The 72,089-nt window shown below is 39.7% G+C and overlaps 3 protein-coding genes and 1 non-coding gene across 5 annotated transcripts in view; 2 read left to right on the forward strand and 2 right to left on the reverse strand.

Annotated features, from left to right (window-relative positions):
• Window positions 1-16,165: 16,165 nt before the first annotated feature.
• Window positions 16,166-21,883, reverse strand: LOC133636036 (small ribosomal subunit protein eS27-like). Its single transcript, XM_062029637.1, has 4 exons — window positions 21,791-21,883; window positions 21,437-21,545; window positions 19,486-19,596; window positions 16,166-16,763 (listed from the first exon to the last, which is right to left on the reverse strand). The coding sequence occupies exons 1-4, from the start codon at window positions 21,794-21,796 to the stop codon at window positions 16,735-16,737; spliced, it is 255 nt and encodes an 84-aa protein (XP_061885621.1). The 5' UTR covers window positions 21,797-21,883; the 3' UTR covers window positions 16,166-16,734.
• Window positions 19,667-19,802, reverse strand: LOC133637554 (small nucleolar RNA SNORA13). The gene has a single exon (XR_009823182.1). It is a non-coding gene; the product is annotated as a small nucleolar RNA SNORA13 (small nucleolar RNA).
• A 321-nt stretch (window positions 21,884-22,204) lies between the features above and the next one.
• Window positions 22,205-45,486, forward strand: rab13 (RAB13, member RAS oncogene family). Of its 2 annotated transcripts, none has more exons than XM_062029636.1 (8): window positions 22,205-22,304; window positions 27,375-27,435; window positions 30,804-30,864; window positions 30,946-31,023; window positions 39,611-39,700; window positions 39,896-39,961; window positions 41,874-41,924; window positions 44,345-45,486. In XM_062029636.1, exons 1-8 carry the CDS (start codon window positions 22,259-22,261, stop codon window positions 44,414-44,416), a joined length of 525 nt encoding a protein of 174 aa, XP_061885620.1. In that variant the 5' UTR covers window positions 22,205-22,258; the 3' UTR covers window positions 44,417-45,486. The 2 variants fall into 2 exon arrangements, with proteins under 2 accessions (XP_061885620.1, XP_061885619.1); XM_062029635.1 differs by lacking the exon at window positions 22,205-22,304 and adding an exon at window positions 25,051-25,517.
• Window positions 45,487-57,745: 12,259 nt separating this feature from the next.
• fam189b (family with sequence similarity 189 member B) overlaps window positions 57,746-72,089 on the forward strand; it is a 42,239-nt gene continuing 27,895 nt past the window's right edge. Inside the window, exons 1-2 of the mRNA XM_062029640.1 lie at window positions 57,746-58,605; window positions 64,881-64,937. Of these exons, the coding sequence (XP_061885624.1) occupies window positions 58,372-58,605; window positions 64,881-64,937 (291 nt within the window). The 5' untranslated portion in view covers window positions 57,746-58,371. The remainder of the gene's footprint in view (window positions 58,606-64,880; window positions 64,938-72,089) is intronic.

The following is a 72,089-nucleotide window of genomic DNA, read 5'->3' on the forward strand; positions in this document are numbered from 1 at the left end:
TTTGGATGCTTCTCCATTGACATCGGATCAAAAACAGAACTATGCTGCGGTGATAAAAACTTTCAGTGATTATTTTGTTGGGAGACACAATGTCATATTCGAGCGCGCGCAGTTTAATGTACGGAAACAGGAGCCTGGTGAGTCGGCAGATAGCTTTATAACAGCAATACATAAACTGGCTGAACACTGTAACTTTGGAGTGCTTCGGGAGGAGTTAATACGTGACCGCATAGTAGTAGGGATAAGGAATATCGCTCTGTCAGAAAAGTTACAAATTGATGCTGATTTAACTTTACAAAAAGCTATAAGCCAGGTTAAACAGTCAGAGGTGGTTAAACAGCAACAGGCTGTGATGCGGGGTGAGTCTCCACAGGCAGAGGAGAGGAGAGAGGTTGATGCTATCTCACGTCCATTTAGAAGACAGGAAATGCAGGGACACAAACAACACGGCCAGGCGAGATCAAGACAAACGGAGACTGTAAGTAGTTCAGAGAGATGTCAGAAATGTGGAAGGGGCCCCCATATCTGGAAGGAGTGCCCAGCTAACAATGCGGAGTGCAGGAAGTGCCGCAAACGAGGACATTTTGCCGCTGTGTGTCGTTCCATGCAGCCTGTGCATGAAGTACAGGACGAACTGCAACAGGATTCCCTCTTTATGGGTGAGCTAAGAGGGCAAAACTCAGGCTGGCACACAGACATTGAACTTAATGGAGAGGTAATCTCCTTCAAAATTGACACAGGTGCAGCGGTCACCGCGATCCCCACCAATCTGTATAAATACAGCAGAGATGGCCCCTTGATGCAAACAACCAAGAGACTATATGGCCCCAATAACATTGTACTACAAGTTGCGGGGCAGGTAAAATGTCAGCTTAAGAGTAAAAATGGAACAGTCACCCAGCCCGTGTTCGTGGTGGACTTATTGGTCAGACCCCTACTAGGCCTTCCAGCTGTAGAGGCCCTGCGGCTGGTGGAGCGAGTAGATGAAGTAGAGGATCCAGGGGAAACATTTAAAAACAGGTTTCCCACAGTGTTTGCTGGTCTAGGTAGGCTCGATGGGGACTACAGCATTCGATTAAAGGAGTATGCGAGGCCCTATGCACTCACGACACCACGCAGGGTGCCGATTCCTCTGACAGAGAAAGTAAAGGAGGAGTTAGAGAGGATGGAAAAGATGGGGGTCATTTCGAGGGTAGAAAGGCCAACAGCATGGTGTGCAGGCATGGTGCCCGTAGTTAAACCTAATGGGAAAATCAGAATCTGTGTGGATCTGACCAGACTTAATGAGGCAGTATGTAGGGAGAGGCACATATTGCCATCAGTAGAGCAGTCACTGGCACAGTTAGACGGAGCAAAGGTATTCACCAAGCTGGATGCCCAGTCTGGTTTTTGGCAGATTCCCTTGGCAGAAGAAAGCAGAGAACTTACAACATTTGTAACCCCCTGTGGCCGCTTTTGTTTCAATGTCCTACCATTTGGAATTAGCTCAGGGCCAGAACACTTTCAACGCCGCATGTCGCAGCTCTTAGAAGGACTGACAGGGGTTGTTTGTCATGCTGACGACATATTGGTGTGTGGGGTGGACCGGGAACAGCATGATGAGAGGCTGACAGCGGTGCTCTCCAGACTTCAGGATGCTGGGCTCACCCTAAATGAAAAATGTGCATTCGCACAGCCAGAGTTAGTGTTTGTGGGACACAAAATCAGTGGCGAGGGCATAGCACCGGACCCTGAAAAAGTCAGAGCAATCACAGATATGTCTACTCCGCAAAATGTAGCAGATGTGAGAAGGTTTCTAGGCATGGCAACATACGTGGGTAAATTTTTGCCTTTTTTCACAGACATAACCAAACCGTTACGAGACTTGTTAGCAAAAGAGAGTGAGTGGGTATGGGGAGAAGTGCAACAGGCCGCATTTGAAAAAGTGAAAAGGGAGCTGGCCTCAGACAGGGTGCTGGCACAGTACAGGCCAGGTGCCAAAACAAGAGTGTCCGCAGACGCTTCTTCTTTTGGGCTCGGGGCAGTTCTCACTCAGATGCAAGAGAACAAAGAGTGGCGACCAATAGCATACATATCACGCAGTCTCTCTGATGCTGAAGAGAGATATGCACAGGTAGAAAAGGAGGCGCTTGCAGTTACATGGGCATGCGAAAGGCTCAGCTCATACCTAATAAGCCTGCAGTTCACCCTAGAAACAGACCACAAGCCACTGTTAGCTCTGTTGGGAACAAAGGCACTGGATGACCTACCTCCGAGAATCCAGCGCTTTCGCCTCAGGCTCCTCAGGTACTCATATCAAATAGTACATGTCCCAGGGAAAGCATTGATAACGGCAGATGCGTTATCACGCGCACCCATCGTGCGCACACTCACAGAAGATGAAAGGGAGCTAGAAGGGGAGGTGAAGGTGTTTGTGGAATCAGTGCAACAGTGCCTACCTGCATCTAAGGCAAAACTACAACAGATTAGAGATGCACAAGAGCAGGACTCCATATGCAGACGGCTTAGAGAGCTATGCAAAAGGGGGTGGCCCAGACAGGAAGAGCTGCCAGAGCAGCTAAAGCCCTACTGGACGTACCAGGGCGAACTATACTGTGCAGGAGGACTTTTAATGAAAGGTCAGAGGATTGTGATTCCTGAGACTATGCAGGCAGAAATGCTGGCCCGTCTGCATGAAGGTCATATGGGTATATCTAAATGCAAAGCAAGAGCAGAGCAGTCAGTGTGGTGGGTGGGCATAACGAGTCAAATCACTAAAATGGTGGCACAGTGTGTAACATGTATTAAAAGCCAATCACAGCATCCTGAGCCCATGATCCCATCAGCACTGCCCCAGCGCCCCTGGCAAAAGGTGGGGGTGGATATGTTTTACCTGAAAGGCAGCTCATACCTGTTAGCAGTGGACTATTATTCGAGATACATTGACATTGAGAAAACCCCAATTACCACATCTAAGGGGATTATCAATACACTTAAAGCCATGTTCTGCAGGCACGGAGTCCCAGAGGAGCTACGAAGTGACAATGGTCCACAGTTCTCATCAGCAGAGTTCACAGCCTTCGCCAGAGATTATGACTTTTCGCACGTGACTAGTAGCCCTTACTTCAGCCAGAGTAACGGAGAGGCGGAGAGGGCTGTCAAGACGGTAAAATTGTTGTTACTTAAGAATGAGGAGGACCCATACAGGGCAATGTTAGCATATAGTCACACCATTGCACCATGGACTGTCACCAAGCGAGCTCCTGATGGGAAGGCGTCTCCGCTCGCCGCTGCCACAAGCGCCATCCAACCTCAAACCACAACGGCCTAGAACAAAGGCCTTCAAGAAAAAGGACTATCAGCTGAAATGCACACAGGCTCAGAACTTTGACAGCAGACACCGGGCCACACAAAAGCCCGAGCTGAGGCCTGGACAGTCAGTATGGATATCTCCCTCAAAACAAACAGCTACAGTGATCAGGAAGGCCGACATGCCACGCTCCTATGTGGTCGACACTGGAGCAGAGGAGGTGAAGAGAAACAGGGCTCACCTTCAGGCTCTCCCTGAGCCACAGCTCCAGCCACAGTTGGCCCCACAAGAGCCACCAACCCCACAAAAGGAACACAGAACAGAGAGGGAAGCAACACCAGGTACACCAATCGGAGAGCAGGTAACCCAGACACCGAAAGCAAGAGATGCTCCAAGACGGCAGGTAAAGCCACCGGGGTGGCTTAAAGACTATGTCTCGTGAAAGGACAGGACATAACGAAACACATCTTGTGTAATGAAAAAAAAAAAAGGCAATTACTGTTTGACTGTAAGTTGGCAACACTGTTGTTGTTTTGTGTTGTTGTTGTTGTTGTTTTTTTCTTTCTCAGGGAGAAAAGAGGATGGTAAGGAATTTGTTATGCAATTCTCATACATAATGCCTTTATAGGGTGTTAGGCTGATTCATTATAAATGGTGATGCTTATTTATAAATACATTGCAATGATTGTTCATTCCTTGTTGTACATTGGAGATGGGGAGATGTAGTGGATGTCCTTTGTGGGCATCCGTAGTTGTGTATGTATGTTCGGGGTATGCGCAGTTGGTTCAGTAAAGTCTACACCACTGATGTGGACAGCCGTGTGTGTCACTGATTTCTACAGTTCATAGTTTCTGCATTTATGCAAGTTTTGTGTTTATTACCAAGTTTTGTATTTCCGCCTTTCTGCGCGCCTTTTGTTTTCCTAGTCAAGTTTTTTACCTCCACTGTGAGCGCCTTTTGTTTATTCCTTTTTTTATTTGTTAAAATTAAATCATGTATTTAAATTCACGTCTTGCACGCGCCAATTTTCCTTTGCCTTCCGGAGGAACACAACCCAAGAATCAAGTCTTGACAGTAGGACGCCAGCAGAAGAGTTTCTCCGCAAAAAAATTGGACAATTTTGACGAGGCAACGTGGGAGGTCCTCCGCGCGATGGAGGAAGAGACGCTGCGTTATTCTTCCGGTAAGCGCAGAGACCTGATGTGGGGGCCAGATGGAAATCTGGTGCCATTGAGCTCCAGTTGGTCCGAGGACGGCGCTGCGTCACCGCAGTCCCGGAAGCGCCGCTCCAGACCAAGGACATCAGGGAAGGCGAGCGGACAGCATGCGGCGCTGCCGCAGGCTCCTCCCACTCCGGGCGGAAGCAGGTTGCTGCCAGCTCCACAGCTCCAAAATGACATCACAGACCAGGATTTTTTTTTCAAGACTTTTTCTTTTGATCACTCACCTCCAGCAAAAGACTGTAAAAACATTATAAGACATTATCAGGACATGTTTTTACAAATTAGATCCTGTCAGTCACAGTCACCCAGTTTTCATGCCCCGCCCCCCAGGACTCAAGCCACGCCCAAGTCACACTTTTTTTTTTCACCCACAAGATCCCAGGTACAAGAAGAAAGACTTTTTGGGCAATTTAGAGGGGAGGATTTAGCCCCCCTCCTGACCTCCCTCCACCCACCCCAAAAGACGGTTCCAGACCGCGGGGAGCGCGTCTGGGATCCGCTCCTTGAGGGGGGGGGCTAGGGCTGGGAAATGTTCAGGTGGGGTGGCTCAGCATCGTCACGCCAAGCCACAGCCTCCAGCTCGACCACCACCACCACCACCAGTATTTCGTCACGCCAAGCCACAGCCTCCAGCACGACCACCACCACCAGTCTTTCGGCCTGCTAAGCCGCAACCTCCGGTTCGGTCACCACCACCGGTCTTTCGGCCTGCCAAGCCGCAACCTCCAGCTAGGCCACCTCCACCTGCTCCACGCCAAGCCCCACCACGCCAAGCGCCACCAGTACCTGCTCCACGCCAAGCGCCGCCAGTACCTGCTCCACGCCAAGCGCCGCCAGTACCTGCTCCACGCCAAGCGCCTCCAGTACCTGCTCCACGCCAAGCGCCGCCAGTACCTGCTCCACGCCAAGCGCCGCCAGTCGCAGCTCCACGCCAAGCGCCACCCGTGGTAGCTCCACGCCAAGTGCCGCTACCTGCTCCACGCCGCCAAGTGCCGCCAGTCGCAGCTCCACGACGCCAAGTGCCGCCAGTCGCAGCTCCACGACGCCAAGTGCCGCCAGTCGCAGCTCCACGACGCCAAGTGCCACCAGTCGCAGCTCCACGACGCCAAGTGCCGCCAGTCGCAGCTCCACGACTCCAAGTGCCGCCAGTCGCAGCTCCACGACGCCTAGTGCCGCCAGTTGCAGCTCCACGACGCATAAACCCCTCAAGCCAAGTCCAAGACCCCTCAAGCCAAGTCCAAGACCCCTCAAGCCAAGTCCAAGACCCCTCAAGCCAAGACCAAGACCCCTCAAGCCAAGACCAAGACCCCTCACGCCAAGACCAAGACCCCTCACGCTAAGACCAAGTCCAAGACCCACCACGCCAAGACCCACCACGCCAAGACCAAGTCCAAGACCCACCACGCCAAGACCAAGTCCAAGACCCACCACGCCAAGACCCACCACGCCAAGACCAAGTCCAAGACACACCACGCCAAGACCAAGTCCAAGACACACCACGCCAAGACCAAGACTGCCAAGACCAACGCTGCCAAGACCAAGACCCACGCTGCCAGGACACGCCACGCCAAGCTTTGCCGCCCGACGCACCACGCCAAGCTTCGTCATCTGCGTCTGCCACGTCGACGAAGCGCCTGCCTTCTCATCGGCCATGGATATGGCCATTCCCGGGTCGCCCACCTCGTCAGTTACAGCGGCGGTCTACGCGTCGCCGCCACCTGATTATGCCCCGGTGGATACGGGGACACGTCGTCTGGCAACCCACCGCCATGTCCCCCTCCCGCCCTCCCATGACTATTGATCATTGCTTTGTTTTTATTTTTGTGGACATCTGGTATATGTCCTTAAGGGAGGGGCTCTGTCGCATCTGTGTGATCATGTTTTGTTTAAGTTATGTTCTACTTGGTTTTGGACTCTTTTTAGTTCCTGCTTTTCATTCCCTTGTCTTGTTTCCATGGTTACCCATTAGTTTCACCTGTTCCACGTTTGGACTCATTGTGCACTCTTGTTTGTCACCATAGCAACCCATTAGTTTTCACCTGTCCTCACGACTCACGCACCTGTCTTTAATCATGTCTGTGTTATTTAAGTCCATTGTTTTCCTGTTGTTCGTCCTGGCGTCCTCGCACTTTTTGATCCCTCCACTTCATGTCATGTCACAGTTCTTTGCCAAGTAAGTTTTGTTCATTTATGCCACAGTGAGTGTTTTTGTTTAATTGTTCATAGTTTCTGCATTTATGCAAGTTTTGTGTTTATTAAGTTTTGTATTTCCGCCTTTGTGCGCGCCTTTTGTTTCCCTAGTCAAGTTTTTTACCTCCACTGTGAGCGCCTTTTGTTTATTCCGTTTTTTTATTTGTTAAAATTAAATCATGTATTTAAATTCACGTCTTGCACGCGCCTTTGCCTTCCGGAGGAACACAACCCAAGAATCAAGTCTTGACAGTCTCAAACGTTTGTGCTACAAAGTTTTTGTGTTTATTATAGTTATTTTTTTTACATATAATTATATTTTTAAAAATGTTGCAAAACCAATGTAGCACAAACGATTGGGACAAGATATTTTGACAAGGTGTGTTGGGGGGATTATGAATAATAACACATTGATACCACAAAACCTATAATAGTTCATAATGTAAAAACTATAATGGACAAAACAAATGTAGCACAAAAGAGAGGGACACACTTGGGAAGATTTTAAGAAGGTGGAGGGGGGGCTGGTTATGAATAATTACACAATAATACAATAACTGTAGATGTTAGCATAAAAAACTATTACTAAGACAAAAAAAATGTGTAGCACAAATGTTTGGAAGTTTGAGGAGATTTTGACAAGGTGGGGGGGCTGTATTTTGTTCACTAGTCCGAAAATGTATTTTAGAATTTTAATAATTGAATTAAGGAGGACCAACTTCACACGTTGATACGTTTTGGGCTTTAAAGTCCCTCAAACTAATGGAATATGCTAAGACTTGGTGTCATGATCCCATTTCACTCAAAAATTGAGCCAAAAATATATTTATATTTGCAATGTACAGGCAGACCAATTGCACAATAGAATACGTTTGTATAAGACATTTGTGATTTTTGTCATGTAGATTATCGGCACATAGCTTTGTGTCAAAGGTGACAAGGCAAATCAATATATCTTATTAATAAAGGATTTATTTAATTTTTAGAATAGAGACAACTAAAATAGAGTGGAAAATGGGGCACACTTTTGTCACCACTGATCTAAAACTCTTCCGTGTCAGCAGCATAACGTGGCCTGCTTCCCGTTTCCCCGGCAACCACAGTTGGCAACACGTGCAGGTCCGTACATGAATGTGCGTGTTTGGGTGCAAAGGCGAGAGTGGGCAGAAGAAGCTAGATGAAACGAGGAATGATGTTGAGCAGGACAAAATAAACCCACGCAGCTTTGAGGAAACACAATCAAAGCCGAGCCCTCGTCTTCCTATGTTGACTTTATTCTTCTTTACACTTTATGATGTCATCACTGATTGACTTCCTTATGTTCGAAATGTTCCATAGCAAATAATGTAGTACAGGGTTTATTATACCCTCCACCAAAAAAAAAACTGTTTTTGCAGCTGTCACAATCTCAGCTTGGACTCTTGTGTTGTGTTCCTCTGTGTTTCCTGTGCTGTGCTCTTAATTTGGTAGATTGGTTTCCTGTTTGGTGCCGTTTTGCAGCTGCTTTACTGCTGGCTTGGGAAGTTGCTGGAGGCAGCTGTGATTGTTGGAAAGCATGTATTTGATTTTTTTGTGGTTTTTACTTTTTACTAATGTGTACGTATACATATGTATGTATGTATGTGTCTGTGTGTACAGTTGTGGTCAAAAGTTTACATACACTTGTAAAGAACATGATGTCATGGCTGTCTTAAGTTTCCAATAATTTCTACAATTCTTATTTTTTTATGATAGAGTGGTTGGATTTGGTGATTGGTTCTTTTATGAATTTATTATGGGTCTACTGAAAATGTGAGCAAATCTGCTGGGTCAAAAGTATACATACAGCAATGTTAATATTTGCTTACATGTCCCTTGGCAAGTTTCACTGCAATAAGGCGCTTTTGGTAGCCATCCACAAGCTTCTGCTTGAATTTTTAACCACTCCTCTTGACAAAATTGGTGCAGTTCAGCTAAATGTGTTGGTTTTCTGACATGGACTTGTTTCTTCAGCATTGTCCACACTTTTAAGTCAGGACTATGGGAAGGCCATTCTAAAACCTTAATTCTAGCCTGATTTAGCCATTTGGGGTCATTGTCCTGTTTGACCACCCAACTGCGCCCAACCCAACCTTTGACCACAGAACTTTCCTCCAAAAGGTCTTATCTTTGTCCGTGTGATATCAGATGAAACAAAAACTGAGCTATTTGGCCACAATACCCAGCAATATGTTTGGAGGAGAAAATGTTAGGCCTTTAGTCCCAGGAACACCACACCTACTGTCAAGCATGGTAGTGGTAGTATTATGCTCTGGACCTGTTTTGCTGCCAATGGAACTGGTGCTTTACAGAGAGTAAATGGGACAATGACAAAGGAGGATTACCTCCAAATTCTTCAGGACAACCTAAAATCATCAGCCCGGAGGTTGGGTCTTGGGCGCAGTTGGGTGTTCCAACAGGACTATGACCCCGAACACACGTCAAAAGCGGTAAAGGAATGGCTAAATCAGGCTAGAATGAAGGTTTTAGAATGGCCTTCCCAAAGTCCTGACTTAAACGTGTGGACAATGCTGAAGAAACAAGTCCATGTAGGAAAACCAACACATTTAGCTGAACTGCACCAATTTTGTCAAGAGGAGTGGTCAAAAATTCAAGCAGAAGCTTGTGGATGGCTACCAAAAGTGCCTTATTGCAGTGAAACTTGCCAAGGGACATGTAAGCAAATATTAACATTGCTGTATGTATACTTTTGACCCAGCAGATTTGCTCACATTTTCAGTAGACCCATAATAAATTCATAAAAGAACCAAACTTCATGAATGTTTTTTGTGACCAACAAGTATGTGCTCCAATCACTCTATCACAAAAAAAATAAGAGTTGTAGAAATTAGTTGACAAATTATGTGGAGAGTTGGGGTGGGGGCACAAAATATTTTCTTCTTTCTAGGGCCGAGCCACCGGAAGAAATTTAAAAAAGTTATACAATGACATTAGCACAGCAGCTCTGTTGGATAAGATTATAAAAAATATGTATCGTGAAAAACAAAATAATGTAAACAAAAATGTACACAGAGGAAACCCATGTCATAAATATTTTTTCTATCAGCCATTCAAGTGATGTCTCTGGACAAAGTCACTAGTAAATGTGCAAGCACTTAAACAGCTCTACAGTAGAAGAAGAAACAGCATTATTTCATTAACGCATGGGAGGAGACGCTCTCATTAAGAAGCTTTTGAAGAGGATGGAATTATTTCCAATGAAACTCTTCATCATGTTGTACAGTATATGTATAGAAAGGCTATGAATGTATAATCGCCCATCAAATAACTGGCTGGTCTTTTTCTAAACGGATACTGAGCATTAAAATCTCACATCAGATCCACGCTGCAATGCAGAAAATCTATAAATGTTTACTTTTAATGCCAGCACGAGCCCAACAAATATTTATACATGTTTGACGCTTTATTCCATCATCTTAAAATTTTTTATCTCCCTGAAAGTTCACAGGCAACAACAAAAAACTATTTCAATTTAGAATGCATAAAAAAAGAAAATGTGTGTTGTCTCACATAAGGTTTATGAATGATGGGCAAAATGTAAAAAGTGACGTTCCCTTTAAGGATGAACATACTGTGTTAAACATAAAGCTCAAATGTTCTAATCCAGGGGTGTCAAACTCATTTAAGATGGGGGGCCACATGGAGAAAAATCTACTCCCAAGTGGGCCGGACTGGTAAAATCACGGCACGATAACTTAAAAATAAAGACAACTTCAGATTGTTTTCTTTGTTTAAAAATAGAACAAGCACATTCTGAAAATGTACAAATTATAATGTTTTTTTAGTTTTTTTTACAATTACATGTCGCAGTTAATAGTATTCTATCTTTATTTGTCGTTATTTATTCTTTGAATAAATTATGTGATAATGTTCATCAGTCAACTCATTGGTGTTAATTTTCAATCTATCAAAATAAAAAAAATATCAAAATCAAATTACAGGATGTTATTTATGTAGTTTGCTCATTTCCCTCGACTGATGTACTGTTTTTTTTGCATCATCTACAAAAATACATATGATTGCTATTGGGACATCTAGTGGACACATTTAGAACAGCAGTTTATTTCATTCAAAAATTTCAGCTCATTTTTATACTTAGCGAACTCATCCCATGGGTTGGATAAAACTGGTTGTACGTTTGACACCCCTGTTCTAATCATTTCAAGGGGTTGAGTGTATTGATATCCCGGACTAGCCCCCAATAATCATTATGTATGTATACCTGTGTATATATATGTGTATATACATATGTGTATATGTATGTATATGTATGTATGTATATATGTGTATATGTATGTATGTATATATGTGTATATGTATGTATGTATATATGTGTATATGTATGTATGTATATATGTGTATATGTATGTGTATATATATGTGTATATGTATGTATGTATATATGTGTATATGTATGTATGTATATATGTGTGTATGTATGTATATATATGTGTATTTATGTATATATATGTGTATGTATGTATATATATGTGTGTATGTATGTATGTATGTATATGTATATATGTGTATACGTACACACGTGTATGTGTATATGTATACATGTATATGTATATATGTGCGTATGTATACGTTCACGTATATATTTATTTATTTATTATCTGTCTTGTCCAGCCACTCGGGCAAATCATTATGTTGTAGATGCCCATATTTGCTGTACATATTTACTTTAGAAAAGAAGTGTTGGATACTTGACTTTATTAAATGTTTGGGTAGAATTGTATGAAACAAAACCAGTTGCTTTCTAAGTAATATGAGCGGTTGATATGCTTGCTGAACATACGATGGTGACCATCTCCATAGCAACCAAAGAGTCCCCTGCTTATATAGTAGGCTGCATGTTGGGGGACACGCCGTACCAGTGAACGTGAGAAGAGGTTTTTAATTTACCTATTTTTCAGACCACTTGAAATTACTTGAAGGGAGAAGAGGACTGCTTATTTTTTAATGATGCCGCCGGGGACTTGTGTGCCGCTTCCTCCCCTGACAGGACTCCTACTGATGCCACTTCCACTGGCACTACCTGGAAGTCCCCGGCACAGCACAAAAAGGCACATTCCTACTCTTTGTGTCTGTTTGTGTGTGGCCCTGATAACTGGTGGAGACCGCCTTATTTAAATGACTTTTTGCCTGTAGTATGGGGCTTTCACCATGGAGACACTTGTTTACTGCACATTCATTATCATGCTCCTCCTACCTGGGGTGTTATGCTATGGTTTCAAACATGCAGCAGACAAATATAGTATTTACCACTTTTTATGGGCATTTTAGATGTAGTCCTGCAGTGTATCTACAACAGAACCCATGGTTTTAGCTCTTGGAAGATGTTGGCACTAGCTGGAATGTTCCAGGCATAAGAAAATGCATATTGCAATAAGTAAGGGTTTTTGAAATTAGGGATGGGCACTGTTCACATTGGAACGGATATGGTATTAATTCCCGGTACCTGGGAATCTATACCCGTACTCAACAGTACCAATTTTTGGTACTTGTGTGTTTTAATAAATATTGTTTTTGACAATCCTTTTTTCTTATCACATTTCCGAGTCTCATTTGCAAGTATAACAATAAGTTGTAATTACAGTTGCACGTCCTATACGTTAGGTGTGTTGGCTAATCAGTCTTTGCTGAGTTTTTGTTGCGCCCTAAAAAGTGTTACTACTTTAAGGATTGTACTTATTGGGCACCAGCTGTTTGATTAAAACGTCCGTATTAGTTGTAGTTATCAACAAATTTGAAGGGGTTGAAATCGCCATGTAAAATCGCTAATGCTAATCAGTAGCATGTCAAAGACAAAGCCAGTGTATATTAGCGTCAAGCTAGCGCATTTTTGGAAAAACTTAAGTTGGAGTATTTTTTGGAGTCAATTACTTTGTTGGCATTGACGATTGCAACAAAACCTAGGAGGTAGTTTGGCTGAGTCCGCTCTCGGTGCTGCTGGAGTGGAGCTATCTGAGTTATGTGCAACCTAGGTATCGTAACATGGTGCAGTTGGATTTTACGTGAATCGGTGCCCAGTAGAACCGGTGGGATTCAGTACACATCTTGAATAATCTCTTCCATATGAAAAAAAAATGTACGTAATTTTAAAAATGCCAACAGGCACCAAAACACATCAATTCAATTTTTTAAAAGCATCCCCCCGTAAGTCATCCAGCAGCTATTAAATGATAAAAAATTATATTGCTGAATACATTTGTTGAATATTTGTATTTTTGACAACCCATACATGCACAATTGCCTCCTGCCAGTTTGCACATACTTTCTGGACGTACTAAATACAGACGCAAAACTGCGGCCGCAGAACAGTTGTAGTCTTGATAGATCACACTGCATGTGCTAAATAATTGTATTTGCATCGTCTCCTCCCAGTATTGATTATGATAAGCATATAGTCTGCAAGTTCTAAATGGGTTGCACTCACGTTTAGTAGATTATCTTTGTACTTGTTTTAGTACACGCAAAACCTTAGATCAGGCCCTATGTTTATCAAATGAATAAAAATTTTCCCGTACCAATTCATTGAAATCCGATCATGTCTCACCGTAATGATTGACCTGACAATAACAGACGTTAAAATTCGCACCTTGAAACACTTTAAAAAGCTTAGCTTAGATTTCCTTGCATATTTAGTGACTCGTAACGTTCAATTTGCATTTCACGAGCAAGGCTCAGGTTCCCGGCTACCCACTTACATGTGTAATTAACATAAACAACATTTTTTTGCATCCCTGCCAATCAGCGTGCTTTTAAATACGGATGAAAATCAGGGCTGGCAAGTGAAGCAGCTTTCATGATGGAAAATAAAAAACAAGAACATATAATTACTCATATCATCACAATTGATGTGCTATAATGTATTTTCAAATGATTGCGATCATTTTTTTTTTTTTAAACAATTGCGGAACATTTCCATTTCCAGGTTATGCTCTGAATGCACAGTCCACTACAACAGACTCAATAACTCCACTGTGAGGTTTTGATGAATTTACAAAACTGACACAATACAAAAGGAATGCCATTGTAAGTTAATACAGACACTTGTAAACATGTTGGCATATTCGCTAATGCCTAGATTACATTACACTAGCACATACAAATATGCATGAAAACACTCTTAAAGGGATCACATATGGGACAGTTTAGTAAGTATGAATAGTTTTAGTTATATTGTAAAACGTACCTATTGTTCGGAGTGATGAATGAAGAATCCTTTCAAGCAGGAACGCTGTGGACGGTTAATTCTTCCGGTTCAAGGCACAAAACAGGAAGTACATTGTCAACCCGCAGCACCTTAAGTGAGCAAACTCGTCCAAAAGATGGCACCATAGCACAAACAATAACACACCTTTTCAGAGTCTTTGCACGTGTTTAATGAAAACTGTTAGCATTAATCGCCATTCGCGGACAAAAATCCATAAATTAGCCGCACTGTTTTATAAGCCGCAGGATGCAAAGCGTGGGGGAAAAAAGCAGTAGCTTATATTACGGAAACTATGGTAAAAGTTATTTACCTTTCGATTACAGTACAATAGCAAACAATTCTACAGTAATGAGAAAAAAGTGTATATCCTTTTTAAATGGTTACCGGTACTTGCATTATTATGATGATGTCAGTGTTTATTTCAGTCACAAAATAACACTGACAATATATTTTGTCTGCAATTTGTGAAGACAATATATCAACCTGAGTAGTCTAAAAAATACCCTCACTGTATAGTTATCAGATATTTCTTCAGTTATAGAAAATAATGTAAACAAAAGTTATTTTTTAAGTAAATGATTGCCTATTGTTTTCATGTGTGGCACCTGGAGACCATAAGTCTGAAAGTAACAGGTCTTCCTTAAAGCATTATTTTCGCAGTTTTATGCAATTTCATGGATGAAATATAAAAATCGCAAATCGAATCGCAATCTTGGAGAGAAAAACTGCAATTTGTTTTGTTCGCAAAATCGTGTAGCCTTAATGTTGACGCTAATAACAGAGTTGACATGCAGGTGGTTTTCTTCTTTAAAAAAATCTAAATATTGTCTTGGTTTTGAAAATAAGAAAATGCTTTACTACACAGGTGGAAATGGATAAGACGTGCATACTAGGGGTGTGGGAAAAAATCGATTCAAATTCGAATCGTGATTCTCACGTTGTGCGATTCAGAATCGATTCTCATTTTTAAAAAATCAATTTATTTTTTTTATTATTTAAAAAAAAAATTATTTTTTATTTTTTATTAATCAATCCAACAATACACAGCAATACCATAACAATGCAATCCAATTCCAGAACCAAACTCGACCCAGCAACACTCAGAACTGCAATAAACAGAGCAATTGAGAGGAGACACAAACACCACACAGAACAAACCAAAAGTATTGAAACAAAAATTAATATTATCAACAACAGTATCAATATTAGTTACAATTTCAACATAGCAGGGATTAAAAATCCCTCATTGACATTATCATTAGACATTTATAAAAATAAAAACAATAGTGTCACAGTGGCTTACACTTGCATCGCATCTCATAAGCTTGACAACACACTGTGTCCAATATTTTCACAAAGATAAAATAAGTCATATTTTTGGTTCATTTAATAGTTCAAACAAATTTACATTATTGCTATCAGTTGATAAAACATTGTCCTTTACAATTATAAAAGCTTTTTACAAAAATCTACTACTCTGCTTGCATGTCAGCAGACTGGGGTAGATCCTGCTGAAATCCTATGTATTGAATGAATAGAGAATCCTTTTGAATCATAAAAAAATCGTTTTTGAATCGAGAATCGTGTTGAATTGAAAAAAAAATCGATTTTGAATCAAATCGTGACCCCAATCGATATTGAATCGAATCGTGGGACACCCAAAGATTCACAGCCCTAGTGCATACAGTGGAAATAGTTAGTCAAACACCTCAGAAATGGAACAATTGAGAGTTCAAATTGTATGGCAGAAACATTCCTGTTTGTATGTGCTGACGCAAAGAAGTGTGATTAAAAAACATAGAACTGGAAAACATCTTAGCTATAGAGCACAACATGACCAATTTGGTTAAATATTACATATTTTACTAAGATGGTGTTATTGTAAATTATTTATACAATTAAAGTACCCACACATTCTTGCAATTGACCACTAGGTGCCAGCATTTATTCTGAAGCTTCTATCATCCCTCTTTACTGGTCAAGAGACATGGGTGGGGAGTAGTTTTACAGTAAGTGGCCTGCTCATGCTTTTTTTTTTTAATTAGTCCTAGATGTTCCATTGTTGCCAGCTCTACACTGGAACAGATAACATGTATCACACATTAACACACAAAATACTTTGAAAGTACGAGAGACAGAATATTTCTTGTCCCACTATTGAAGTTCTACTGAGGCTAGACAAGGACGCACAAACTATTAGATTCAACTTTATCAAAGTTTTATTTGGTCAATAAACATGGCACACACATACACAACAAAAAACAGCATAAAATATCTTAAGTACATTTTGTTCCTCTTATATGTTTAGCTAATGATTTTGTGCAACTGTATAAAAACTTTTCACAAGAAACTTAATTAAAAGGGGCGAACTGTTAAAACAGTTAGAAAAAATTTACCACCACCAAGTCTTTGTCAGAGGGCAAAAAGTCATATGGCCCACCCTAAATCCAATGTTGACTTTAATGTTTACTTACTTTAATCTTCAAGAGTCATGCGATAATCTATTTATCATACACAAAGCAATTGTAATTTAAAGTTGAGCCACAGTGTCTCCCTTCCCTAAAATGACTATTAGACATCTGAGTTTGTGTCATCTTTCCCTGATAGTCTGTCCACCTCCATTTAATTTATCTCATGCGCAAAACGATTTGTGACACAAAAATGTGTAAGCATGATGATTGGATAATGAGCATCACATGCTTCCCTGCACCAACTCCCCAGCAGTGACACTTGATGACAAAGCTCACGTTCTTCTCAACTCCCATCCTAGCTAGTGTTGTTTCCTCCTGAATGAACATCCTGGAAGACATGGACAAAGACCTTTATTCAGTTACGTCATGTAGGCGCTGTATGATTGATACATATACTGTACTTTGTGTATGTGTGTGCTTGTGCATGAGCAAGCATTCTGTGGCCGTATGCTTTGTGGTAGTTTAATATTTATTCTTATTTATGACGATGTTACAGCTCTTTTTATTACCTATTCTGTGTTATGTGTTTTATGTTGCTCGATTGCACCAAGAAAAATTCCTAGTTTGTGAACCCGTTCTCAAACAATGGCAATAAAAACTATTCTGATTCTGAAGTTGCAATGAACTGGCAGAAGAAGAGATCACATTCATTCTACGATACATCTATGTTGCATGACTGTACTATAGGCCTTTGACTGCCTTATAGTGCAGAAAATACAGTATATGCTTTAATGCAATAACTTTTTGTGATTAATCACATTAGACAACTTATTTTTTTAACCGCCCTAGGGTGGACCTTATTTTTTGTGAATGTTTATCTGCCGTGCAACCACATAATTTCCCCATCGCGGGGTAAATTTATCCAAACAAATCCAAAATAGGTATTGTAAAGCTCCCATAATCATTGATTGCATTATTTGCACTGATAACAGGAAGTTTATTACTTGCATTTAGCAAATAAAATCACTGTTTGGCCTGTGGCTCATATTCACTTTGGCCCTTGGAAGCAAAAAGTTTGGGCACTTATTGCAGTAATACCTTTTTTGTAGTAAATTAAAACCATTAGGTCCCAAGTAATTCATGTTTTTAGATACAATTTACTGCAATAGCTTTTGAAATACGAGTTGAAATCTCGGCATGGACTCAAAGGGGTGTATAAAAAATACGAAATAACCGTACGACTAATCGAAAAGATCATCGCTGACTCGTCAACTTTTAAAATCTTTAATTTGCATTCCAAACTCCTCTCCCACTAAGACAAACCTGGCTTTAGAGCACAGATCGCCCTCTTGTGAGCGTGTCCTCATTCAATCTGCCCGATTAGAATGCCAGCCTGACAAATGTAGTGTCTCCTGTCACCTATCATGGCAGCAGGATAGGAAGACAAAAACCAGGCAGGATGCTCCACAACTAACACAGACCAGAAACTCTGTTTCTGAACGCCTTTTATATGGATCACAATTTAACGACAGCCTCCTGAATACATTCCCTCCGCTCCCCTCCGTTTACCCTCGTAAACGTCGCGTTTTGTTTGTGCTTGCAGCATGCGGTGTAGAAACGCATCGCTGATGATGAATTTCTGTCACAGCTGCAAGAATCAATGTCTGCCTTAGTTGACACCCTGTTCACGACTGATTCACTGAAAGGGCAACACAAAGGCAATGGTTTAAAACTCTACAGATGGATTCGGCACAGATTGGCTATGTCACGCTACCCCAAAATACCACAGAATTAAAAATCTTCACACTCTTTTCCAAGGTTTTCGAATTTGCATTAACTAACTGTTGAGAGGTGCACCTTGGTTAACATCTGAACTTTTGCATTCGAGAAAGCCAAATTATTTACAGCTATAAGTAGGACACTATTGTTGAGAGGCAACACCACAAAGCTGAAAAAATATCAATCATGAACTAGGACTAAGCGGTATCAATACATCCCCTTTTATTTAAGGACAAACTTGCAGTAAGAAACATATGTTTAATGTACTGTGAGATTTTTTGTTAAAATAAAGCCAATAATGCAGTTTTTTGTGGGTCCCCTTTATTTAGAAAAGTACCGACTTAATTTTGGTACCGGTACCAAAATATTAGTATCGGGACAACACTATTTCTAACTTATATTAGGAATGGCAACCACGAAAGACAGATGCACCACAACAACAGGTTAAAGAAAAAGTGTCTGACTACGGCGCAGGTTACAATGGCGGACACACGCAAATTTTCAGGACTTATGCAGATCACAAATACACATCAGCAGGTACTAATAGGTAAATTTTGCATAATATTACAAAACACCATATAATGTCTCCTAATGGGTGCCATTTTGGACTCCTTACACACACCATAATAATAATACCGTATGTTGAAGCACAGTACGTCTGACTACAGTAGCCGTAATGCTCAGTGTTCCATCAAGCGGTGCTGTTTCGTAGCATATCAAAGCTATACTAAAACATTTTAACAGACTTTTGAGCGCCATGTGTAATGTTTTAAGTGAAACATAAAAGTTTTGGTGTTACTTGCTAGCGTCATTTGTTGAACAGTCAAGGCCGGAAAGCACAACCAGAATGAATACACACATACGGCGCACCTGGTTAAAAGGCGCACTGTCGATTTATGAGAAAATTAAAGGATATCTATATCTTTGTATGGAATGAGAAGAGAAAGTAAAAACGATTGCCGCAGTGAGTGATTAAATTGTGGATTAAACAGGAAAAGTAACTTCAACATTATGGCGGTTTTTCAAACGGGCCGTAGTCAAACCAATGTGGTCTAAATGATGCAAAACACTTGTCCCCACTAATACCACACCCCCTGCAAATACTAACTTTAAATGTCGTTTACATGGAGATTGAACAATTTTGGTCCCAGTATTGATCCCTGGGGTACGCCACAAGATATTTGTAGCGTTGTGGACGTGTGTTCGTCGAGCTTCACATATTGCTTCCTGTTTGTTAAATAGCCTCTTACCCAGTTTAAGACCAACCCTCTGATGTCATACCATTCTAATGTGTTAAGATATAATTATAATACATTTGAAGAGTTTCATACCTTCTGTCAGACGTGCTTTACCCCCCGTAGGCTGGCAGAGGACCGTGGAGCAGCCGACACACAACACCACAGTCTGTGCGTGACTGAACACGGTCGTGATTTTGTAGCAACCTGTAACACAGAATACAACATTACATAAAAGGTACTTTAATGTTGGATGCTTATGACACATAACACATATTTGTGTGCTTGTGGCAGCGCTTGTAAAGGAGTCAGGAATCAAACTCATTTTTAAATGGCAGCCACAAGGATTCTGTATGCCTTATTTGACACCCTCACCACTACTGACATAAATGAGAGGGCAACACATAAAGGCAAAGTAACCTCAGTAGTAGGGCTGGGCGATATATCGAGTGTAAGATATATCAATATATTTTTAAACAAGATATGATTAAGAAAATATCGTAATATCGATATGATTAATTTCAGGTTAAAATTACCAAACGCCGCTTATTTGTTGTGTTCCTTGTTCTGCCCAGCTCCCCCTCCATGGGCTACTAAACCCCTCCCCTTCCTCCCAAGACTGCTTGCACGTATAAGAACATCCATGATTGGTTGGTTGTTTACTATGATGAGTCACGATTAGTTATGGACAGGCCTATCAAGAGGCAGGATAGGGCGGGTCATTGAACCAGGAAGGGAAATCACAAAGTGCCTGCCTGCAAATGGATTTTTTTTATATCTTGAGTTTGATACATTTCGTATTTGCACAGCTATATTATTTATTTTACAAAGAAATAATATTTTTCTATTTTATTTATGTTATGTAATTATGTACTACTTAAGACGTTTATTTTCTGTGCTGTTAATACCCATCTTGACTAACTGGGTTAATAAAAGTGCCACTGACTGTTTACAGTACAGTTGCCATTCACTTCAATTTTACTGAATATCGCTCAAAAATGAACATCTTTATGTATACTTTCACTGAAAAATATTTCGAGATATATATGGAATATCGAGTTTAAGTAAAAATATACTTTTTCGTCCATATCGGCCAGCCCTACCCAGTATTAAATTTCCACTATATTATGGAATGTAAAAATATGGTATATGAAAAACATAAGTAGGGATGGGCGATATATCGAGTTTGTAAGATATATCTATATATTTTTAAACAAGATATGAATTAATAAAATACCGTAATATCGATATAATTTATTTCACGTTAAAATTACCAAACGCCGCTATTTGATGACGAGAGAGTCTGTGAATAGAAGAGAATTTTCAAGCGGGCGATTTGTATATTTAGAAAAACTAGTGGAATATGGCAGAGAATTCTCTTAGATTGTTCTTTTAGCGATGTAGACGACGCCCAGGAAACCCACAATGCGTCTACTTGGCCACATTTGGACAAATGTATGCGTCTGGATAACACATTCATTTGAGTTGTTTACCATGTAAGCCCAAATTAAAACTGCTCTCGATATGGAATACACATTTAAGAACACATGAGTGTGGCAGACATGACTTTTGCTACAGTATAGCCTGTCTAAATGCTACATTTCATTTCCATTGGTGTTTAAGAACAAGACATTAGCTGGGAATTAAAAAGTGCCTGCAATTTTTTTTATATATATATCTGAGTTTGATAATTTTTTTACTATATGCACAGCTATGTTATTTAATTATATAGAAATATTTTCTATTTTATGTATACATTCTTTGTTTTTCTATTTTATTTATGTTATGTAATGGTGTGCTACTTAAACAGTTTCTTTTTTTGTGACGTTAATACCCATCTTGACTAACTGGGTTAATAAAATATGTATATTTTCACGGGAATATATATATCGAATATCGAGTTTAAGTAAAAATATGTCGAGATATACTTTTTCGTCCATATCGCCCAGCCCTAACATATGTAATATTTATAGGGGGAAATAATCAGTTTTATTACGAATAGTATGACTATTAAACATAATATACACATTTTTTTTTTTTTACCAACCTGGACATTTAACATCCATAAAGTATGAATTTGGGCACTGGACGAGACGTTTTTTCTTGTGTGTCCTCCTCTCCTCCTCGGGGCTGGGATGCAACAGATCCTTTGCAAGCTGAAAAACAAAGAAAACGACGTGGAAACACAAAATCCTGCCACCACGCAGCGTGGGCCGCTTTGTTGGCTGTCCACGTGTTACGCCATGTTGCGTCCAATCTCCGTGATTTAGTTCCACACTTTGGTGCACGCCAACTCGACGGCAACACAAAAGAACAGACGTCGTTGCTCAAAATGAAATAGAATACCAGTTTTTAGACACTTTTTAAAGGTGGATTCGTACTTCAGCGAACGTTAACTTACGGGCATGTCTGGGCTTGTTTGGACTCTCGCCGGAAAGAGACGCGGAAATGACGTAACGGAAGTCGGTCGTGGGATAGGCACCGCCTCCTGTCACATGACCCGGAAATAGCAGTTATTTTTAACGCACTTGGTTTTAAAGCAGGAATTGTGACAGGACCGCTATCTAAAGTAGTAAAACATAACTATGTGGGTGTAATTGTGTTTTAACAAGAACAGGTAGCGAGGCTTGCAAAATTTTTTTTTTTTTTTTTTTTTAGCAATTTTAGCATTAAACGTTTAGGTAACTAGCCAAAGGAGGCTAGCACAACCATAGACATCTTATAAGTAGACGCAGCATTGGCTGCTGTGACGCGAGAAATTCGGCCGCCATCTTGAAGGGGTGAAGAGGAGCCGGCAAGCAGCCTAAACTGACAGTTGACAGGTAGAAAACAAAGATGCCGGGCTGGTGTTCAGCGTTTTCCTGCTCAAATGAGCGGACTGTTGAAAATAGGAATCGGGGGATTACTTTTCACAAGTAAGATTTTATTGGTTGTATTTTGTGAAAATATTATTACTACAGAGTTGAAGGAGCGACGATCTTCAATAGTACTGAAATCGTAGCTGCTAGCAAACAAGAGTATGACCATAATAGAATTGCTTGTCAATGAAATTGATTAAATTTAAAAATGTCATACTTGAATAACATAAAGTTGAAATAAATGATGAAGATAAAGATTGTAAAAGCCATCCATCCATCCATCCATCCATCCATCTTCTTCCGCTTATCCGAGGTCGGGTCGCGGGGGCAGCAGCCTAAGCAGGGAAGCCCAGACTTCCCTCTCCCCAGCCACTTCGTCCAGCTCCTCCCGGGGGATCCCGAGGCGTTCCCAGGCCAGCCGGGAGAGATAGTCTTCCCAACGTGTCCTGGGTCTTCCCCGTGGCCTCCTACCGGTCGGACGTGCCCTAAACACCTCCCTAGGGAGGCGTTCGGGTGGCATCCTGACCAGATGCCTCAACCACCTCATCTGGCTCCTCTCGATGTGGAGGAGCAGCGGCTTTACTTTGAGCTCCTCCCGGATGACAGAGCTTCTCACTAAGGGAGAGCCCTGCCACCTGGCGAAGGAAACTCTTTTCGGCCGCTTGTCCTTTCGGTCATGACCCAAAGCTCATGACCATAGGTGAGGATGGGAACGTAGATCGACCGGTAAATTGAAAGCTTTGCCTTCCGGCTTAGCTCCTTCTTTCACCACAATGGATCGATACAGTGTCCGCATTACTGAAGACGCCGCACCGATCCGCCTGTCGATCTCACGATCCACTCTTCCCTCACTCGTGAACAAGACTACGAGGTACTTCAACTCCTCCACTTGGGGTAAGATATCCTCCCCAACCCGGCACTCCACCCTTTTGCGGGCGAGAACCATGGACTCGGACTTGGAGGTGCTGATTGTAAAAGCCAACAGGGGTAAAAGTTAGGACCACAGTCCAGATTGTGTGTGTGGTGGGGGGGGGGGGGGGGGGGGTAATATGTTAGCTAACTAGACAATCAGATGGACAGTGGCTATACAGTATTATACAAGTCTAAATTTAGTCTAGCTTTCCAACCCAATTTTGTGTAGCCCCCCTTCGTGAAATGTGTGGGACAAAATGTGTTTTCAAATCTGACTTATATAATAAAAATTTAAAAACAGCCCTAATTTTGTTTTTTGATTTGCGTTTCAGAATTGGAAATAGAACGAACAAAGCATTTGACACAATTAATCACGATATTTCAATCAAAAAATTAGAACGGTATGGTATCAGAGGGTTGGTCTTCAACTGGATTAGAAGTTATTTAACAAACAGGAAGCAATCAAGAAGCTAGGCGAACACACGTCTACAAACGCTAAATATACCTCAGGGATCAATACTAAGGACCAAATTTTTTCAAATCTCTATATAAATGACTTTTGTAAAGTTTCAAAAGATTTAAAGTTAGTATTATTTGCGGATGGTACAACAGCATTTTGTTCAGGAGAGCACACACAGAAGCAAATACAAATAATAACCGAAGAAATTAACAAATTAAAAAGATGGTTTGACAAAAACAGACTATCTTTGAATCTCAGTAAAACTAAAATAATGCTATTTGGTAACAGTAAAAGAGAAAGTCAAATAGAAATTGAAAGAGTAAATGAAACCACATTCCTAGGTATAATGTTGATGATAAATTGAACTGGAAATCTCATGTAAAAAAATATACAACATAAAGTAGCAAGAAACACGTCAATAATGAATAAAGCAAAACATGTTCTAGACCAAAAATCACTTCATATTCTCTACTGCTCACTAGTGTTACCACATCTGAGTTACTGTGTAGAAATATGGGGAAATAACTACAAAAGTACACTTCATTCATTAACGGTGTTACAAAAAAGATCATTTAGAATAATACATAATGTTGGATATAGAGAACATACAAATCCTTTATTTATTGAATCAAAAAAACTGAAATTCCACGACATAGTGAAATTGCAGACCGCTAAAATTATACACAAAGCAAACTATAACCTGCTACCCAAGAATATACAACAATTCTTCTCAACAAAAGAGGAGAAATATAATCTTAGAGAAACATGTCATTTAAAACATTTGTACGCACGTACAACACTTAAGACCTTCAGTATACCAGTGTGTGGAATTAAATTATGGAATAGATTAAGCAAAGAAATCAAACAATGCACTATTATGATCCACTTCAAGAAACTCTTCAAATTTAGTGTTTACAAAGTACAAAGACGATGAACCACGATAAACATTCTTAATTCATCTCATCCATCCGTTCATTTTCAAGATAATCTTACTCATCTCATCATATGAAATATAATTTACTTCACCAATTATTATTTATTTATTTTTATTGTTATTATGGATTATATTGTGAATAAATTGCGAACAGGCAGTGAACAAAAGTGTTAGCAACTGCTATGTAAAGGAAAAGTGGTAGGATTAAATAAGCTCTGCTTCTTCCTACTCCTTTTCGAACATGTTGAATAGAGAAATTGGAAATTGTGATGTGTCATGTTGTATGCATGCATGTTCCAAATAAACTCAAACTCAGAAGGTACACGGACGTATTAAGTGCATTGCTAACTATTTTTGCTATTATTTCTGTAATACCAGATAATATTGCAGTAATAGTTAAACCGCAGTTTTATTGTATCGCCCAAAGATGGTCAAGTGGCGACATCGTGCGTTCAATGTGAGTACTGCATGCCCCAGAGTCACTCCCCCTATGTAGAATCTGGGCTGACTGCGACACAAGTTTTTTTTAGGGGGAGAAAAGGCTGAGAAAACCCCACACGTAGACACTCTGGTATGTTTGCAAATGGTTGAAAGACGATCTATCTTTATTTTTGGAACTAAGGTCACTTTTATCTGGCGATGAAGGCGGTTGCGAAGTCCACGTCAACTTTGGATGCGGCGGATTTCTCGATCGGACAGAAGTGAGAGGCGCTAAGGGGGATCAAAGTGGACCGGTGTTCAAGTTAGACAAGAAAGAAAACGAAAGGGGAACGTATCAAATAGGGAATCGTGCCAACTTTTAAGGATCTGGTCCGTTGTTGAAGGGAGTGTCTGTGAAATATGGCGAAAAAGTATGATTTTCTCTTTAAATTGTTGCTCATCGGGGACAGTGGCGTGGGAAAAACATGTCTGATCATTCGCTTTGCTGAGGACAATTTCAACTCAACCTACATCTCGACCATTGGTAAAGTTATTTTAACCTTTTTCTCATGAAACTTCACAATGCTGACACGTTTAGACATGCCTATCATTTTTTTTCTCTTCACTCTCATGTCCCATTTCTATGTACTGACTGCACACACACATTCTTGTATTTTTTTACATTCTTGAGACCTCTGAAAAATGCCTACCTCTTTAGGAACACTCTTTCTAGATACATAAAGATTTATATTTACAACATTAACAGTATATACATACTTTGCAAATATGAAAAAGCTTGTTGTGAAAAATGAGTTGGAATTTCACCAAAGAAAAAGGTCAAAGTTTCACAAGAAAAACTTAAAATTTTGGCAGTATTTTAATAAAAGTCGTAATTTTACTCAACGCAAGTCGAAATTTGACAATAAAAACTGAACGTTTGTGCAATGTTATGATAAAAGTTGGAATTTGACTCAATAGCAGTCGCAGTTTTACAAAAAAAAGCTTAAAATGTTGGCAATTTTATGAAAAGAGTCGTAATTTTATTCGACAAGTCACAATTTTACAAGAAAACTTTAAAATGTTGGCAATATTCTGATAATAATCGTAATTTTTACTTGGCAAAATAATGACAAAAGTCATAATTTTACTAAAAAAAATTCAGTATTTTACAAGAACAACAAAAAAATTGGCAATGTTGTGATAAAAGTCGGAATTTTTTGACAAATGTCACTGTTTTGCATTAAAAAGTAATAATTTTTTTACATAAAAAGTAGTAATTTTACATAAAAAGTAATTTCACGAGAAAATATTGAAATATTACAGAAACAGAAAGAATATGAGAAATTGTTCCCAATTTTATAATAAAAAAGTTGACACTGTGAGAAAGACTGCTTTTAGTTATTGAATTTTTTTTTTAATGTTTTGTTTGTAATTGGTTTTTAATCTTCATTATTTACTTCAAGTTAATACAGTATGTCTTTATATTCATATTTATTTCCTGTGTTTTATTAATTTTAGCTAAAGAGGGCGCATTTCAATTTCTTCCACACACTTGTTATTACATATGTTGGCCAGAGGGGGAGCACTTTTAAAACCGACACACAGTCAATTTGAAAAATCCCTCTTTTTTGGGACCACCCTAATTTTGATAGATTTCACCACCAGGGGTGCAAATGAGACATTCTCTATTGGATGCAATGGTTTTCCATATTGGGACCATGATTTATGTCCTAACTTGTTCACCGGTTCTCATTTGGAAGGTACTTTTCCTTATTGATGTCTCAAGAAGGGGAGAAATACAAGAACACACACACGCACACACACACAATATAACTCTTCTTCCACCCACACTCATTCCTATCTTTATGACAATCTCTGTCATTTTCAACCAGTCTCCACCCAGCTGACTGTGACCTAAATATGATACTCTGCACTATGTGTGTACACGTACAGTACAGGCCAAAAGTTTGGACACACCTTCTCATTTCAATGCGTTTTTCTTTATTTTCATGACTATTTACAATGTAGATTGTCACTGAAGGCATCAAAACTATGACACCTGTGAAGTGAAAACCATTTCAGGTGACTACCTCTTGAAGGTCATTGAGAGAATGCCAAGAATGTGCAAAACAGTAATCAGAGCAAAGGGTGGCTATTTTGAAGAAACTAGAATATAAAACTTGTTTTAAGTTATTTCACCTTTTTTTTGTTAAGTACATAACTCCACATGTGTTCATTCATAGTTGTGATGCCTTCAGTGACAATCTACAATGTAAATAGTCATGAAAATAAAGAAAACCCATTGAATGAGAAGGTGTGTCCAAACTTTTGGCCTGTACTGTATGTGTATGGTGAGGTATTTCAGTCATTGTTTGTTTCTCACCATCTTTTTTTTCCCCAGGCATCGACTTTAAAGTAAAAACAATTGAGGTGGATGGCAAGAAAGTGAAACTGCAAGTATGGTAAGTGATGATGTCTGCTTGTAAATTGTGCTGATGGTGGAATCTCATTGTACAAAGTTCAATGGTTCTTGAACAGGATTTGTGAAAAGAAAAGTTTGTATAGAGAAGCACAATTCTCCATAAGAAACAATGTAAAAAAAAAAAAAAAAGTAGAGTATATGTAGAATATATTTATATTATTTATATAAAATATATTATATATATTATATTATTTATATTATATTATTTATTATTATTCTTGTCTATTGTGAGCGAACTGTGGGGCTGAATTTCCCCCAGGGATCAATAAAGTACTTTCTATTCTATTCAATTCTATTCTAATGCGTTCCAGCCTTGACAAAAGTCCATTATTTAGTGAAGGTTTGTATACTTTGAACACAAAGTGAAATACACATATAGTGATAGTACTGTATATCAAACAAATATAACACGTGGGTGATGGATCAACTTTCTATTTAATAGCTAAAGTAAAACAACAATACTGAACTGTCCTATATGCGTTGCTCTGTCAACACACCCACACACTAGTGTTGTCCTGATACCAATATTTTGGTACCGGTACCAAAATTATTTCGATACCTTTCTAAATCAAGGGGACCACAAAAAATTGCATTATTGGCTTTATTTTAACAAAAAATGTTAGGGTACATTAAACATATGTTTCTTATTGCAAGTTTGTCCTTAAGTAAAAGTGAACATACAAGACAACTTGTCTTTTAGTAGTAAGTAAACAAACAAAAGCTCCTAATTTAGCTGCTGACGTATGCAGTAACATATCGTGTCATTTATCATTCTATTATTTTGTCAAAAATATTAAGGACAAGTGGTAGAAAATGAAATATTAATCTACTTGTTCATTTACTGTTAATATCTGCTTACTTTCTTTTTTAACATGTTCTATCTACACTTCTGTTAAAATGACTTATTCTTCTGTTGTTTGATACTTTACATTAGTTTTGGATGATACCACAAATTTGGGTCTCAATCCGATACCAAGTCGTTACAGGATCATACATTGGTCATATTCAAAGTCCAGGGACATATTTCCTGAGTTTATAAACATAATAAGAATTTTTTTTAAACGAAAGATGTGATGCCAAAAAATATCGACGTAATCATAGTAGTATCGACTCAATACGCTACTGTACTTGGGATCATCACAGTGGATGCTGCAGGCTGAATGAATGAATGAAGCACTCTTACATAGAGACATACTTCGCAAATTTAATACTTTGTAAATCGAAAAGGTGGCAAATACAAGCGTTCGTAAATGGAGGTTCCACTTTACACGACATGATCTCCTGCACAATCCAATGTACGGTGGCCCGCAGCCACACGCTCCGACACAGAAATGGTCCAAAACCAAAAATACACAAACGCCATGAAACAAATTGCAAGGGGAAACGCCGCAAATGCCATAAACACACTGCAAAAAATGACCGTAAAAACTACGGCAAGCAATTGTTAAATGGCAACAGTAAAGCATCGAAAATCCAAAATAGTTTATCATAGTAGTAAATGTAGTGAACTCTTGCAAACCAAGAAACGGTAGATAACCTAAACTACTAGGGCTGTGAATCTTTGGGTGTCCCACAATTCGATTCAATATCGATTCTTGGGGTCACGGTTCGATTCAAAATCGATTTTTTTTTTTTCAATTCAACACGATTCTCGATTCAAAAACGATTTTTTTCCCGATTCAAAAGGATTCTCTATTCATTCAATACATAGGATTTCAGCAGGATCTACCCCAGTCTGCTGACATGCAAGCAGAGTAGTGGATTTTTGTAAAAAGCTTTTATAATTGTAAAGGACGATGTTTTATCAACTGATTGCAATAATGTAAATTTGTTTTAACTATTAAATGAACCAAAAATATGACTTATTTTATCTTTGTGAAAATATTGGACACAGTGTGTTGTCAAGCTTATGAGATGCGATGCAAGTGTAAGCCACTGTGACACTATTGTTCTTTTTTTTTTTTTATAAATGTCTAATGATAATGTCAATGAGGGATTTTTAATCACTGCTATGTTGAAATTGTAACTAATATTTATACTGTTGTTGATAATATTCATTTTTGTTTCACTACTTTTGGTTTGTTCTGTGTCGTGTTTGTGTCTCCTCTCAATTGCTCTGTTTATTGCAGTTCTGAGTGTTGCTGGGTCGGGTTTGGTTTTGGAATTGGATTGCATTGTTATGGTATTGCTGTGTATTGTTTTGTTGGAATGATTAATTAAAAAAAAAAAAAAGTAAATTAAAAAAAATCCACAAAAAAAATAAATCGATTTTTTAAAAATGAGAATCGATTCTGAATCGCACAACGTGAGAATCGCGATTCAAACTCGAATCGATTTTTTCCCACACCCCTATAAACTACCATGGTTAAAATACATAAACATATGACTTGACTGTGAAAATAATGACAAATTGTACAATGCATTTGCACATACTGTAATGTCACAAGCATGCAAATACTCAAAAAAGTACGGTATCATTCTGACTAAATGAAATATTTTGTAGATTGTACATTTGAATTGGTTTGTGTTAAAACATTAACAGAGTTACCTTTTGGCTAACAACATGCTTTCTGTTTCTTTTTTTCATTTGTGGCAAGTGGTTTTAGACTTTGAGTGTTTATGTTTATGTGCTTCATTGTAAACTGCATCGACATGTGTGGTTAAGTGTGCTGGAACTGGTTACGAGCAGCTATTTAAAAGATACGGCTCATTTTTAATAGCTCAATTGAAGGAAGTGAAGTGAATTATATTTATATAACGCTTTTCTCTAGGGACTCAAAGCGCTTTACATAGTGAAACCCAATATCTAAGTTACATTTAAACCAGAGTGGGTGGCACTGGGAGCAGGTGGGTGAAGTGTCTAGCCCAAGGACACAACGGAAGTGACTAGGATGGCGGAAGCGGGAATCGAACCTGGAACCCTCAAGTTGCTGGCACGGCCACTCTACCAACCGAGCTATATGCCGCCCAAGGAAAGTGTTGCGGAAGGCCATGTTGTGAGTTGTCCAGTGAAAGGTTGTACAAATACTTTCAAGTTGAAATCCTCATGTACTGTTAACGTGTCTCAGAAACACAGGCATTTTGCAGATACTAGTATTTGTGACAAGGCAGCTTGGGGACATTTTGGTTAGCGCTCGGGCCTCACAGTGAGAAGGTCCATGGTTCGATTCCCATTTTTTTAAATTAGAGAAAAACTGTTCAAGAAAGTAAGAAAACTCCTAATGTGGGTTCTGAATTGTACAACTTACTTGTTTGTGTCCACACACATTCTCGGCAGCCATGTTTTTTCATGCCACCATTTTAAATAAGGCACGTCAGACGTTGTTTTGACCTCTTTGCCTTGTGCAGGGACACAGCAGGCCAGGAGAGGTTCAAGACCATCACCACTGCCTACTACAGAGGAGCCATGGTGAGCCCTGGCCGTGACGTCTTTGTGCTGGCTACTAGACGACTGCTGGTTGACCTCTCTCTCTCTCTCTCTCTCTGCCAGGGCATCATCCTGGTGTACGACATCACTGACGAGAAATCCTTCGAAAACATACAGAACTGGATGAAGAGCATCAAAGAAGTGAGGCTGGGTTTCTACTAAGTAAACGTTTTTAATAGTTCTTCGTTCAGACCTGGGCAAAATGCGGGCCATTAAAGGCCTACTGAAATTATTTTTATTTATTTAAACGGGGATAGCAGATCCATTCTGTGTCATACTTGATCATTTCGCGATATTGCCATATTTTTGCTGAAAGGATTTAGTAGAGAACATCGACGATAAAGTTTTGGTCGCTGATAAAAAAGCCTTGCCTGTACCGGAAGTAGCGTGACGTCACAGGTTGAAGGGCTCCTCACATTTCCCCATTGTTTATAATGCAGCGAGAGCGATTCGGACCGAGAAAGCAACGATTACCCCATTAATTTGAGCGAGGATGAAAGATTTGTGGATGAGGAACGTGAGAGTGAAGGACTAGAGTGCAGTGCAGGACGTATCTTTTTTCGCTCTGACCGTAACTTAGGTACAAGGGCTCATTGGATTCCACACTTTCTCCTTTTTCTATTGTGGATCACGGATTTGTATTTTAAACCACCTCGGCTACTATATCCTCTTGAAAATGAGAGTCGAGAACGCGAAATGGACATTCACAGTGACTTTTATCTCCACAACAATACATCGGTGAAGCTCTTTAGCTACGGAGCTAACGTGATAGCATCGGGCTTAAATGCAGATAGAAACAAAAGAAATAAACCCCTGACTGGAAGGATAGACAGAAAATCAACAATACTATTAAACCACGGACATGTAACTACACGGTTAATGCTTTCCTGCCTGGCGAAGCTTAACAATGCTGTTGCTAACGACGCCATTGAAGCTAACTTAGCTACGGGACCTCATCAGAGCTATGATAAAAACATTAGCGCTCCACCTACGCCAGCCCTCATCTGCTCATCAATACCCGTGCTCACCTGCGTTCCAGCGATCGACGGAGCGACGAAGGAGTTCCCCCGATCATAGATGCGGTCGGCAGCTAGCATCGGATAGCGCGTCTGCTATCCATCTCAAAGTCCTCCTGGTTGTGTTGCTGTAGTCCGCCGCTAATACACCGATCCCACCTACAACTTTCTTCTTTGCAGTCTTCATTGTTCATTAAGCAAATTCCAAAAGATTCACCAACACAGATGTCCAGGATAATGTGGAATTTTGCGATGAAATCAGAGCTTTTTGTATTGGATCCAATGGGGTCCGAATACTTCCGTTTCAACCATTGACGTCACGCACATACGTCATCATACATAGACGTTTTCAACCGGAAGTTTCGCAGGAGATTTAAAATTGCACTTTATAAGTTAACCCGGCCGTATTGGCATGTGTTGCAATGTTAAGATTTCATCATTGATATATAAACTATCAGACTGCGTGGTCTGTAGTAGTGGGTTTCAGTAGGCCTTTAAGATTTTCAACGTTCATTATTTTTTTTAGATCGTTAACATCAAAACTGTCGCCGCCATTATGATGTGCAGTGCTGTTTTTAAATGACCGTAAGTCTTGAACTGTAAAAAGTATTTAAATGGTCGAAATCTGCGCTTTTGGGTGTTATAGGAGTTATTATGGCTTAAGGAAAATCAGAAGTGTAAGCACTAGAACTGGGTGTAGTTTGGACAAATGGGGCCAATTATTTTCAATGTGTTTTTATTTTTGTACTTGTCTTAATCCAGTTGTATGTGTTTTACTCTTTTCTCAACTTTTTTTTTAAAAGCCTAACCAGGGACAAAGGCTGCAAATTAGCCTGTGGATCGAAGTCCTATGTACTTTGACATCGGTTACCTGTGGGTAGCAATGTTTAATTGTACTGTCCCTGTCAAATAAATACATAAATAAATAAATATTACGGTAATATACACTACCGTTCAAAAGTTTGGGGTCACATTGGAATGTCCTTATTTTTGAAGGAAAAGCACTGTACTTTTCAATGAAGGTAACTTTAAACTAGTCTTAACTTTAAAGAAATACACTCTATACATTGCTAATGTGGTAAATGACTATTCTAGCTGCAAATGTCTGGTTTTTGGTGCAATATCTACATAGGTGTATAGAGGCCCATTTCCAGCAACTATCACTCCAGTGTTCTAATGGTACAATGTGTTTGCTCATTGGCTCAGAAGGCTAATTGATGATTAGAAAACCCTTGTGCAATCATGTTCACACATCTGAAAACAGTTTAGCTCGTTACAGAAGCTACAAAACTGACCTTCCTTTGAGCAGATTGAGTTTCTGGAGCATCACATTTGTGGGGTCAATTAAACGCTCAAAATGGCCAGAAAAAGAGAACTTTCATCTGAAACTCGACAGTCTATTCTTGTTCTTAGAAATGAAGGCTCAAACACAAAATTGTTTGGCTGACCCCAAACTTTTGAACGGTAGTGTATGTCACAGCAGTTCAGACGAGGAACAAACCAGAGTGGGCTGGGGGGGTTTTTCAGAGCAGCCAGCCCGAAACGAGTGTGTCAGAAACAGATTCGGAAGCAGATTTTTACGTGACAATATATTATATTGTAGGTGTTTATTACCCTTTGCATTCATATCTAGCTGGGGGTTTTTTTAACATTTTTTGTTGTTTTGCTTGGTCTGAGAAGTAAAAGAGGAGCGACGTTCATTTGTTGTTAATATTCAGTGTTTTACTGTTCATAGTTAATATTGTATGTAACGGCAACTAACCTTCCTTTGCCGTTTCCCCGGCAGGGCGTGAAATTTCTGACGCGTGGCTTTTCTCTTGATCAGCTGTTCCTGCGTCCCACAATAACAACAGGCTGACGCCGATCCAAAGTATAAGAAAGTGACTGGGTTTATTTCCACTTTTCTTCTTGACAAACGTTCACAAGAATAGCAAAAATAATACGGATGACGTTAGCACAAACACGTCATTGATGCGCGAGGACGTCCTTAGCCAAATTCGCATACGTTTAAAACACGGTCAAAAAAGTTGATGCTCCATGCCCTGTTCGACCTTTCAAAACATAAACATTGTCACATTTACGGCAGTTGCTGACAGTTTACGACAGTTACTGGAACTTTACGACACCCAGTCTAAACAGAGCAAACTAATAGAGCACAACTACATTGATAGGAAGTGAAAGACAATATTTTAAACTATATACCAATAATATAGCAAAATACCAAACTATTGTAGGCTATTACTGTATAATCAAATTTTCTTAAAATAAAACATGATATGTAAACGTAAGAAATATGTGTAATTATGTCCGAAATGGCTCTAACATTGTAAATCAAAGCCCTTAACCATGGGAGACCGGGCTTTCTGCTCCGCAAGCTCCCAGTCTATGGAACGCTCTCCCTGACCACCTGAGGGCACCACAGACTGTGGATGCTTTTAAAAAAGGCTTAAAAAGCCATCTTTAAAAAAATAAATAAAATAAAAGCCTTTTGTTAGATTTATGTGTGCTAGTTCTAGCTATTAGGCTGTTCTAGATTTTATTTTATTTTACTATTTATTTTACTCGTTGGGGCAGCTATTTGTTGTTCGAGCTTTGTTTTTTTTTTAAAGCACTAGCACTTTGAGATTGTTTGTTCAATGTAAATAATAATAATAATAATAATGGATTAGATTTATATAGTGCTTTTCTAGACACTCAAAGCGCTTCACAGAGAAGTAAAGTGCTTTTACAAATAACATCTATTATTATTATTATTATTATTAAATCCCACTTTCTTTCTTTATTTTATTTATATTTTTAGTAATTATTTTCCAAAAATATCACCAGCCAAAACATATAACAGAGGAAAAACAAAACACACAAGACAAAGCAAATAAAAACAAACAAAACAAAACAATCCCCCGTCCCCACTCACACACACATTCACACATCCATTGAGAGACGCTTACATGAACACGAGAAAATCCAAAATGAAAATAAATTTAAATAACAATAACAAAACATTTATAATAAAAAAAATAAAATAATAATAATAACAATAATTCATACATTAACCAGCTGACCAAACCAGTCTATTGACTTTTGCAATGAAGATATTTCATTACAGGGCCCTAGGAGTCCTCCCATTTTCTTTGAGTGAATTGTCCGCTGTATCCCACTTTCTTTATTTTTATGTAAATTTTGGGTGTTTCATTCAGTAAAAAAACTGTAAAATTACATTCTGTTTTTCTGAGGTGGTTTGTCCTAACGTTTTTAGAACTCTATCGGACATTGTGACTTTTGGTATTAGTGTTCCTGTAAAAAAAAAAGGGACCCAAACACACATATTGTACAGCAGAATTTTACAGCTAAATGTGTATATATAACTTATACACACATACACCTTGGCCCCCCCAGACACATTTTATTATCTCAATGTGGCCCCCGAGTCAAAATATTTGCACAGCTCTGGCTTTGTTCCTCAGTTGAGTATTGGCCGTTAGTCACTGCTAGTACTACAAACATCTTACTCTCTCTAGAGCAGGGGTGTCAAACTCATTTTAGCTCAGGGGCCGCAAAACTATCAAAATCATGGCATTAAAACTAAAAACTAAAGACAACTTCAGATTGTTGTCTTTGTCTTACTTTGGCCAAAAATAGAACTAAGACATTCTGAAAATATTACCAAAAAAATATAGAAAAAAATACCTGCAGCGGTAAAGTTTAGATCCATGAAGGAAAGAAGAAAGTGAATGAATGTTTATAACTGAACACATTTACATATGCATAAAAATGTTTTCTTTAGTACCGTATTTTTCGGATTATAAATCGCTCCGGAGTATAAATCGCACCAGCCGAAAATGCACCATAAAGAAGGAAAAAAACATATATAAGTCACACTGGAGTATAAGTCGCATTTTTTGGGGAAATTTATTTGATAAAAGCCGACAGCAAGAATAGACATTTGAAAGGCAATTTAAAATAAATAAAGAATAGTGAACAACAGGCTGAATAAGTGTACGTTATATGAGGCATAAATAACCAACTGAGAACGTGCCTGGTATGTTAACGTAACATATTATGGTAAGAGTCATTCAAACAACTATAACATGTAGAACATGCTATACCTTTACCAAACAATCTGTCACTCCTAATCGCTAAATCCGAGGAAATCTTCTTCCTCTGTGTCGCTTCTAAACAAATCTGCCAACTCCAAAGGTATGCGCCGCTTCCTCTTGCCGTTTTCTGCAGCATATTTCACTACGTCCAGCTTGTAATCTGCAGTATATGATTTCCTTTTCGGTGCCATTTTTGTTCAGCCCTTCTCAGTTTTTATGAATTACCGCCAATATCGAAATTATCCATTTTTATAGCTACGGACGTAGTAGCAGGTAGCATCCCATGACCCACAATGCACTTCTGCCATGACGCACAATGCACTTCTGCCATGACCCGCCCCCGCCGAATTTTTATTGGTTGACGTGTGTGTGACGATTGCTGACGTGTGTGTGACGATTGCTGACATTCGCCTCGTCTCTTACGGGAATTAGATAAATAATATGAATTGATATTTTATGGTAATGTGTTAATAATTTCACACATAAGTCGCTCCTGAGTATAAGTCGCACCCCCGGCCAAACTATGAAAAAAACATGCGATTTATAATCCGAAAAATATGGTATAATTTTTTTGGTAACACTTTAGTATGGGGAACATATTCACCATTATTAGTTGCTTATTAAAGTAACAAAGACTTCATTTAGAGTTATTTGGACCCTAGGGGAACATATTAGGGTTAGGGTTACTAATAAGCAATAATTCTGAGGTTATTTAGGGAAGACTCTTAGTTAATGGCTTACTGGTTATATAATAAGGTCATGCAGAAGAAGGCGTTATTAAGTACTTAATAATGACTAAGAGCCAATATGTTACTAATTTGCATGTTAATAAGCAACTAATTAATGCACTGCAAAAACTGAAATCTAAGTAAGATTAAATATCTCAAATAAGGGTGATATTTGCTTATTTTCTGTCTGATAAGATAATTCTTCTCACTAAGCAGATTTTATGTTGGAGTGTTTTACTTGTTTTAAGTGTTTTGGTCCTAAATGATCTCAGTAAGATATTACAGCTTGTTGCTGAGATTTGATGACCTATATTGAGTAAAACATGCTTGAAACTAAAATATCAATTGTTGCAAAGCTGTGTCATCAACACTCACAAGTATAAAACTACTTTTTTTGAGTAATAATTTCTTATTTAAAGCATGAAAAAAAAATTCATGACTTTGACACAACTGTGTCTCATAATTAAAACAGATGACAGCCAATTGGATTTTGCTGTTTTATTTTCAATGAAACAATAGAAAATATGTACTCATATAGTGGTACAGTTGTTATAAGTGAGAATATACTTATTTTAAGGTATTTTTGGGTTCATTGAGGTTAGCTAATTTGACTTGTTCTGGAAAGTCTTGACAAGCCAAATTTTCTTGTTCTATTGGCAGATAATTTTGCTTAGTTCAAATAAAATACCCCTCATTTTTGTATTTTTTTTTCTTATTTTTGAACAGTGACTTTTTGCAGTGTGGTGAATATGTGTTCCCCATACTAAAGTGTTACCTTTTTTTTAAAATGAAAAGTTTATGACAACATTTTCCCAAAACACAATATAGAAGGTGAGAGATAACAGGATAATGCATACATTTATCATTTGTTTTCAAAACAGTTACAAAAAAAAGTGGGACCCCAAAAATGTATTGTGAGACCCCATTTTTATGACTTGATGGGGTCATAATACTACATGGGTTCTAATACTAATCAAATATCATCCATAGCCATAGATAATTCCTTCGGCCCGCGGGCCTTGACTTTGACACCACTGATCTGAAATGATACAAAGAATTGCTATTGCGACATCTAGTGGACACATTTAGAACAGCTGTTTCTTTCATTCAAAAATTTCAGGTTAATTTTTATACTTGGCAAACTCATTCCGTGGGCCGGATAAAACCTGTTCGCGGGCCTGATCCGGCCCTCGGGCCGTACGTTTCACACCGACTGCTCTAGAGTCATTTGTGCAGAAGCTACAGCAACAAATGATTCATGAAGCAAAAAAAAAAAGGTATATAACGTCTCATGAGGTCCAATGCAAGAGTTGTGTGAAAAATGCTGCATCTGGTTTTGTCTTAAAGTTGACTCATTTTCTTGTAGCTACCAACATATTTACAGTGGAACCCATTTAGGCCAGTCCTCGTTATGCCGAAAAACTGTTAACTCCTCAAGCACCAATCCAGAGATTTGAACCCTCAGTCTCCTGACTGTGCAGCCAGTGTGCTGATCACTAGCATACTGTGCAGCCATTTATGTCAACATGGGTTGCATATGCAATTGTATTGTTGCCGTCATCATTATCACGAAGCAGTGATGGGCAAGCTACTTGGAAAATGTAGTAAGCTAAGCTACAAGTTACTCTCGATTAAATGTAACTAAGCTACAGAGGAAGCTTTCCCGGGGAATTGTAGCAAGCTACACTTCTACAAGCTCCACGGCAAGAGTAGCTTGCTACATACACTATATTGCCAAAAGTATTTGGCCACCCATCCAAATGATCAGAATCAGGTGTCCTAATCACTTGGCCCGGCCACAGGTGTATAAAATCAAGCACTTAGGCATGGAGACTGTTTCTACAAACATTTGTGAAAGAATGGGCCGCTCTCAGTGATTTCCAGTATGGAACTGTCATAGGATACCACCTGTGCAACAAATACAGTGAAATTTGGTGGAGGAGGAATTATAGTGTGGGGTTTTTTTTCAGGAGTTGGGCTTGGCCCCTTAGTTACAGTGAAAGGAACTTTGAATGCTCCAGGATACCAAAATATTTTGGACAATTCCATGCTCCCAACCTTGTGGGAACAGTTTGGAGCGGGCCCCTTCCTCTTCCAACATGACTGTGCACCGGTGCACAAAGAAAGCTCCATAAAGACATGGATGACAGTCTGGTGTGGATGAACTTGACTGGCTTGCACAGAGTCCTGACTTCAACCCGATAGAACACCTTTGGGATGAATTAGAACGGAGACTGAGAGCCAGGCCTTCTCGATGAACAATAACAAAATGCGCTTTTGGAAGAATGGTGGAAAATTCCTATAAACACACTCCACAACCTTGTGGACAGCCTTCCCGGAAGTGTTGAAGCTGTAATAGCTGCAAAAGGTGCACCCCTTTTTGTTGTAATAATTGTTATAAAACTTTTTCAAAACAGATTACAGGTTAAAAAAGCTCCTTCTGGTAGCATGAAGATGGCCTAAAAATGTATTTAAAATGTTTCATTGTGATAAAAAAAAGTTAAAAAATTAAAACCGTTTTTATTTTTATTTATTTATTGACTTTTTTTTATTTTTAAAATTTTTTTTAAATCATGGATCGATTTAGAATCGTGATTATAGATTTAATATTTAACCACATTTCTAAGTCTTTTGTCTGTTCACTTCCTGTGTTTAACATGTTCACATATTACCTTTTTCTAACAGGGAAAGAATAGGCTAGATGTTTTGCAATAGTAAAGTTAGGAGATGGACTTTGCAGATGCAGTAAATAAATGATAAAGACAAAAAGGGGAGTTGAAAGCTGACATTTTGCCTGAAAAAGCCATTGTCTTGTTTGTTTGCAGACATCTGAATGCAGCTCAACCCCACCTAATCAATCACTTTCACCCCCCCTCTCTCCCCCCAGAATGCATCTGCAGGAGTGAGTCAAATGTTGCTCGGCAATAAGTGCGACATCGAGGCGAAGCGGAAAGTTACCAAGGAGACGGGAGAAAAGGTGAGGCGACCCCGGCAGAAAATGCAGCGTTGGAAATAAAAGAACATTTCTTGGCTGTATGATAAATATAGGCAGGGATTATTTATATAAGAAGCATGATGGCTCAACTTTCTGTTTACTCCAGATAAGCAACAGGAAGTGATTATCGTCACATCCTGGTTCAGGGGATTCATGCCCTGTTTGTGTTGTTTACAGCTGGCGAAGGATCACGGCATCAGGTTCTTTGAAACCAGCGCCAAGTCAAGTATTAACGTTGAGGAGGTGAGCCGCAATGACATCGACTTTAAAAAGGAACAGCACTTTTTTTATTTATTTGGCCTATCATTCACAATTCTTATTTAAGACAAGAACACACGTCTTTCTTTTTTTATGCATTCTAAATCATAAATAAATGCTAGCAAGAGTCAGCAAACAATGCATGTAATGAGATCCGATCTATTCCGCCTATAAAGTGCTCTAAAAACATCGAAAAGCTTCAATTAATGTTTTATAGACATAAATATACATGTAATGTAGTAACAAGCACATTCATAATGACATTTAAAAATGTACGTATTTTGCGCATTGATTTCACAGACATATCACATTGGCTATTCCCTTCAACAACAACACTACTAATCACGGCTGACTTCATTAAAGCGACAAAAATGACTATTTTGGGACAAATTATGGTCCAGGAACTTACATTTTTGAGCCTGAATATACCGAGGATGATCTACTAGTTTTAGAATGATAAGCAGATCCAGCTCTCGTTATTGCCAAGTGCTAAACAAAATATACAAACTACGAACATTATAAAATAATCACTTACTATATGATGTCTGCCCTCACTGGGATGCTGATAAATGGCATGTTTCTATCTTTCTGCACAATACGTTTAGAAGAAGAGTATATCATAATCCTCACTCCTAAGCAAGGATGGGTACCGAATCTTGTACTTAAAAAAAAAAAAAACATTTTTTTTAACACCGACCGAATCGATTCACGTAAAATCTAATGGTGCTATACTACGGTAAATGGGTTGCGCGTGACATCACGCCCGGTTGCCGACTCTCAAGTGCACTTCGGCATTTGGCGATCACTCCAGCAGCACCGAGAGCGGAGTCAGCCAAACTACCTCTCGGTAATGTTGCAATTTTCAGTTCTCCAAACAAAGTAAATGATTAAATAAGCCGTAAGTAATGGTAGGCTCCACTTTTACATAATTGTGCTAGCTTGATGCTAATATACATTGACTTTGCTATAGACATGCTTGGCATTAGCGATTTTACATGGCAATTTCAACACCTCCGAATTTGTTTATTCATATTACAACTAAGATGCTCCTTAGAATCAGACAGCTGGTGTGTAGTAAGTACAATACTTATATTATTAACACCTTTTAGGGCGCAACGAAAAATTACCGCCATGTAACGTCTTGGACTTGCATCTGTAATTGCAATTTAATGTCATACTTGCAAATGATAATCTGATGATAATAAAACAACAGGACTGCAGGTGATCATAATCAGCTAATTTTTAAATGTTGCAATAAGGAAAAAGATTGTATCTTAAAAAATATTTAATAAATATTAACACACGCAAAAGTACTGACAACAGGTACCGGTATCGATTCTTGGATAAAAAGGTAAAAATTGTACACAAACAAGCATCTTTTCGTGTCTTTCTTGCAATGTCTTCAGGGCTGAATTGAATTCCAAAGTTGACCAACTTCTCCATTTATGGCCACAACATTTCACTATACAAGTGTGATGTATGATTTATAATCCAGCACAAATTTTTACCAACTCAGAGGCGATGCAGCAGCTCTGTAGTCAATATTCACTTCTGAGATCAGAGCGCCACTAAAAGTAGTTCCTCTGCGTTAGCTCTTATATTAACAATATCCCTAATATTTGGTTATTATTCAGGTCACAAGATGAAAATCGAGTATTATTTTGGATGTTTTTTTCGAGGTCCCAATGGGTGCAATAAATTAATCCCATTAGCTACATCGTTAGCCGTGTAGTACGAGTCCTATGTTACAAGTTAGAATGCATAAAAAAATAAAAACACATACATAAAATTGTTTTACATAAGATTGTGAATACTGGGCAAAAAACAGTGCACTTCACCTTTAAGCCATGACTGAATTCTTCATGACTAACATTCACCATTTTGCCAAATTTTGTAGTCCTTTTTGGCGTTGGCACGGGACATACTTCAGATATCAAGCAGGAAACCGGTAAGTGTTGTATTTTACTGCATCGCCATGACAACACACATGCGCATGACAAACACTGCCTGGATTGATATGGCCTCTTTTTAAATTTAGAAGCGTGCGTAACTTTAAGGGCGTAGAAAAACACCTGAGCACAAACAGGAGAATAGGGCCCCTAATGTTTTGGATGGCTCTGCACGCTGTGTTCTACAGTATATTTTTAAAAAGTGGGCTGGCATTGACGTCAATGCTTGCCATACGTACTTATATGGGCATGCCCATGTATAAGCTTTGGGCCTCTAAGCCAGGGGTGTCCAAAGTGGGACGCGGGGACCATTTGCGGCCCCGCAGCTAATTTTTTAATGGCCTGCGGCACATTCTGCGAATACTATTAATAAAAATAAATAATAAATATAAATAAATAAAATAAAAAAAACATTAAAAAAATAAAAATAAATAAGAATTTAAAAAAAAAACACACAAGCAAAAAAAAGAAGAATGAAAGAGCAAACAGGTGAAATGTAACAAGAAAAAAATGCAGGCTGTTTGTTTCTTTAAAGCTGTCATTGCTCAAAAATGAATAATGAATCAAAATCAATGTTTATATGAATTATTGACCTATTCCAGTCTCCAATATACTTTACATTTAAAAAAAATCCACTTTGAAATCATTTTTTGTGGAAAATATTGCATATTTAAAGTTGTATTTGACAAAAAAATACTTTAAACAAACAAATAAAACCATGAAAACATAAATGACAAACAAATCTGAAGTTGATCTACAGCAGGGGTATAAATTATGTGCAGTCGTGGTCAAAAGTTGTGAAGGACATGATGTCATGGCTGATTTACTAATGGTTTCTAATGTTGTAAAAATGTGTAGAATAAATATTAAATGTCAACATTTCTGTCAACAAAGATTTGCTTCAGCCTGCGACACAGTCATTTTGATAGTAGGCTAATATAGCTAGTATAGACACTTACATAATGTGTTGTCTTCATTATAACACTTATATACGACTTTTCATTTTCTTGTGGCTCCAGACAGATTTTCTTTTTGGTATTTTTGGTCCATTATGGCTCTTTCAACGTTTTGGGTTGCCGACCTCTGCTCTATAGGTTCCATTTTTATTTTTTTTTAACAGAGGTTGTCGTACACAAGGGGTGTCAAACGTACGGCCCGAGGGCCGCATAAGGCCTGCGAACAGGTTTTATCTGGCCCGCGGGACGAGTTTGCTAAGTATAAAAATGTACCTAAAATTTTTGAATGAAAGAAACTGCTGTCCTAAATGTGTCCAATGGATGTCACCATAGCAATTTGTTGTATCTTTGTAGATGATGCTACATATGTATAAAATAAACCACATGATGTTAGTGCACCAGTCAAGGAAAATGATCAAACTACATAAATAACATACTGTAATTGGATCTTGATATCATTTTTTAAATCTTGATAGATTGAAAATAAACACCAACATTATCACATAATTTATTCCGAAAATATAAATAACGACAAATAAAGTATATATACTATTAACCGCAACAGGTAATTGTAAAAAAAACAAACAAAAAAAAACATGATTTGTGCAATTTCAGAATGTGCTTGTTCTATTTTTAAACAAAAAAAACAATCTGAAGCTGTCTTTATTTTTAAGTTATCGGGCCGTGATTTTACTAGTCCGGCCCACTTGGGAGTAGATTTTTCTCCATGTGCCCCCCCCCCATCTATAATGAGTTTGACACCCCTGCCGTATACTTAAACATACCCTATACCAGTGGTTCTCAACCTTTTTTCAGTGATGTACCTCCTGTGAACATTGTTTTTATTCAAGTACCCCCTAATCAGAGCAAAGCATTTTTGGTTTAAAAAAAGAGATAAAGAAGTAAAATACAGCACTATGTCATCAGTTTCTGATTTATTAAATTGTATAACAGTGCAAAATATTGCTCATTTGTTGTGGTCTTTCTTGAACTATTTGAAAAAAAAGATATAAAAATAACTAAAAACTTGTTGAAAAATAAACAAGTGATTCAATATAAATAAAGATTTCTACACATAGAAGTAATCAACTTAAAGTGCCCTCTTTGGGGATTGTAATAGAGATCCATCTGGATTCCTGAACTTAATTCTAAACATTTCTTCACAAAAAATAAATCTTTAACATCAATATTTATGGAACATGTTCACAAAAAATCTAGCTGTCAACACTGAATATTGCATTGTTGTATTTCTTTTCACTGTTCTTTTTGAGAGACATTTTAAAAAAATCTCACGTACCCCTTGGCATACCTTCAAGTACCCCCAGGGGTACGCGTACCCCCATTTGAGAACCACTGCCCTATACCACCTGTATCGTAAAATAATGTCAACATGTAAAAAAAAAACATTAGATAGTAACACCACAAAATTAAGTTTTTCCTTTTGTCTTTTCTTTGTTCAAAAGGGTCCCGCTGGTCGACAAGTGAAGATCACCAGCAGAACTGAGAAAAAAACTTCCAAATGTGCTCTTCTTTAGACAAGACGCTACACAAAAACACACGCACACCCAGTACACACCTGGCATACATGTCAAACACAGAATCAGAATCAGAAATACTTTAATAATCCCAGAAGGGAAATTAAGATCTTCAGCACAATCCCATTCAAGAGCAGACAAACATTACAGGGAGACAGAACAGGATCGCTGACGGGTCTGCCAACTTCCGGCGCCCCTTACAAAAAAGGTGAGAAACAGGTAAACGCGGGGGAAGGGGGGTGAGAAGAAAAAAAAAATCTGTCTAAGCCTGGGCCAAGGAAGAAAAAAAACCTCATAGACATAGCACACATAAACATGTGTGTAAGAGGGAAACCTCAAAAGGACATTAAAGACATTAAAAGAGCAGAGCTGATGCAACCAGCCACTTCTACACACAGCCACAAAAGTAAAACAACAACAAAAAAACATACACTGCGGTGGCCTCTGCGGTGTTCCACGCCATCGTCTGCTGGGGTGGGGGGAGCATGGCCACAGACAGGAGCAGACCCAACAAAGCAACCAAGAGAGCCGACTCCACCCTCGGCCGCCCGCCAACTCCCGGCGGGAAAAAAAGGAAAAAAACACACACTACTAAAGGATGTTCTGAAGCATTCCATACATTTCTACTTGTAGCTTGTGCAATATTTGTCGCCACCGAACCGCTTAAGTCTTTATTCGATGTGATTTTGGCTCCCACTGTAGTCCGACATTTTCAACCATTCTGTTACTGCTGAGATGGACCTTGACCATTTCATCGCTTCTACTAGATGTTGAGAAACAAGCAGAAGTAGCAATCAGATCCTGAAACATTTTTTTTTTTTACAGAGCATTTTTAAATCAAGGAACGGAAAGAGACGAGACTGAAAAGGCTTGCGAATGTGGAACGTTTGTGCAATAGAAGCTGTAGGGATGAGAATGATGGATAAAGAAAAAGTGAACGTGTAATTGTGAGTAAGGTTTGAACGGTAAAATGAGAGGTAAAGTTCCTACTCGGATGATCAGCACGTCCTGTATCCAAGTGGAGTTCATGTAGAATCGGTTTATGCTCAATAAAAACTGAAGACAGTTGACTATGTGTTGGAATTTGTAAACACTCTTATTAACGCTGTATTGATCAAATTGGTGATGTGATGTGAATAGCTATGATCGGATAGTTGGAAGCCAAGATGCAAGGTAGAGGCGAGGTCGTGCGAAAAGATTATTTTTAAATACCAGATAAGTACCGTATTTTCCGGACTATAAGGCGCACTTAAAATCCTTTTTTTTCCCCTCAAAACTCGACAGTGCGCCTTACAACCCGGTGCGCCTGATGTACGGAATAGTTCTGGTTGTGCTTACCAACCTCGAAGCAATTTTATTTGGTAATAAGTGCAGTGTTTCCCATAAACTGCCAAGATACCTGTGGCGGTGGGGGCGTGGTCACCATGACATCATCGAGTAATTTGCATAATTTACTACAATGATAGGATTTTCTCTAAAAAGGCTAAAAAAATGTATACTTACTAATTAATAATAACAGTTTTGTTTTAAACGTCCATCCATTCATCCATTTTACAATATAATTACAACACTTTATGTACATATTTATATACAGATTTGAACAATAAGTTATTCACTGAAATGTATTTATTAATTGTGGTTCTTACAAAAAATATATCTTATAAAATATAAAAGCTAAAATGTCTCTTAAAGCTCTGCCCCTTTAATTAGTGCATACTAAATCCTTTAACTTTAGCCTACTACTACAACCATATTATTTACCAGCAACATAAAGTGAAACAGAGGCAGAGGTGTCCTGCCACAGTCAGTAACAAATAAACAGAAAACAGTAGTGGTCAAAAACAAATAAGGCAACAAGAGAAGTATCCTACACTTCTCTTTTGTAAAGTAAATCTGAACAGCCTATATGGGCATCTACATCAACTATATGATTTGCCTGAGAAGCTGGACAGGACACACACAAAAAAAATGTTTTTTAATTTTTTAAAAATTTGTGGCGGACGTAATTCTTTCGTGGCGGGCCGCCACAAATACATGAATGTGTGGGAAACACTGTAAGTGTGACCGGTAGATGTAGCGATGATGTTCGAAACCGGTTTTCCCGGTTGTTCGATAAGAAAAGAACCGATTCCATGGACTCGAATCCCTTTTTGAGAACCGGTTCCCGTTATCGAGGCCACTATTGTAAAGAAAAAGAGTTGGTTCTTTATTCGAATCCCTGGGAACGAATCCCGTCCCACAAGAAATGCCCTGTGGGACATCACAGGAAAGGACGTAGCTCAGTCATTAGACTGAGCTACGTCATTAGACTGAGCTACGTCATTTCCTGTGATGTCACACAAGCAGCAAAAATAATGGACCGGAAAAAACGCCTCAAGGCATGGCTATTCACCTATAGTGATCACAGAGACAGGTTGTTTTTGTGTTCCTGTTTATATTTCTTTTTCTGAAAAATCCCACTTAATATACTTTGGGTAACAGTCAATATTTATTTATTTAATTTTTTTAGGGGGGTAACAGTCAATATTTATTTATTTATTTTATTTTATTTTTTTATTATAAAATAAAAGTGAGCTTTTGTTAAACCAAATATTGTGTTTTTTTCCATATACAACAACCTATCTGGATTCGATAAGAGAATCGATAAGGAATCGGTTCGATAAGAGGATTCGATAATGGGCTCGAACTCGATAAATTCTTATCAAACATCATCCCTAGGTAGATGGCAGTCAAACATAAGAGATACGTGTAGACTGCACTATGATGGCAATATGGCTGAAGTAAACAACACCAACATGTTATATGTTCCATTGAAAATATAGAACATTACACACGGCAAAATGTTTTAGTTGTACTATGGAGAAGGAGAGGGCACTCAGACAGGGGCGTCGATAGTGAGAGGAGTGTTTATTAAATACAAGGAAGTTGAGTGTGTAGTTAAACCGCTATGTGACTATGTGTGGTGTCTAACTTATTGTTACCGGGGGTTGTTGAAGGTGCGTGTTGAGTGAGGAAGCAGGCAAGTCCAAAAGGGGCGAGGCAGAAGAAGGTCCGTAACACAAGCGGGAGGGGAGGTCCGTGGGGCCGGAGAGAGACGTCGAGAGGTCCGTGTCCAAAGCGGGGGTCGAGAATCGAGGGAGGCAGTCAGAATCCAGAGGGGGTCCAGGGAAGTGAGACGCACAGCTCACTTCCAAGGCGACGGAGGGTATAGTACTGCGACATGTAGCTACGTTCTGGCACTGGAACGAAGGTTGCGCCGGCTTAAGAAGGCTGATCGCTCATCAGGGGAAGGTGCGCTGATTGCAGATCTTCTGCAGCCGTGCGGAGGCGCACCCTCAGCGGAAAGGGAACACCCGCGGTGCTCTCACTGGAGTGCACAGATGGATGTGAGGTGGCAAGAGTCTGAGACGTAACATTAGTACGACTTTGGTAAGCTATGAAGCCACACCGCTTGATGTGTTTCAACATACGAGTATTATTATGGTGTGTGTATAAGGTAAAACATGTTATCTGGCGTTTTGTTTCGCAATATTATGCAGAAGCAACTTTTCTTACCTTCTGGTACCTGCTGATCTGTATTTAAGATCTGCATAAATCCTGAAAATTTGCACGCTTTCGCCTTTGTAGTCACCGTAGTCGATAAGCTTCTTCTTTTCATCTATCTTGTTGTTATTCATCCTCCGCTATTGCCACTTCTAATATAAAGTAGTGTAAAGTTCTTATATCTGTCAGTAAACTTGCCATGAAGCATACCTGTGGAGTGAGTAGTGTTGTCCCGATATCCATATTTTGGTACCGGTACCAAAATTATTTCGATACTTTTCGGTACTTTTCTAAATGAAGGGGACCACAAAAATAGCATTAATGGCTTTATTTTAACAAAAAGTCTTACGGTACATTAAAAATATGTTTTTTATTGCAAGTTTGTCCTTAAATAAAATAGTGAACATACAAGACAACTTGTCTTTTAGTAGGAAGTAAACAAACAAAGGCTCCTAATTTAGTCTGCTGACATATGCAGTAACATATTGTGTCATTTATCTACCTATTATTCTGACAAATTTATTAAGGACAAGTGGTAAAAAAATTGATTATTAATCTACTTGTTCATTTACTGTTAATATCTACTTACTCTCTCTTTTGACATGTTCTATCTACACTTCTGTTAAAATGTAATAATCACTTATTCTTCTGTTGTTTGATACTTCACATTAGTTTCGGATGATACCACAAATTTGGGTATCAATCCGATACCAAGTAGTTCCTGGATCATACATTGGTCATATTCAAAGTCCGCATGTGTCCAGGGACATATTTCTTGAGTTTATAAACATAATATACATTTAAAAAAAACGAAAGATGTTGTGATGCCAAAAATATCGATGTAATCATAGTAGTATCGACTAGATACGCTATTGTACTTGGTATCATTACAGTGGATGTCAGTGTAGATCTACCAGTGGTGTTTGTTTACATTTTGATGCCGGTGAGCTACGGTGTGTAGTGAAGCATGTTTAAAGGCCTACTGAAATGATTTTTTTAAATTTAAACGGGAATAGCAGATCCATTCTATGTGTCATACTTGATCATTCCGCGATATTGCCATATTTTTGCTGAAAGGATTTAGTCGAGAAAATCGACGATAAAGTTTGCAACTTTTGCTCGCTGATAAAAAAAGCCTTGTCAGTACCGGAAGTAGCGTGACGTCACAGGAGCTAGTATTCCTCACAATTCCCCATTGTTTACAATGGAGCGAGAGAGATTCGGACCGAGAAAGTGAAGATTACCCCATTAATTTGAGCGAGGATGAAAGATTCGTAGATGAGGAACGTTACAGTGAAGGACTTGAGAGGCAGTGATGGACGTATCTTTTTTCGCTCTGACCGTAACTTAGGTACAAGCTGGCTCATTGGATTCCACACTCTCTCCTTTTTCTATTGTGGATCACGGATTTGTATTTTAAACCACCTCGGATACTATATCCTCTTGAAAATGAGAGTCGAGAACGTGAAATGGACATTCACAGTGACTGAACATGTAAATGCACGATTAATAATATTCAGCTTTGCGAAGCTAAAAAAAATAGAAGCTAACCTAGCAACGTAGCCAACGTGATAGCATAGCAGTCTCAAATGCAGATAGAAACTAAATTAAAAAAAACCCTGACTGGATGGATAGACAGAAGATCAAAAATACAATTAAACCATGAACATGTAAATACACGATTAATAATATTCAGCTTTGCGAAGCTAAAAAAATAGAAGCTAACCTAGCAACATAGCCAACGTGATAGCATCAGTCTCAAATGCAGATAGAAACTAAATTAAAAAAAACCCTGACTGGATGGATGGACAGAAGATCAAAAATACTATTAAACCATGAACATGTAAATACACGATTAATAATATTCAGCTTTTCGAAGCTAAAAAAAATAGAAGCTAACCTAGCTATGTAGCCAACGTGATAGCATAGCAGTCTCAAATGCAGATAGAAACTAAATTAAAAAAAACCTAGACAGAAGATCAAAAATACTATTAAACCATGAACATGTAAATACACGATTAATAATATTCAGCTTGGCGAAGCTAAAAAAAACAGAAGCTAACTTAGATGCGGCGGCGGGCTTACTCACTGTAGTGCGTCTGCTATCCTGCTCAAAACACAACACAACCTCCTGGTTTTGGTGTTGCTGTAGTCCGCCGCTCCACCGATCGCACCTACAACTTTCTTATTTGCAGTCTCCATTGTCCATTAGACAAATTGCAAAAGATTCACCAACACAGATGACCAGAATACTGTGGAATTTTGTCGAAGAAAACAGAGGTATTTGAATTGGGTCCAAACACTTCCCTTGACCTCGTGACGTCACGCGCATACGTCATCATACCGCAACGTTTTCAAGCGGAAGTTTCCTGGGAAGTTTAAAATGTCACTTTATAAGTTAACCCGGCCGTATTGGCATGTGTTGCAATGTTAAGATTTCATCATTAATATATAAACTATCAGACTGTGTGGTCGGTAGTAGTGGCTTTCAGTAGGCCTTTAGCGGTGGAGGACCGGTACTTTTCAGAGGTGGTATAGTACCGATTATGATTCATCAATATTGCGGTACTATACTAAAAAATATAAAGGGAAGAGAAGCTACAGAGACAGCATAACACGGAAATCAGAAATGAATAAATAAAAGTACTGCTGAAAGTAAGTTAAGGTTTGGTTTGGGTTTGGGTTGGGGGTAGGGTTGTATATATTCAGCCAAAAAAGCAATACATTCAACAACCGAAATAATAGCAACCAATGGTTTGTTGCATTAGCCATCTTGGATCACGTTACCAATCAAGTGTCAGCACCACTGTGGGCATACAGTAGTTCTGCCACCGCAGCTGTACCCTTCTCAGACATGGTGACATCACCGTCAAAGAACGGGAAATGGCATCATCTTGTGGCATTTTTATGAAAACAAAAGCCAAATTAGATGATCAATATTTCCAAATATTTGTCACCAATAGTGTCTGTATTGGTATAGTGTCTACATTTCGATTTATTGACCAACATTGTATCTTATTACTGACACTGTCAGGTTTGTCACTCACAGTTTAGTTAATTTCCTGTCCGCACTCTTATTTTGGTTCAGTTTCCTGCTAGTCTCCCTCAGCTGCGGCTGATTGGCACCTGGCCACACCTGGCTGCTATTTAGACCTGCCTTGCCCTCCAGTCAGTGCTGGAGTATTCTGTCAAGTGTTGGTGGGGACGGACCCCAAGATGCACAGATGGCAGGTTTGGTGCAGGAAAACATCAGTTCATGTCCAAAATTCAAGAAAAACACAAACCAGGAACAGGCAAACTGGAAACAGAGAACAGGAACCAGCAAACTGGGAACAGGAACCAGCAAAGTGGAAACAGGGAAGAAGAAGACAGCAAGCTGCAAACAGTCCACATACAGCATACATCTTCCAGGTAGTAGCTTACAGCTACAGCAAACAGTCCACATACAGCATACAGCTTCCAAGTAGTAGCTTACAGCTACAGCAAACAGTCCACATACAGCATACAGCTTCCAAGTAGTAGCTTACAGCTACAGCAAACAGTCCACATACAGCATACAGCTTCCAGGTAGTAGCTTACAGCTACAGCAAACAGTCCACATACAGCATACAGCTTCCAAGTAGTAGCTTACAGCTACAGCAAACAGTCCACATACAGCATACAGCTTCCAGGTAGTAGCTTACAGCTACAGCAAACAGTCCACATACAGCATACAGCTTCCAGGTAGTAGCTTACAGCTACAGCAAACAGTCCACATACAGCATACATCTTCCAGGTAGTAGCTTACAGCTACAGCAAACAGTCCACATACAGCATACATTTTCCAGGTAGTAGCTTACAGATACAGCAAACAGTCCACATACAGCATACAGCTTCCAGGTAGTAGCTTACAGCTACAGCAAACAGTCCACATACAGCATACATCTTCCAGGTAGTAGCTTACAGCTACAGCAAACAGTCCACATACAGCATACATCTTCCAGGTAGTAGCTTACAGCTACAGCAAACAGTCCACATACAGCATACATCTTCCAGGTAGTAGCTTACAGATACAGCAAACAGTCCACATACAGCATACAGCTTCCAGGTAGTAGCTTACAGCTACAGCAAACAGTCCACATACAGCATACAGCTTCCAGGTAGTAGCTTACAGCTACAGCAAACAGTCCACATACAGCATACATCTTCCAGGTAGTAGCTTACAGCTACAGCAAACAGTCCACATACAGCATACAGCTTCCAGGTAGTAGCTTACAGCTACAGCAAACAGTCCACATACAGCATACATCTTCCAGGTAGTAGCTTACAGCTACAGCAAACAGTCCACATACAGCATACATCTTCCAGGTAGTAGCTTACAGCTACAGCAAACAGTCCACATGCAGCATACATCTTCCAGGTAGTAGCTTACAGCTACAGCAAACAGTCCACATGCAGCATGCATCTTCCAGGTAGTAGCTTACAGCTACAGCAAACAGTCCACATGCAGCATACATCTTCCAGGTAGTAGCTTACAGCTACAGCAAACAGTCCACATACAGCATACATCTTCCAGGTAGTAGCTTACAGCTACAGCAAACAGTCCACATACAGCATACATCTTCCAGGTAGTAGCTTACAGCTACAGCAAACAGTCCACATGCAGCATACATCTTCCAGGTAGTAGCTTACAGCTACAGTGACAATACTCCAGCACTGACTGCAGGGCAAGGCAGGTCGAAATAGCAATTCCTTCCATGTTCCTCCCTCCTTCCAGGTAGTAGCTTACAGCTACAGCAAACAGTCCACATACAGCATACATCTTCCAGGTAGTAGCTTACAGCTACAGCAAACAGTCCACATACAGCATACATCTTCCAGGTAGTAGCTTACAGCTACAGCAAACAGTCCACATGCAGCATACATCTTCCAGGTAGTAGCTTACAGCTACAGCAAACAGTCCACATGCAGCATACATCTTCCAGGTAGTAGCTTACAGCTACAGCAAACAGTCCACATGCAGCATACATCTTCCAGGTAGTAGCTTACAGCTACAGCAAACAGTCCACATACAGCATACATCTTCCAGGTAGTAGCTTACAGCTACAGCAAACAGTCCACATACAGCATACATCTTCCAGGTAGTAGCTTACAGCTACAGCAAACAGTCCACATGCAGCATACAGCTTCCAGGTAGTAGCTTACAGCTACAGCAAACAGTCCACATACAGCATACATCTTCCAGGTAGTAGCTTACAGCTACAGCAAACAGTCCACATGCAGCATACATCTTCCAGGTAGTAGCTTACAGCTACAGCAAACAGTCCACATACAGCATACATCTTCCAGGTAGTAGCTTACAGCTACAGCAAACAGTCCACATGCAGCATACATCTTCCAGGTAGTAGCTTACAGCTACAGTGACAATACTCCAGCACTGACTGCAGGGCAAGGCAGGTCGAAATAGCAATTCCTTCCATGTTCCTCCCTCCTTCCATTCGTCCCCTTCCTCCCTCTCTCTCTTTCTTTTTTCCTTCTCTTCTTCCTTCTTCCGTCACTCCATGCCTCCATCGCGTCTTTTATTCCACCTTTTCTTCCTTTCTTCCCTTTCTTCCCTTTCTTCCTTTCTTCCTTCCTTCCTCCCCCCACTCCCTTCATTCTTCCTTTTTTCCCTCCTTTCTTTTTTCCGTCCTTCGTTCCCTTCCTTCATCTCTCCCTTCATTTTTTCCTTCTTTCCTTCCTTTCTTTCCTTCCCTTCCTTCCTTCCTTCCTTTCATCCTTCCTGCCTTCCCTTCTTCCTTTGCTCCTTCTCTCCCTTCCTTCCTCCCTCCCTCCCTCTTTCCTTCCTCCCTCCCTCCCTTTGTTAGTTTCCTTCTCTTCTTCCTTATTCCGTCCCTCCATACGTCCATCACTTCTTTTTTTCCTCCTTTCTTTTTTCCTTCCTTCCTTTCTTTTTTCCTTCATCTCTCCCTTTTTTCCTTCTTTCCTTCCTTCCTTTCGTCCTCCCTCCTTTCATTCTTCCTGCCTTCCTCTTTATTCCTTCCTCCCTTCCCTTCTTCCTTTCCTCCTTCTCTCCCTTCCTTCCCTCCCTCCTTCCTTCCTTCCTTCCTCCCTCTCTCCCTTTCTAGTTTCCTTCTCTTCTTCCTTATTCCGTCCCTTCATACTTCCATCACTTCTTTTTTCCTCCTTTCTTTTTTCCTTCCTATCTTCCCTTCGTTCCCTTCCTTCATACCTCCCTTCCTTCTTTCCTTCCTTTCTTCCATCCTTCCTTTCGTCCTTCCTCCCTCCCTCCCTTCATTCTTCCTGCCTTCCTCTTTATTCCTTCCTCCCTTCCCTTCTTCCTTTCCTTCTTCTCTCCCTTCCCTCCCTCCCTCCTTCCTTCCTTCCTTCCTTCCTTCCTTCCTTCCTCTCTCCCTTTCTAGTTTCCTTCTCTTCTTCCTTATTCCGTCCCTTCATACCTCCATTACTTATTTTTTTCCTCCTTTCTTTTTTCCTTCCTTTCTTCCCTTCGTTCCCTTCCTTCATCTCTCCCTTCCTTTTTTCCTTCTTTCCTTCCTTTCTTCGTTCCTCCTTCCCTTCCTTCCTTCCTTCCTTTCATCCTTCCTCCCTCCCCCTTCCTTCTTTCCTTCCTTTCTTCCTTCCTTCCTTTCGTCCTTCCTTGCTCCCTCCCTCCCTTCATTCTTCCTGCCTTCCTCTGTATTCCTTCCTCCCTTCCCTTCTTCCTTTCCTCCTTCTCTCCCTTCCTTCCCTCCGTCCTTCCTTCCTTCCATGCCTTCCTTCCTCCCTCTCTCCCTTTGTAGTTTCCTTCTCTTCTTCCTTATTCCGTCCCTCCATACCTTCATTACTTATTTTTTTCCTCCTTTCTTTTTTCCTTCCTTCCTTCCTTTCTTCCCTTCGTTCCCTTCCTTCATCTCTCCCTTCCTTTTTTCCTTCTTTCCTTCCTTTCTTTCTTCCTCCTTCCCTTCCTTCCTTCCTTTCATCCTTCCTCCCTCCTTCTTTCTTCCTGCCTTCCCTTCTTCCTTTGCTCCTTCTCTCCCTTCCTTCCTTCCTCCCTCCCTCCTTCCTTCCTTCCTCCGTCTCTCTCCCTTTCTAGTTTCCTTCTCTTCTTCCTTATTCCGTCCCTTCATACTTCCATCACTTCTTTTTTTCCTCCTTTCTTTTTTCCTTCCTTTCTTCCCTTCGTTCCCTTCCTTCATACCTCCCTTCCTTCTTTCCTTCCTTTCTTCCATCCTTCCTTTCGTCCTTCCTCCCTCCCTCCCTTCATTCTTCCTGCCTTCCTCTTTATTCCTTCCTCCCTTCCCTTCTTCCTTTCCTTCTTCTCTCCCTTCCTTCCCTCCCTCCTTCCTTCCTTCCTTCCTTCCTTCCTTCCTCCCTCTCTCCCTTTCTAGTTTCCTTCTCTTCTTCCTTATTCCGTCCCTTCATACCTCCATTACTTATTTTTTTCCTCCTTTCTTTTTTCCTTCCTTTCTTCCCTTCGTTCCCTTCCTTCATCTCTCCCTTCCTTTTTTCCTTTTTCCTTCCTTTCTTCGTTCCTCCTTCCCTTCCTTCCTTCCTTTCATCCTTCCTCCCTCCCCCTTCCTTCTTTCCTTCCTTTCTTCCTTCCTTCCTTTCGTCCTTCCTTGCTCCCTCCCTCCCTTCATTCTTCCTGCCTTCCTCTTTATTCCTTCCTCCCTTCCCTTCTTCCTTTCCTCCTTCTCTCCCTTCCTTCCCTCCGTCCTTCCTTCCTTCCATGCCTTCCTTCCTCCCTCTCTCCCTTTCTAGTTTCCTTCTCTTCTTCCTTATTCCGTCCCTCCATACCTTCATTACTTATTTTTTTCCTCCTTTCTTTTTTCCTTCCTTCCTTCCTTTCTTCCCTTCGTTCCCTTCCTTCATCTCTCCCTTCCTTTTTTCCTTCTTTCCTTCCTTTCTTTCTTCCTCCTTCCCTTCCTTCCTTCCTTTCATCCTTCCTCCCTCCCTCCTTCTTTCTTCCTGCCTTCCCTTCTTCCTTTGCTCCTTCTCTCCCTTCCTTCCTTCCTCCCTCCCTCCTTCCTTCCTTCCTCCCTCTCTCCCTTTCTAGTTTCCTTCTCTTCTTCCTTATTCCGTCCCTTCATACTTCCATCATTTCTTTTTTTCCTCCTTTCTTTTTTCCTTCCTTTCTTCCCTTCGTTCCCTTCCTTCATACCTCCCTTCCTTCTTTCCTTCCTTTCTTTCATCCTTCCTTTCGTCCTTCCTCCCTCCCTCCCTTCATTCTTCCTGCCTTCCTCTTTATTCCTTCCTCCCTTCCCTTCTTCCTTTCCTTCTTCTCTCCCTTCCTTCCCTCCCTCCTTCCTTCCTTCCTTCCTTCCTCCCTCTCTCCCTTTCTAGTTTCCTTCTCTTCTTCCTTATTCCGTCCCTCCATACCCCCATTACTTATTTTTTTCCTCCTTTCTTTTTTCCTTCCTTTCTTCCCTTCGTTCCCTTCCTTCATCTCTCCCTTCCTTTTTCCCTTCTTTCTTTCCTTTCTTTCTTCCTCCTTCCCTTCCTTCCTTCCTTTCATCCTTCCTCCCTCCCCCCTTCATTCTTCCTGCCTTCCCTTCTTCCTTTGCTCCTTCTCTCCCTTCCTTCATCCCTTCCTCCCTCTCCCTTTGTTATTTTCCTTCTCTTCGTCCTTATTCCGTCCCTCCATACCTCATCACTTCTTTCTTTCCTCATATCCTTTTTCCTTCATCTCTCCCTTTTTTCCTTCTTTCCTATCTTTCGTCCTCCCTCCCTTCATTCTTCCTGCCTTCCTCTTTATTCCTTCTCTTTTCTCATTCTCTCCCTTCCTTCCCTTTTTCCATTCCTCCCTCTCTCCCTTTCTAGTTTCCTTCTCTTCTTCCTTCTTTTCTTCCCTTCGTTCCCTTCCTTCCTCCCTCCCTCCCTTCATTCTTCCTTCCTTCTTCTTTATTCCTTCCTCCCTTCCCTTCTTCCTGTCCTCCTTCTCTCCCTTCCTTCCCTCTGTCCCTCCTTTCTTCCTTCCTTCCTTCCTCCCTCTCTCCCTTTCTAGTTTCCTTCTCTTCTTCCTTATTCCGTCCCTCCATACGTCAATCACTTCTTTTTTTCCTCCTTTCTTTTTTCCTTCTTTTCTTCCCTTCGTTCCCTTCCTTCATACCTCCCTTCCTTCTTTCCTTTCTTTCTTCCTTCCCTCCCTCCCTCCCTCCCTCCCTTCCTTCCTTCCTTCCTTTCGTCCTTCCTCTTTATTCCTTCCTCCCTTCCCTTCTTCCTTTCCTCCTTCTCTCCCTTCATTCCCTCAGTCCCTCCTTCCTTTCTCCCTCTCTCCCTTTCTAGTTTCCTTCTCTTCTTCCTTATTCCGTCCCTCCATACGTCAATCACTTCTTTTTTTCCTCCTTTCTTTTTTCCTTCTTTTCTTCCCTTCGTTCCCTTCCTTCATACCTCCCTTCCTTCTTTCCTTTCTTTCTTCCTTCCCTCCCTCCCTCCCTCCCTCCCTCCCTTCCTTCCTTCCTTCCTTTCGTCCTTCCTCTTTATTCCTTCCTCCCTTCCCTTCTTCCTTTCCTCCTTCTCTCCCTTCATTCCCTCAGTCCCTCCTTCCTTTCTCCCTCTCTCCCTTTCTAGTTTCCTTCTCTTCTTCCTTCTTCCGTCCCTCCATACGCCCATCACTTCTTTTTTTCCTCCTTTCTTTTTCCCTTCCTTTCTTCCCTTCGTTCCTTTCCTTCAGCTCTTTCTTCCTTTTTTCCTTTCTTCCTTCCTTCCTTTCTTCCTCCTCCCTCCCTCCCTTCCTTCCGTCCTCCCTTCCTTCCCACCACCACCGTCAACATCCGTGCGCTCTGCCGCATCTCACGCGTCCCACGCAGGCGTTGCGTGCGTCGTCATCACGCACGGGGCAGGTTGGGCTCCGACGTAGGAGGACTAAGGAGGACTAAAGGGTGACGATCGTAATCATTGCTAAAATAAAAAATAAGACGCGTTGTCACGGGTGGAGTGTTCCGCGAGTGGACGCGATGCCCACGTGACCGCGGGTGCGGGAAGAGAAGCGGCACGTGAAGGTGGACTTCACGGTCGACGTCCATCGCCGCCTTTGCTGCAGTTTGAGCGATCGATGGATGTCGTCCACGTCGCGCTGACGAGCAGGTGATGCTTCGCCCGGCAGGACGCGCCAGTGGGGCGTCGTGTCCGAGACGTGAGCGCCGCACGTGTCCCGCTTTGTGATGATCGAGCGCGTGCGGCCCGCAGCGCGTCTTGCCGCAATGCCGACGGGAGGGAGCGCGTGGAGGCACGGCGGCGGACAGCCAGCAGCGTCGTGGGAAGAAGAAGACAAGTAGGACCGTCATGGCGGGCCGATGAGGCGGACTGTCCGTGCAGGGCCGCCTTCTCAACCTCAGCTCCTACCAAAGTGGAAGCGCACCTGAACTTGTCCACGCATCATCATCATCATCACCATCATCATCATCATCACCATCATCATCATCATCATCATCATGCCCTCGCCGTCCGACTCCAGCAGCGTGGCGTCCGCCTCGGGGTCCCGCGGCTGGTCGGACAGCCGGCGGGGCATCTCGGGTCGAGGCCCCGGAGGCGCCCGCCTGCTTCTGTACCTGGGTCTGTGCCACCTGGGCCTAGGGGCCATGGTCCTGGCCTTCTCCTTCACCAGCATGGCCTTCACCTCGTCTGCTCGGGTCAGGCAGTCCTGTCCCTTCTGGGCCGGCTTTTTTGTAAGTCCACATCAAATCCCCGTCTTTTCATCAGCTTTCAACAGCCCATGTCCACTGCAGTGGACAATTGGACTGGATGTTTTTTTAACACAAATGTCCACTGCAGTGGACAATTGGACTGGATGTTTTTTTAACACAAATGTCCACTACAGTGGACAATTGGACTGGATGTTTTTTTAACACATTGTCCATTACAGTGGACAATTGGACTGGATAGGGTTTTAACACAAATGTCCACTGCAGTGGACAATTGGACTGGATGTTTTTTTTAACACAAATGTCCACTACAGTGGACTATTTGACTGGATGGTTTTTAACACAAATGTCCACTACAGTGGACAATTGGACTGGATGTTTTTAACACAAATGTCCACTACAGTGGACAATTGGACTGGATGTTTTTTTTAACACAAATGTCCACTACAGTGGACAATTGGACTGGATGTTTTTTTTAACACATTGTCCATTACAGTGGACAATTGGACTGGATAGGGTTTTAACACAAATGTCCACTGCAGTGGACAATTGAACTGGATGTTTTTTTTAACACAAATGTCCACTACAGTGGACTATTTGACTGGATGGTTTTTAACACAAATGTCCACTACAGTGGACAATTGGACTGAATAGTTTTTTAATGCAAATGTCCACTACAGTGGACTATTGGACTGGATTGGTTTGTTACACAAAAGTCCACTACAGTGGACTATTGGACCAGAGAGTTTTTAACGTAATTGTCCTCTACAGTGGACAATTAGACTGGAGGGAATTTGACACAAATGTCCGCTACAGTGGACAATTGGACTGGAGGGTTTTTAACGCAAAAGTCCACTACAGTGGATAATTGGATTGGAGGGTTTTTAACACAAATGTCCACTGCAGCTGACAAATTGACTGGACAGTTTTAAAATAAATGTCCACTACAATGGACAATTGGAATGGATAGATTTTTAACACAAATGTCCACTGTAGTGGACAATTGTGACTGGATAGTTTTAACAGTCAGCGTCCACTACAGTGGACAATTGGACTGGATAGTTTGTAACACAATTGTCCACTGTAGTGGACAATTGGACTGGATGGTTTTTAACACAAATGTCCACTACAGTGGACTATTGGACTGAATAGTTTTAAAAGCCAGCATCCACCACAGTGGACAATTGGACTGGATAGATTTTTAATGCAAATGTCCACTACTGTGGACTATTGGACTGGATGTTTTTTTTAACACAAATGTCCACTACAGTGGACAATTGGACTGGATGTTTTTTTTAACACATTGTCCATTACAGTGGACAATTGGACTGGATAGGGTTTTAACACAAATGTCCACTGCAGTGGACAATTGGACTGGATGTTTTTTTTAACACAAATGTCCACTACAGTGGACTATTTCACTGGATGGTTTTTAACACAAATGTCCACTACAGTGGACAATTGGACTGGATGTTTTTAACACAAATGTCCACTACAGTGGACAATTGGACTGGATGTTTTTTTTAACACAAATGTCCACTACAGTGGACAATTGGACTGGATGTTTTTTTTAACACATTGTCCATTACAGTGGACAATTGGACTGTAGGGTTTTAACACAAATGTCCACTGCAGTGGACAATTGGACTGGATGGTTTTTTAAACACAAATGTCCACTACAGTGGACTATTTGACTGGATGGTTTTTAACACAAATGTCCACTACAGTGGACAATTGGACTGAATAGTTTTTTAATGCAAATGTCCACTACAGTGGACAATTGGACTGGATGTTTTTTTAACACAAATGTCCACTACAGTGGACAATTGGACTGGATGTTTTTTTAACACAAATGTCCACTACAGTGGACAATTGGACTGGATGTTTTTTTTAACACATTGTCCATTACAGTGGACAATTGGACTGGATAGGGTTTTAACACAAATGTCCACTGCAGTGGACAATTGGACTGGATGTTTTTTTTAACACAAATGTCCACTACAGTGGACTATTTGACTGGATGGTTTTTAACACAAATGTCCACTACAGTGGACAATTGGACTGAATAGTTTTTTAATGCAAATGTCCACTACAGTGGACTATTGGACTGGATTGGTTTGTTACACAAAAGTCCACTACAGTGGACTATTGGACCGGAGAGTTTTTAACGTAATTGTCCTCTACAGTGGACAATTAGACTGGAGGGAATTTGACACAAATGTCCGCTACAGTGGACAATTGGACTGGAGGGTTTTTAACGCAAAAGTCCACTACAGTGGACAATTGGATTGGAGGGTTTTTAACACAAATGTCCACTGCAGCTGACAAATTGACTGGACAGTTTTAAAATAAATGTCCACTACAATGGACAATTGGAATGGATAGATTTTTAACACAAATGTCCACTGTAGTGGACAATTGTGACTGGATAGTTTTAACAGTCAGCGTCCACTACAGTGGACAATTGGACTGGATAGTTTGTAACACAATTGTCCACTGTAGTGGACAATTGGACTGGATGGTTTTTAACACAAATGTCCACTACAGTGGACTATTGGACTGAATAGTTTTAAAAGCCAGCATCCACCACAGTGGACAATTGGACTGGATATATTTTTAATGCAAATGTCCACTACTGTGGACTATTGGACTGGATGTTTTTTTTAACACAAATGTCCACTACAGTGGACAATTGGACTGGATGTTTTTTTAACACATTGTCCATTACAGTGGACAATTGGACTGGATAGGGTTTTAACACAAATGTCCACTGCAGTGGACAATTGGACTGGATGTTTTTTTAACACAAATGTCCACTACAGTGGACTATTTGACTGGATGGTTTTTAACACAAATGTCCACTACAGTGGACAATTGGACTGAATAGTTTTTTGATGCAAATGTCCACTACAGTGGACTATTGGACTGGATTGGTTTGTTACACAAAAGTCCACTACAGTGGACTATTGGACCGGAGAGTTTTTAACGTAATTGTCCTCTACAGTGGACAATTAGACTGGAGGGAATTTGACGCAAATGTCCGCTACAGTGGACAATTGGACTGGAGGGTTTTTAACGCAAAAGTCCACTACAGTGGACAATTGGATTGGAGGGTTTTTAACACAAATGTCCACTGCAGCTGACAAATTGACTGGACAGTTTTAAAATAAATGTCCACTACAATGGACAATTGGAATGGATAGATTTTTAACACAAATGTCCACTGTAGTGGACAATTGTGACTGGATAGTTTTAACAGCCAGCGTCCACTACAGTGGACAATTGGACTGGATAGTTTGTAACACAATTGTCCACTGTAGTGGACAATTGGACTGGATGGTTTTTAACACAAATGTCCACTACAGTGGACTATTGGACTGAATAGTTTTAAAAGCCAGCATCCACCACAGTGGACAATTGGACTGGATAGATTTTTAATGCAAATGTCCACTACAGTGGACTATTGGACTGGATTGGTTTGTTACACAAAAGCCCACTACAGTGGACTATTGGACCGGAGAGTTTTTAACATAATTGTCCTCTACAGTGGACAATTAGACCGGAGGGTTTTTGACACCAATGTCCACTACAGTGGACTAATGGACTAGAGAGTTTTTAACGCAAAAGTCCACTACAGTGGACAATTGGACTAGAGAGTTTTTAACGTAAATGTCCACTACAGTGGACAATTGGATTGGAGGGTTTTTAACATAAAGTTCCACTAAAGTGGACAATTAGACTGGAGGGTTTTTGACACCAATGTCCACTACAGTGGACAATTGGACTGGATAGTTTTTAACGCAAATGTCCACTACAGTGGACAATTGGACTGGATAGGTGTTTAGCACAAAAGTCCACTACAGTGGACTATTGGACTGGATAGGTGTTTAACACAAATGTTCACTACAGTGGACAATTGGACTGGAAGCTTTTTAACACAAATGTCCACTACAGTGGACAATCAGACTGGATAGTTTTTAGCGCAAATGTCCACTTAAGTGGACTATTGGACTGGATAGGTGTTTAACACAAATGTCCACTACAGTGGACAATTGGACTGGAAGCTTTTTAACACAAATGTCCACTACAGTGGACAATCAGACTGGATAGTTTTTAGCGCAAATGTCCACTACAGTGGACAATTGGACTGGATAGGTTTTAATGCAAATTTCCACTACAGTGGACAATTGGACTGGATGTTTATTAACACAAATGTCCACTACAGTGGACAATTGGACTGGATAGTTTTTAATGCAAATGTCCACTATAGTGGACAATTGGACTGGATAGTTTTTAACGCAAATGTCCACTACAGTGGACAATTGGATTGGATAGTTTTTAACGCAAATGTCCACTACAGTGGACAATTGGACTGGATAGTTTTAAATGCAAATGTCCACTACAGTGGACAATTGGACTGGATAGTTTTTAACGCAAATGTCCACTACAGTGGACAATTGGATTGGATAGTTTTTAACGCAAATGTCCACTACAGTGGACAATTGGACTGGATAGTTTTAAACGCAAATGTCCACTACAGTGGACAATTGGACTGGATAGTTTTTAACGCAAATGTCCACTACAGTGGACAATTGGATTGGATAGTTTTTAACGCAAATGTCCACTACAGTGGACAATTGGACTGGATGTTTTTTAACACAAATGTCCACTACAGTGGACTATTGGACTGGGTAGGTTTTTAACACAAATGTCCACTACGGTGAACAATTGGACTGGATAGTTTTTAGCGCAAATGTCCACTACAGTGGACAATTGGATTGGATAGTTTTTAACGCAAATGTCCACTACAGTGGACAATTGGACTGGATGTTTTTTAACACAAATGTCCACTACAGTGGACTATTGGACTGGGTAGGTTTTTAACACAAATGTCCACTACAGTGGATACTTGGACTGTATAGGTTTTAATGCAAATGTCCACTACAGTGGACAATTGGACTGGATAGTTTTTAACGCAAATGTCCACTACAGTGGACAATTGGACTGGATGTTTTTTAACGCAAATGTCCACTACAGTGGACAATTGGACTGGATAGGTTTTTAACACAAATGTCCACTACAGTGAACAATTGGACTGGATAGGTTTTTAACACAAATGTCCACTACAGTGGACAATTGGACTGGATGTTTTTTAACACAAATGTCCACTACAGTGGACAATTGGACTGGATAGGTTTTAATGTAAATGTCCACTATGGTGGACAATTGGACTGGATAGTTTTTAAAGCAAATGTCCACTACAGTGGACAATTGGATTGGATAGTTTTTAACGCAAATGTCCACTACAGTGGACAATTGGACTGGATGTTTTTTAACACAAATGTCCACTACAGTGGACTATTGGACTGGGTAGGTTTTTAACACAAATGTCCACTACAGTGGATACTTGGACTGGATAGTTTTTAACGCAAATGTCCACTACAGTGGACAATTGGACTGGATGTTTTTTAACACAAATGTCCACTACAGTGGACAATTGGACTGGATAGGTTTTTAACACAAATGTCCACTACAGTGGACAATTGGACTGGATAGGTTTTTAACACAAATGTCCACTACAGTGGACAATTGGACTGGATGTTTTTTAACACAAATGTCCACTACAGTGGACAATTGGACTGTATAGGTTTGAATGCAAATGTCCACTACAGCGGACCATTGGACTGGAGAGTTTTTAACGCAAATGTCCACTGTAGAGGACACTTGTTTATTAAGACACAAGGACCTGTCTAAGTATTATAGTTTTTATGTTATTAATATTAATCACCCCCCCCCCCCCCCCCCCCCCCCACCCAACTACGTCAAAATCCAACTAAACGTGTCCCATTCTTTTGTGCTACAACATTTTTTCTCCAACTATTATAGTTTTTATGTTATTAAGGTTGTATGGTTATCTTGTTATTAATTCTCAACATTTCCTGTCTATTATATTTTTTTTTGTTAAAAACATGTTATTAATTATCCAATTTTTTTTTTGTCTATTATAGTTTTTATTTAACCTTGTCAAAATATCCCCAAAATTGTCCCTTTTTTTTTTGTGCTACTTTTCCAAATGTTTGGTGTAACTATTATACTTTTTATCTTATTAACCTTTTATGATTCATAACCAGCCCATAAAAGGTTAATAAGGTAAAAACTATAATAGTTTGACACAAACAATTGCAGCACAAATGAATGGTGACAAGTTTAGGGCGGTTCTGACAAGGTGGGGGGGTCCAACTTCACACAGGTGACACAAGGTCACCGCTTGTGTTGTCTGTTTTTGTTTTTTTTTACAGGTGGTGGCATCGGGGATTGTTGGCATTATTTCGTGGAGAAGACCTTTAACATTGGTGGTACGTGCATTAGTACAGTCAAATTTCCGTGACACACGTTTTTGTTGCTTTATTTGTATTTTCTCGGAATTCTAAGCACGAGACTGTCATTTTGAGGGAAAACTGATTTTTTTTTTTTTTACAAAAGCACATGTTACAAGCAGAACTCACTATCTGTACATTGGAGAACACACTCACAGATTACCGAATCCTACATGTCCGATTTCTGTAAACAAATCACGCTGAGATGCTAACGGCTATCGTGCTAACAAACAGTGTCGTAATGTGGACAACAAGACCAAGCTAATGTTACACTGAATACGTCGCTCTCAGGATGTTTCTGTTCGTAAAAATGTCACTCATATCTTGCGTTTGAATATATTTTAATGGAATACAAATAATTTTGATCTGTAGTTGTGAAGGAGTAGGACAAACCGGCCGTAAAATGGAACATTTTTAACCAACTATTAGGTCAAGGAGCGTTAAATTGCGCAATCCAATAGTTGGGTTTGGAATAACCCAACATTGTAGTGAGCATAACTCAGCTTTTGTGTTAAATGAATTCAACCTGATAGTCGGGTTATGAATCAACCAACATTGAGTTAGCATAACCCAACTTTTGCGTTAAATAATTAGACCCAATAGTTTGGTTGGGAATAACCCAACATTAAGTTATCATAACTCAACTTTTTGGTTCAATAATTCAACGCAAAAGTTGGGTTGAAAAAAATTAACCCAAAATGTTGAGTTAAAATAACTCAAATAAGGGGTTCGTCCTTTTCTGAACCAGCAGTTGGGTTAAAATTGGGTTATTTTTTAACCCAACATTTTTTTATTGTGTAGAAATATGGGGAAACGACTACAAATGTGCATTTAATTCACTAACTGTGTTACAAAAAAGATCAATTAAAATAATACATAATGTTGGATATATAGAAGAATAGAATAGAACAGACTTCATTGTCATTATATTTGCATATAACGACATTAAGGACTCCAATTTAAGGTGCGTTGGTGGAAACAAATATGAAATAAAAATAAATCACATAAGTAATAAAGTTAAAAAAAATAAGAATTGAAATAAACAGACTACTATCCAATAAAAACAATAAGCAATCCTGTACAATATGCAAAAAAATATACAAAAAACTGTGCAATATACAGAACAAAACAGGAGTACTGGAGTAATAAAGTAATGAAACAGGAGTACTATTTTGTGGAACATACAAACCCTTCATTTATTGAATCAAATGTATTGAAATTCAACGACTCGGTGCATTTGCAAACAGCTAAAATGATGTATAACGCAAACTATAACCTGCTACCCAAGAATGTACAACAATTCAACCAAAGACAAGAAATATAACCTTAGAGGAAATTCTCATTTAAAACATTTGTATGCACGTACAACACTTAAAACCTTTAGCATATCCATATGTGGAATTAAATTCTGGAATGGATTAACCAAAGAAATCAAACAAAGCACCAATATGATCCAGTTTCAAAGTACAAGTGTTCACAAAGTACACAGAAGAACAATTATGATAATCATCTTGAACCTTTAAAAAAATATGATAATGAATATTTATTAGGGATGTCCGATAATATCGGACTGCCGATGTTATCGGCCGACAAATGCTTTTAAATGTAATATCGGAAATTATCGGTATATGTTTCATAATTATCGGTATCGGTTTCATTAAGTAAAATTCATGACTTTTTAAAACACCGCTGTGTACACAGACGTACGGACAGAGCGCTAATAAACCTTAAAGGCACTGCCTTTGCATGCCAACCCAGTCACATAATATCTACAGCTTTTCACACAAGTGAATGCAAGGTATCCTTGTTCAACAGCCATACAGGTCTCACTGACGGTGGCCGTATAAACAACTTTAACACTGTTACAAATATGCGCCACACTGTGAACCCACACCAAACAAGAATGACAAACATATTTCGGGAGAACATCCGCACCGTAACACAACATAAACACAACAGAACAAATACCCAGAATCCCTTGCAGCACTAACTCTTCCGGGACGCTACAATATACACCCCCCGCTTCCCCCTCCAGCCCTCCCCCCACCTCAACCCCGCCCACCTCAACCTCCTCATGCTCTCTCAGGGAGAGCATGTCCCAAATTCCAAGCTGCTGTTTTGAGGCATGTTAAAAAAAAATAATGCACTTTGTGACTTCAATAATAAATATGGCAGTGCCATGTTGGCATTTTTTTCCATAACTTGAGTTGATTTATTTTGGAAAACCTTGATACATTGTTTAATGCATCCAGCGGGGCATCACAACAAAATTAGGCATAATAATGTGTTAATTCCACAACTGTATATATCGGTATCGGTTGATATCGGTAATTAAGAGTTGGACAATATCGGAATATCGGATATCAGTAAAAAAGCCATTATCGGACATCTCTAATATTTATGTATTTCATATTTGTTTACTTACTTAGAGTATATTTATTTATTATTTATTTATTCACTGTTTAGTTACAAACAGAGAACAAGGAAATGGGATAAAATTGCTATGGTATGAAAAGGGGTAGAATTAAATAAGCTCTGCTTCTTCCTACTCCTTTTCGGACGTGCTGTAATGAAACAAGTGGAAACATGTGATGCATTACATTGTATCGGATGTAAGTTCCACATAAAAACTGAACTGAATAATTTTATCACCCAGCCCTACCGTCTTATATTCCAGATATAGAGATTTGCGCATGCAAAGCAACAAATGGCAGCAAATAGTTCTCATCCAGCGGGTCAGAGCTTTTCTTCCTGTCACTCACACACACACACCAGTGACCTGGAGAGATGCAGTAGTCGATGTTCGGTGTATAGTTTGCTTCCGGTCTTTCCATTACTGCGCAGCTACAAAATCGTACTTTTGGATCAATAAAAAAAAAAAAAAATGCATTATCATTTTGCGAAGACTTTTTTTTTTTTTTTTCCATCGTCCTCAAACTGTTATGCAACAGCTCATTTTATGTTATTTTCCAGCAATTGAACGTGACAGGCCGCACGCGGGAGTCTTGTATTATTAATAAATCTCACGAGCAGAGCACCCCCCCCCCCCCCCCCTCCACTACTCCCTTGCAGATGGATTCTCTTGTAGCTGTAAATTATTGATACGGTGCCGTGCAAGATTGCATGTAAAATATAGATTCTATATTTGTAAAGTTAATGCACACACCTGCTTGGAAAATCATTCCTCTGAGCGCAGGAATGCAACGTGTATTTTTCTATTTTAAACCTTTTAAATAAAGAATTGGTGGTGAAAAACTATCATATAGAATGTAGTGCAAACAAGTACAGAAGTAATGCGATAATAATGTACAGTATTTACCTTGGGGAGAGGACTTTGACACGGTATCTTCTTCCAGCAGACCATCTGCAGCTACGCCATCATTTCTTGGATAAATATCAACATAATAATGCTTTATCAGTATTACTGTTGTCCCGATGCCAATATTTATATTATTTTGATACTTTTCGGTACTTTTTGATACGTTTCTAAATAAAGAGGACCACAAAAAATGCTTTATTTTAACAAAAGATCTGAGGATACATTAAACATATTTTTCTTATTGCAATTTTGTCCTTAGATAAAATAGTAAACATACAAGACAACTTGTCTTTTAGTAGTAAGTAAGCAAACAAAGGCTCCTAATTTAGCTGCTGACAAATGCAGTAACATATTGTGTCATTTATCATTCTATTATTTTGTCAACATTATTAAGGACAAGTGGTAGAAAATGAATTATTAATCTACTTTTTCATTTACTGTTAATATCTGCTTACTTTCTCTTTTAACATGTTCTATCTACACTTCTGTTAAAATGTAATAATCACTTATTCTTCTGTTGTTTGATACTTTACATTAGTTTTGGATGACACCACAAATTTGGGTATCAATCCGATACCAAGTCGTTACAGGATCATACATTGGTCATATTCAAAGTCCAGGGACGTATTTCCTGAGTTTATAAACATAATATGAATTTTTCTTAAACGAAAGAAGAAGATGTGATGCCAAAAAATATTGACGGTATCATAGTAGTATCAACTCGATACGCTACTGTACTTGGGATCATTACAGTAGATGTCAGGTGTAGATCCACCAATGGCATTTGTTTACATTTTGATGGTTGGGGTATAGTACCGAAAATAATTCATTAGTATCGCGGTACTATACTAATACCGGTATACCGTACAACCCTAGAACACACAACCACACACACAGAAGTCACTATGGTGCCATCATAAACGATCAGAAATCACAGAAATCCTTAACTCCATCCATCCATTTTCTACCGCTTGTACCGTTCGGGGTGGCTTTAACAACCATATTGCCACAATGATAAACATTTAAAAATGTAAAATCCACTTACCCAATTTTCGGGGCTTTAGAGCGCACCAGAAAATGAAATATTAATCTGTTACTTTTAATATCTGCTTACTTTCTCTTTTAACATGTTCTATCTACACTTCTGTTAAAATGTAATAATCACTTATTATTCTGTTGTTTGGATACTTTATATTAGTTTTGGATGATACCACAAATTTGGGTATCAATCTGATACCAAGTAGTTACAGGATCATACATTGGTCATATTCAAAGTCCTCATGTGTCCAGGGACATATTTCCTGACTTTATAAACATAATATAAATTTAAAAAAACCGAAAGAAGATGTTGTGATGCCAAAAAATATTGACGTAATCATAGTAGTATCGACAAGATACACTCCTGTACTTTGTATCATTACAATGACGTTTGTTTACATTACATCCTCGTCCTGCAGGGATGATACTTGTAAGAAACTAACTTTATTTGTCGCCATGGAGACGAGGATTAGTCATTTAGAAGTAGCTAAAACACTGCCGACTGCGGCTGAACTTTAGCCGCTAACTAGCTAGCTAGCCATGTCTTAAAGCACCTCTTCCTGAGGGCGTTTCAGTGTTATAACTTCAACTTTATCGTTAGTTTTTAAGCCAAAATGCATCCGTTCTCCCTTTTCTGTCTACACACTGTGTCTGCTTGTAAGTACTCCATTAGTGTGCGCTGCCGAACACGCTTGTCTGCTCATAAACCAGCAATGTCATGACGTGACGATGACGGGGTGGACTGGTATTTTTCAGAGGCGGTATAGTACAGAATATGATTCATTAGTATTGCGGTACTATACTAATACGGTGTACCGTACAACACTAATCAGTATCATGCTTCAAACTCCGCTTCCAAAAATTGTGCACTACAAAACGTGCTCATGGTAGTCAGTAACCTGGAATTCCTCATATTATTTAAGTCATTTTTGTTTTGTAGGTGAAAGTGTTTTGTATATCGTGCTCCTAAGTAGTGCTGTCAAACGAGTATTTATAAAAAATCTCAATAATCACACAATTTTGATTAATGGCGATGCTGTCATCATTTTCATGAACTTTCAAAAAGATCACCATATTTTGTTTGATCGTCATACACAAACATTTAAAAAAATGTTTTACTTGAATGCACGTCATTTATTTGCTTCAAACTCTACGGTTAAATTAACCTGCGTATAGACTTGATTAATGCTTAATTAATGCTAATTTTTTGGGACTAATCGTATGGGTCAGGGGTCGGCAACCCAAAATGTTGAAAGAGCCATATCGGACCAAAAATACAAAAAAACAAATCTGTATGGAGCCGCAAAAAATTAAAAGCTGTATGTAAGTGTTATAATGAAGCTATATTAGCTGTTATAGCCTACTATCAAAATGACTATGGCAGGCTGAAGCAAATCTTCGTTGACAGAAATGTTGAAATGTAATATTTATTCTACACATTTTTACAACATTGTAAACCATTAGTAAATCAGAGGCTACTCAGAAGGTGATATAAATCCTGGAAATTACTGGCTTTTAATGGCCAAATGTATAGATGTGTGTGTCCAAGTTAAGGCTGTCTTCTTTTAATAGATTTATTACAATCGTTTGCAAGCTAGGTAACGTTTGCTGTGGTCTGGAACAACATGGCACACAAACAACTATCTGAAATGCAGCCAATATTACATACAGATAATGTGTCATGAGACATTCAAAACTAAATTATATACAAAGAGGATAAAAGTAAAGGATATTGAATGAACTCAAATATAGCTACAAATGAGGCATAATGATGCAATATGTACATACTAGCCTAAATAGCATGTTAGCATTGATTAGCTTGCAGTCATGCACTGACCAAATATGCCTGATTAGCACTCCCAACAAGTCAATAACATCAACAAAGTGCACCTTTTGTGCATTCACGCAAAGCATAAAACATTTGGTGGACAAAATGAGACAAAGGAGTGTAAGATTTTACATGGAAACAAACTGTTGCGTCACAGTCCACACTGTGGGTTCAGGAACCGTCGAAATTAGTAGGACAAAACGATGTTCAACAAATACCCTCTTCAGTGAAGCATACACACAAACATATTAAACAGTGGGCTTTCTAACAATTTATGTCATGTTTGTCCTCAAACAAAAAACATACTAAAACAAAATTTTTCCCCCATCTTTTTCCATTTTTGATCCTTTTTTAAAAATGGTCGCTGACCCCCGGTATAGGTTTATGTTGGCAGCCTTATTTCTAAACACGCTTGTTGTTTTGCTTTTTCTGTTTATTGCTCACTTTGTGTCTATCCCGCAAGTCTATAATAGTTTATGAATAAATCAATAAAAGTTTCTAAATATACATTTATATTATTCTCAAAGCGCTTGAAGGACGAGCTGCTACTGTGTTTATGCTTTTTAAGTGGTTAACTTCTTTTTGGGGAATCTGTGGTGGGCTCTCCTATTTCTGGGGCTGAGGTTGCTGAGGTAGTTAAAAAGCTGCTCGGTGGCAAGGCCCCGGGGGTAGATGAGACCCGCCCAGAGTTCCTTAAGGCTCTGGATGCTGTGGGGCTGTCTTGGTTGACAAGACTCTGCAGCATCGCGTGGACATCGGGGGCGGTACCTTTGGATTGGCAGACCGGGGTGGTGGTTCCACTCTTTAAGAAGGGGAACCGGAGGGTGTGTTCTAACGATCGTGGGATCACACTCCTCAGCCTTCCCGGTAAGGTCTATTCAGGTGTACTGGAGAGGAGGCTACGCCGGATAGTCGAACCTCGGATTCAGGAGTGTGGTTTTCGTCC

This window comes from Entelurus aequoreus, linkage group LG20 (genome assembly GCF_033978785.1).
Source record: "Entelurus aequoreus isolate RoL-2023_Sb linkage group LG20, RoL_Eaeq_v1.1, whole genome shotgun sequence".
Lineage (NCBI taxonomy): Eukaryota > Metazoa > Chordata > Actinopteri > Syngnathiformes > Syngnathidae > Entelurus > Entelurus aequoreus.

Excerpts from the sequence above, each read along its gene's own strand:
- rab13 (XM_062029635.1), top strand. The coding sequence starts at position 25,394 with ATGGCGAAAAAGTATGATTTTCTCTTTAAATTGTTGCTCATCGGGGAC. Across the intron at positions 39,701-39,895 it reads CCAAGGAGACGGGAGAAAAG|CTGGCGAAGGATCACGGCAT; the intron begins GTGAGGCGACCC and ends TGTTGTTTACAG. Across the intron at positions 39,962-41,873 it reads CAAGTATTAACGTTGAGGAG|TCCTTTTTGGCGTTGGCACG; the intron begins GTGAGCCGCAAT and ends CAAATTTTGTAG.
- LOC133636036 (XM_062029637.1), bottom strand. Across the intron at positions 19,597-21,436 it reads TATGGATGTTAAATGTCCAG|GTTGCTACAAAATCACGACC; the intron begins GTTGGTAAAAAA and ends TCTGTGTTACAG. Across the intron at positions 16,764-19,485 it reads TAAAGCACGTCTGACAGAAG|GATGTTCATTCAGGAGGAAA; the intron begins GTATGAAACTCT and ends CATGTCTTCCAG.